Here is a 71,683-nt window from a genome sequence, read left to right on the forward strand (position 1 = left end):
ACTATGCTGGATGAGAGATGGGCCTGTTTGTCAGGAATGGCATCCCTGAATCCAAAGCACCCTCAGGGCTGCACAGGCAGAACAGAACGTCCCGTCTAACTCTTTGTCAGATGTGGAAGACAAGGGCCAAAGACCAGGTCTTCCTCTTTTGTAAGGCAGGCTGAGAAGTAGAAGGAATTTGCTCTCTTCTCAGGCACAAGCAGCTCGAAGACAAATGGTTTCAAGGATCTTGTATCTAAAGACTCAATATCCAACCTATCTAAATGGACTCAAGGCTGGGAACGCCTGACTGGCACCATGGGTGCCTCTGGACAATTTCTGCTGAGTTCTGACAAGTCAGAAGTCCTCTCTTAGAGGAAGGGATCAGAGAATATGACTATTAAACCGTCAGAGGCAGAAATCTCCCCCTTGTCAAAATAAAGATGCTCACGACAAAGGTTGTGGGGAAGGACTCCTGACAGACTGAGGTTAACTGCTTGGAGATGGCTGTGGGGGTGGACCCACTGTCTTCCAGTTCAAGCCGTTCCCTGCAGAAACTGCCAACGACTCTGCCAAGTACAACAAGGGGTTTGCAATACGGAGAAGTGGCCTCAGAGTGAAATGGAAAAGTCTTCTAACACAGGCAACTAAGCAGTGAAGAGTAACACCCTGGTTAGTGCCATGTCCAGAGCGCACACACACGCAGGCGGGACTCACGCTCGCTTAACAGTGATACAAAGTGCTGTAAGACACAGGAAAGAATCACCTGCACTAGTTGGGTTGTGTCGAAGGAAGGAAGGAAGGAAGGAAGGAAGGAAGGAAGGAAGGAAGGAGGGAGGGAGGGAGGGAGGGAGGGAGGGGAGGGAGGGAGGGAGGGAGGGAGGGAGGGAGGGAGGGAGGGAGGGAGGGAGGGAGGGAGGGAGGGAGGGAGGGAGGGAGGGACAGAAGTATTAGTAAAAAAACAATTGAGGTGGGCACTGAAACACGTTCCCCGTATCTGAAGTGCACAATTGATTGGTTAAATTACAGCTGTACCCGAAGTATGTGTAAGATTTTCTCAGTCCTTCTCATTGTTTGAATTGTGTTTGGCTTTCCTAGTAATCACTCTGCACTAGCACGAAATACATTTGTCAAAAGCCCTTGTTGTGTGCTACACTGTTGTGCCTTTGTTGGCTGAAGTCCAAGATCCCAGAGACATAACCAAGCTCAGCAGGTCAGGTTTCTCTGGACAGCACAGCGACAGAGATTGAGAAAAAAAACTGACCCAAAAGTAGCGACAACAGTAAAACTTTTCAGCTGTTAGCTTATACAAGCTGCACATTAAAATGTCTGAAGATCAGCATAAACAGTTACCCTCTAAGATGGAGGAACTGCCTCTCTTCTCTTCTGGGCTTTTTATGCGGTGGCATTTCTTCAAAGGTTGATGGTGATCCTGGTAGGATATTTTCCAGAGATTAGCATAATAGCTGTTAACAAACCTCCATTTGTCTGGGGTGGAGCAAGTTTATCACTTTACAGACTCTCACCAACGGACAGACTAAACCAGCTCAGGCCTGAGGCTGTCATAGGCAGGACCTCACATCTGCTGGGCAAGCCGAGCCCCAGCGTATATAGTGCTAAACCACTCTGATCTCATGTACAAGTGTGCACTGCAATCCACAGTCAGTCAGGTTAAAGCCCTAGGGTTAGAAATCACGGTAGCTCAAGCAGTATTTAGCTTAAACCACTTATACGTGACTTGTGGGCCTGACATTCCTCAGACAGGCATTAGAAGCCTTCCCTTCTGCCCCTAGTTAAATGTTTTGAAAGAGCTACCTTGTACATTCAATCTTAGATCCATATTTACAACTGAGAAATAGGATGTTAGCTACTGTCACAAACAGGATGCTGAAGTAGAGAAGGCTGTTGTCGACTGCATATAGCGAGTCATTCACAGCTCCCATCCTGCACTTCAGTTTAGAATCCAGAACACAAACTGTGCGTGGTATTCCTGCAATGAAGGTGTGCCCCTGCCTGTTACACAGTGCTGCTGCCATTCCGCTGGAGAGGCTGGTGGATGGTGATGGCACAAATGAGCAGCTTTTGCTTTGGCAGAATGTTAAAGAAGTGAATGCTACTGTTGTACCTTGTTGGTGGTCCTTCCATAGCGCAGACTCTGCGTGGGGAAATACTCCCTGCAAGGCCTGTAAAATCCTTGCGAGGGAGTTTTCAAGCAGCGGTTTGGAAACAGGACATAGCGCTCGCCCAGGGGAAGCCAAAGCCCTCTGTGAAGCTGGAGTAATCTGCATAGCCACAAGAAAATCCTCTGCTGTTATTTCAAGAGAAGCAACATCGATCGGCAGCTTCTCGTCACTTTCATAGATCTGAGGATAGTGGCGGCGCAAAGCACAGAGGGCAGCTTCAGCACATAAGGCTCGAATGTCAGCACCGCAATACCCTAAGAAACAAGACAAAAGCCAAATGGGACATCAGTCTCAGGCAGCACACCAGTCAAAGCCCAGGTTTCTGAAGTGCAGTGCTGAAAGACTTTGCCCGCAGCCAACAATTCACAGGTTAACAGAGCACTTCAAGAGGCACCGCGCTGCAGACAAGTTTTGTTACGTCGCTCGCAGCCTGGTCTCCCACACTTAGGAAGCAGTCTCCTCATCAGAACTTTGCTCCTGAGGAAGATGCCCCAAACCCATTCAACGTTCTCAGAGACACAAAAAGAACATTCACGAAAAGAAAAGAATCTCTTCACTTCTCCCACGCCGTGCCAGGTGCCTCACTGCCACGCTGTGCAGCAAGGTGCAAGAGCCTGGGTACTGCCTGGTAGAAGCTCAGATTCCTTCGGACTCAGCCACATGCAGAAGCTCACTTTGTTTTCAAACTTACCAACACATCTGTCAGCGAGCTCTTGCAGGAACGTGCCTGGTGGCTGAGGCCTCCAATGTTGTGTGTGAATCTCAAAAATCTCCTTTCTAGCCTGGAAAGAAAATGGTTGTGGTTTGTCCTATGTTTTCTCTTAAAAAAACCCAACCAAACCAACCAACACAAAATGCCCCAGATCCTCACATGAAGACAAATAGAGGACAGTGTCTAGGTGGATACAGTACATAAACAAACAGGAACGTCTTTGGGAATGAAAACAAGTTCATTCACTCCGGCACCAGCCTTGGTAAAAGTTTTTCCTAGCAAAAGAGGAATGCTTGTGTGCACAACATTTCTTTCCTTTTCAAGATGTGAAGGCAGTAATTTATAGTTACTTGAGACATTTACTGCCAGAGTCACATACAATCACAGAGATCCAGTACCCGACCTTACTGCCAATGCAGCGTGGCTTTTGTCCAAGTTGTCAATACTGATTTTCACCTGAACTGCTCTGCAATACTGCACTGTGACCCTGGTTCTGTTCTCAAGAAGGACTTTGTCACACCAACATGAAGGTTGAGTTTCAATTCTGACCTTTGTATCTGGCAAGCTGAAGAAGAACTCGCGATCAAAGCGTCCAGGTCTTCGTAAAGCAGGATCTACAGAATCCAGCCTGTTGGTGGCTCCGATTACCACCACCTCTCCTCTGCTGTCAAAGCCATCCATAAGGGCCAGAAGAGTTGTTACGATAGAGCTAAGGGAAAAAACAGAATTTCCAGTCACTGGTTTACAACATTTTCTGATATTCTACACAGTCTTCTCCAATGATGACTCAAAAAGAACAAGCTTTTGTCAGTGAGATGCTGGTTAGCTAAAGACTCACTGGAAGACATAAAGAAACCAGTAAGCTAACACAGGCCTTGTGCTCCTATCAAGCTTAGTGAATTGATTTCAAAAATACTCTATAATTTAGCAGCATTCAATTACTGGTTTGCAGGATCAATTCCCGTGTCACAGCGTTAAACAGGTTCTGGTCTTCTTTTCACAGAGGCCAAGCAGCTTCTATGTAGCTGCAAAAAAGGCACTACCTATGAATCTGGTCTTGTTTGTCGGACCGCACAGGAGCAAGGCCGTCTATCTCATCAAAGAAAATGACTGAAGGTCGCATCTGGACAGACCCCAGAGCTCCCCAACAGCTCCGGCCATCTGCTCAAGGGGCTCCAAAAAAGCCACAGGGATGGGACTTTTGGGATCCTGGAGAGGGACAGTAATGTGTCCGGACATTTCTGGGCCATCTGAGCAGTCCCTGCACTTTTTAAAGGCTGAAGTGACAAGGGCTTTGGTCTGATCTTCAGGCACCTCGCCTGTTTGCCAGGAACTTTCCTTCCCCTCACAGCCCCCAAGAGCTGCTGGTGGGGGCTGAGAGCATCCGCAAGCCCCTTCCCTGCCCGGGAGGGGCTGGGAGGCAGATGGGGTGGGGCAGAGCACAGGCAGCCCCTACGTCACTTCCTGGAGACTCCAGAGAGTCCTTAGCAACCAACCATCACCAGGGACCATGGGGCTGCCACAGCCCGGCCCAGGGGCCCCCCGGCCCCTGCAGACTTCTGTCCTTCCCCACAGCGTCTGCCCCCAGGGAACGACCCAGCCCGAGCCTTCAGCCCAGGGACACTGCGCTCCTGGGGGCTGAAGCAGAGCTGCCCACCGCCCAGCACTCCTGTCTCTCTCTCAGGCTCAGCCAACCTGTGCCCACCGCCTGCCCAGCAGCAGCAGCCCTTCCCTGCAGCCCAGGCACCCTTAGTGGGGGGCACCCCAGGGCCCCCAGGCACCACCAGCAGCTACAGCAGCCGCCGTTTGTGCCATAGGGACCCATAAGGACCGACAGAAACAGATAGAGAACCACAGAGACACATAGAGACCCATAGGGACCCACACAGAATAACAGCAACCCATAGAGACCCATAGAGAGCCAGAGGGACCCTTAGGGACCTTTAGAGACCCATAGAGACACAGAAGGACACATAGAGACACATAAAGATTCATATGGACCTTTAGAGACCCATAGAGACACAGAGGGAGAGCTAGAAACACATAGAGACCCACAGGGACCCATAGAGACACCTAGAAATTCGCAGGGATACTGACTGACCCATAGAGACGCATAGGGACACACAGAGCCTCATAGGGACCCCTAAAGACACATAGAGACACATATGGACCCATAGATACCCATAGAGACCCACAGGGACTCATAGAGATCCACAGGGACTCACAGGGACCTACAGAGACCCACAGAGACCCACAGGGACCCACAGAGACACATAGAAACCCATGGATACCCATAGGCACCCATAGAGACCTGGAGAGACACACAGAAACACATAGGGACGCAAAGGGACACATAAAGACCCACAGAGACCCATAGAGACCCACAGGGACAAACAGAGACCGTTAGGGACCCATAGACACCCATAAAAAACCACAGGGACCCATAGAGACCAAGAGAGACCCAGAGAGACCCACAGAGACACATAGAGACCAATAGAAACACTTAGGGACACATAGGGACCTATAGGGATTCATAAGATACTCGTAGACAGTCATAGGAACCCACAGGGAACCATAGAGACCAACAGGGATATATGGAGACCCATAGAAACCCATAGATTCCCATAGGGAGCCACAGAGAGCCATAGAGACACATAGGGACCCACAGAGACCCATATGGACACATAGAGAAAACAGGAAACGGCAGACACCCATAGACACCCATAGAGACCCACAGAGATTCATTGAAACCCATGGAGATCCACAGAGACCCATAACGACCCACACGGACACACAGAGATCTATAGAGAACCACAGAGACCCAGACAGACTCACAGACACCCACAGGAAACCATAGAGACTCATAGTGACACATAGAGACCCATAGGGACCCACAGAGACACACAGAGACCCACAAGGAGCCATAGAGATCCACAGAGACCCATAGACAGCCATAGGAACCCAAACAGACATATAGAAACTCATAGAGACCTATAGAGAATCACAGGGACCCCTTAGAGACCCACAGAGACCCATAGGGACCCACAGAGACCCATAGGGTCCTATAGAGACACATAGTAAGCCACAGAGACCCAGAGGGAACCATAGAGACACACAGAGACCCACAGGGATCCACAGAGTCCCAGAGGGACCCACAGAGAGCCACAGGGACTCACAGAGACCCATAGAGACCTATAGGGACCATAGAGACTGAAAGAGACCCATATGGACCCACAGAGAACCATAGAGACTCATAGAGCACCACAGAGCCCCATAGGGACACATACAGACCCACAGAAAACAACAGGGACACACAGGGACCCACAGAGACCAATAGAGACCCACAGGGAATCATAAAGACCCTTAAAAACCCAGAGAGATCCAAGGGGGACTCATAGAGACCCACAGCAACTCAGAGGGACCCATAGGGACCCACAGAGACCTATAGGGACAAATAGAGACCCGTACGGACACACAGAGAACAACAGCTACTTAAAGGGACCCATCGAGACCCATAGAGACCCATAGGGACAATTTGAGACCCATAAAGACCCATAGAGACCCACAAGGACCCATAGAAACCAAAAGAGACCCATGGAGACCCATAGGGACACACAGGGACCCATAGAGACCCATAGAGAAGCATAAATATAGAAACCCATAGGGACCCATAGAGACCCACTGGGACCCATAGAAATGCATAGACACCCAAAGTGACACATAGAGACCCATAGGAACCCATAGAGACATATAGGAAAACATAGAGATGCATAAAGACCCACAGGGAACCATAGAGACACATAGAGACTCATAGAGACCCACAGAGACCCCTAGGACCCCACAGGGACTCACAGAGAACCTTAGAGATCCATAGAGACCCAGGGGGACTCATAGAGACCCACAGCGACTCAGAGGGACCCGTAGGGACCCACAGAGATGTACAGGGACCCATAGAGAACCGTAGGGACACACAGGGATCCATAGAGACCCATAGAGACCAACAGGGACATATAGACACCCATAGAGACTCATAGAGACCTACAGAAGCCCATAGGGACACCGAGGGACCCACAGAGACCCACAGAGACCCACAGGGACACATAGGGACAAATTTGGGGAAAAGGGCTGGGCGAGGGGTCGGGAAGGGCAAAAGGCACGGGGCGAATCGAATAAAAAGCAAAACAAGAGAAAGGAAACACAAAGTGGAAGGGGCAGGAAAGAGGGAAGGAAAAACCCCAAAACCAAGAAAAAGAGAAAAGGAGAGGACATGAGGTGGGGACAGGGACGGGAAGAGAAAAAGAACCACCAACAACAGAAGAAAAAGCAGGAAGCAGCGGGTGGGGGATGACATGGAAACACCCCCAACAACCACCACCACCAAAGAAGGAAAGAGCGTGAAGAAGGGTTTGGAGATGGGGGTGAAGAAAGGAAAATAAAAGAGGAGAAAGGGGGGAGGAAGCAAAGGAACCCCCTGCCAAAAGAGCAGATGAAGAGCACAATCAGTTTCATGCCGGGGCAGGTGGGTTTTGAGGGGGGGGGAGAAGTAGGGAAAAAACCACCAAAGAGAAATGAAAAGGAGTGAGTGGAAGGGAGGCATTCTGGGGTGGGGGGGAGAGGCTGGAAGCAGTTTGAACACCTCAGTGCTGGGGGTATTTGGTTGCCCCTCGAGCAGTCTGCGCGAGGACCTGGAGAGACCCCAGAGTTCCCCAACTGCTCCAGTGATCTGCTCAAGGGGCTCCCAAAAAGCCACAGGGATGGGATTTTTGGGATCCTGGTGAGGGACACCGGTACATCGTGGCATTTCTGTGTCATCTGAGCAGCCCCTGCACTTTTTAAAGGCTGGAGCGACAAGGGCTTTGGTCTGATCTTCAGGCACCTCGCCTGTTTGCCAGGACCCTTCTTTCCCCTCACAGCCCCCAAGAGCTGCTGCGGGGGGCTGAGGGCACCCCCAAGCCCCTTCCCTGCCCGGGAGGGGCTGGGAGGCAGATGGGGCGTGGCAGAGCACAGGCAGCCCCTACGTCACTTCCTGGAGACTCCAGAGAGTCCTTAGCAACCAACCATCACCAGGGACCATGGGGCTGCCACAGCCCGGCCCAGGGGCCCCCCGGCCCCTGCAGACTTCTGTCCTTCCCCACAGCGTCTACCCCCAGGGAACGACCCAGCCCGAGCCTTCAGCCCAGGGACACTGCGCTCCTGGGGGCTGAAGCAGAGCTGCCCACTGCCCAGCGCTCCTGTCTCTCTCTCAGGCTCAGCCAACCTGTGCCCACCGCCTGCCCAGCAGCAGCAGCCCTTCCCTGCAGCCCAGGCACCCTTAGTGGGGGGCACCCCAGGGCCCCCAGGCTCCACCGGCAGCTACAGCAGCCGCCGCTTGTGCCATAGGGACCCATAAGGACCCATAGAAACAGATAGAGAACCACAGAGACACACAGAGACCCATAGGGACCCACAGGGAATAACAGCGATCCGTAAAGATTCATAGAGACCCATAGAGAGCCAGAGCGACCCTTAGGGACCCAGAGAGACCCAGAGAGACATAGAGAGACACACAGAGACACATAAAGACCCATAGGGACCCACAGAGACCCATAGGGACTCTTAGGGACCCATAGAGATACATAGAGGCCCATAGAGACCCATAGGGACCGACAGAGACCCATAGAGACGCATAGGGACCCATGGAGACCCTCAGAGACTCACAGGGACCCAAAAGAGACCCACAGACAGCCATAGGAACACACAGACACACATGGGGACCCATAGAGACCTATAGAGACCCACAGGGACACAAAGAGACCCTCAGACACACAGAGAGACCCACAGGGATACAAAGAGTCCCAGAGACCTATAGAGACCCGTAGAAAGTCATAGGGACCCATAGAGACCCACAGAGAACAATAGGGACACACAGGGAGCCATAGAGACCATCAGAGACACGCAGGGACTCATAGAGACCCTTAGAGACCCATAGAGACCCAGGGGGACTAATAGAGACCCATAGCGACTCAGAGCGACCCACAGGGGACCACAGAGACCTATAGGGACCCATAGAGACCCGTAGGGACACATAGAGACCAACAGATACTTATTGCGACCCACAGGGGCCCATAGAGAAGAATAAAGCCTCATAGAGACCCACAGAGACCTATAGAGACCCACAGTGAAACATAAAGACTCACAGGGACCCACAGAGATACATAGAGACATATAGGGACCCATAGAGAGCCATACAGAGCCATAGCAACCCAGAGAGACCCACATGGACCCACAGAGACCCATAGGGACCTATATGATCCTATAGAGACTCACAGAGACCCACAGAGCCACATAGAGACTCATAGAGACACATAGGGACCCACAAGGATCCAGAGATCTACAGAGTCACAGTGGGACCCATACAGGGTCCCAGGGACTCATAGAGACTCATAGAGACCCATAGAAACCTAAAGGAACCCATAGAGATTGAAAGAGACTCATAGGGACCCATATGGACCCACAGAGACCCACTGTGAATCATAGAGACCATAGAGAAACATAGAGACCCACAGAGATCTATAGGGACCCGTAGACACCCATAGAGAAACATAGGGACACATAGATACCCATAGAGACTTATAGGGACCCATAGAGAGGCATAAAGACCCACATGGACCCCTAGGGACCTACAGAGAATCATAGGAGCACACAGAGACCCATACAGTCCTATAGGGACCCATAGGGACCCATATAGAACTATAAGGACCCACAGAAAACCATACAGACCAAAAGAGATCCACAGAGACCCATAGGGACCCATAGAGACCCAGAGAGAACCATGGTGACCCATAGGGAACCACAGAGACCCTTAGAGCCCCACAGAGACCAACAGAGCCCCATAGAGACCCATAGAGAACCACAGAGACACATAGGGACCCATAGAGAACCACAGAGACCCATGGAGAACCATAGAGACCTACAGGAGCCCACAGCGACCCATAGAGACCCAAAGAGACACATGGAGACACAGAGAGACCCATAGAAAACCACAGGGACAATTAGGGACAAATTCGGGGAAAAGGGCTGGGCGAGGGGTCGGGAAGCACAAACAAAGGGAAGGGCAAAAGGCACGGGGGGAATCGAATAAAAAGCAAAACAAGAGAAAGGAAACAGCAAGTGGAAGGGGCAGGAAAGAGGGAAGAAAAAACCCAAAACCAAGAAAAAGGGAAAAGGAGAGGACAGGAGGTGGGGACAGGGACGGGAAGAGAAAAAGTCCCAACAACAACAGAAGAAAAAGCAGGAAGTGGGGGGGGGGGGTACGACATGGAAACACCCCCAACAACCACCACCACCAAAGAAGGAAAGAGCGTGAAGAAGGGTGTGGAGGAGGGGGTAAAGAAAGAAAAATAAAAGAGAGGACACAGGAGGGAGGAAGCAAAGGAACCCCCTGCCAAAAGAGTACCTAAAGAGCACGATCAAGTTTCATGCAGGGGCAGGGGGGTCATGGGTGGGGAAAAGTAGTGAAAACACCACCAAAAAGAAATGAAAAGGAATGAGTGGAAGGGAGGGATTCTGGTGTATGTGTGTGCGTGGGGAGAATCTGGAAGCAGTTGGAACACCTCAGTGCTGGGGGTATTTGGTTGCCCCTCGAGCAGTCTGCTTGAGGACACTGAGAGACCCCCAGAGTTCCCCAACAGCTCCAGTGATCTGCTCAAGGGGCTGCCAAAAAGCCACAGGGATGGGATTTTTGGGATCCTGGTGAGGGACACCGGTACATCGTGACATTTCTGCCGATCTGAGCAGTCCCTGCACTTTTTAAAGGCTGGAGTGACAAGGGCTTTGGTCTGATCTTCAGGTACCTCGCCTGTTTGCCAGGACCTTTCTTTCCCCTCACAGCCCCCAAGAGCTGCTGCGGGGGGCTGAGGGCACCCCCAAGCCCCTTCCCTGCCCGGGAGGGGCTGGGAGGCAGATGGGGTGGGGCAGAGCACAGGCAGCCCCTACGTCACTTCCTGGAGACTCCAGAGAGTCCTTAGCAACCAACCATCACCAGGGACCATGGGGCTGCCACAGCCCGGCCCAGGGGCCCCCCGGCCCCTGCAGACTTCTGTCCTTCCCCACAGCGTCTACCCCCAGGGAACGACCCAGCCCGAGCCTTCAGCCCAGGGACACTGCGCTCCTGGGGGCTGAAGCAGAGCTGCCCACCGCCCAGCGCTCCTGTCTCTCTCTCAGGCTCAGCCAACCTGTGCCCACCACCTGCCCAGCAGCAGCAGCCCTTCCCTGCAGCCCAGGCACCCTTAGTGGGGGGCACCCCAGGGCCCCCAGCCACCACCAGCAGCTATGGCACCCCGCTCTGCTCTGGCCCCCAGGCACCTTCCGCATCGCCCACCCCGGGCGCTGCCAGAATCCCCTTCACCCCTGTCCCCAGGGCGCTTTTGGCACAGGGCTTCAGCAAGCCCGGGCAGCGTGCCGGCTCTCGCCTGGCTGACGCCTGCCCAGGGAATCCACAGCATTTCCCAGCTCCTTGTGCCCAGCTCTCCCGGGTCACCTCACACAAACAAGGCTCCTCCCTGCTTTTCAAGCCCGTCCTGCTGTCGCAGCAGCTCAGTGGGTACCCAGAGCCAAGACACAAATTCCCAGCGTGCTCAGGAAAGAGCTGGGGGCCTTTGGCCATCGGGACCCGCTTGCTGGTGGGGGCCTTGCGAGTCTCCCCAGCCAGTCACCGCTCCCTCTCCCTCACACAGGTCTGGAGAAGGCCTGAGGAAGTATGAGGAAGAATACCAAGGAAGAAAACAGGTAAGTAGAGGACGACGAGGAAGAGGATGAGATGGAGGAAGATGAGATCAAGGAGGAAGAAGAATCAAAGAAGGAATACAAGGAGGAGGAGGAGGTGGAGGTGGAGGAGGAGGTGGAGGACAAGGAAGACAGACGATGAAGAAGAAGAGGTGAAATACTAAGGAGGAAGCCAGGTAAGAGAAAGAAGAAATATGAGGAGGAGGAGGAGTATGAAGCAGAGGAAGAAGAAGTGGAGCAGCAGGAAGAAAAGGACGAGGAGGAAGAAGATTCCAAAAAGGAATACAGTGAAGAATATGAGGATGAGGAGGAAGAGGAGGTGGAGGAGCACAGACAATGAACAGCATGAGGAGCAATACTAAGAACACAGGTAAGTGGAGGAGAATGAAGAGGAGGATGAGACAGAGGAAGAAGAGGACGAGGACAAAGAAGAATCCAAGAATGATCACAGGGAGGAATATGAGGAAGAGCAGGATTAGGAGGTGGATTTGGAGGAGGACCGACAATGAACAGGATGAGGAGGAGGAGGAAGACAGACAATGAACACTATGAGGAGGAATAAAATGGAAGAATACAGGTAAGTGGAGGAAAAATCCAAAGAGCGGAATGAGAAAGAGGAAGAAGAGGTTGAGAAAGAGAAAGAAGACGACGAGGAGAAAGAAGAATCCAAGAATGAACACAGGGAGGAACGTGAAGAAGAGGAGGAGGATGAGGAGGAAGTTGTGGACGACGGAGAATGAAGAGTATGAGGAAGAATACTAAGGAAGAAAACAGGTAAGTAGAGGACGACGAGGAAGAGGATGAGATGGAGGAAGATGAGATCAAGGAGGAAGAAGAATCCAAGAAGGAATACGAAAAGGAGGAGGAGGTGCAACTGGAGGTGAAGGAGAAGGTGGAGAAGGAAAAAGACGGACAATGAACAGCATGAGGTGGAATATTAAGGAAAAATACAGGTAAGTGGAGGAAGAATTCGAGGATGAGACAAACGAAGAAGAGGTTGAGAAAGAGGAAGAAGAGGACGAGGAGAAAGAAGATTCCAGAAAGGAATACATAAAATATTATGAGGAGGAAGAGGAGGTGGAGGAGCACAGACAACGAACAGTATTAGGAGGAATAATAAGGACGAATAGAGGTAAGTGGAGGACGACGAAGAGCAGGAGGAGGATGAGATGGAGGAAGAAGAGAAAGAAGAGGAAGAAGAATCCAAGAAGGAATACAAGGAGGAGGAGGAGGAGGTGAAGGAGGACGTGGAGGACAAGGAAGACAGACGATGAAAAAGAAGAGGTGAAATACTAAGGAGGAACCCAGGTAAGAGAAAGAAGAAATATGAGGAGGAGCAGGAGTATGAAGCAGAGGAAGAAGAAGTTGAGCAGCAGGAAGAAAAGGACGAGGACGAAGAAGATTCCAAAACGGAATACAGTGAAGAATATGGGGATGAGGAGGAAGAGGAGGTGGAGGAGCACAGACAATGAACAGTATGAGGAGCAATACTAAGGAAGAACACAGGTAAGTGGAGGAGAATGAAGAGGAGGATGAGACAGAGGAAGAAGAGGACGAGGACAAAGAAGAATCCAAGAATGAACACAGGGAGGAACATGAAGAAGAGGAGGAGGATGAGGAGGAAGTTGTGGACGACAGAGAATGAAGAGTATGAGGTAGAATACTAAGGAAGAAAAAAGGTAAGTAGAGGACGACGAGGAATAGGATGAGATGGAGGAAGATGAGATCAAGGAGGAAGAAGAATCCAAGAAGGAATACGAAAAGGAGGAGGAGGTGCAACTGGAGGTGAAGGAGAAGGTGGAGAAGGAGAAAGACTGACAATGAACAGTAGGAGGAGGAATATTAAGGAAGAATACAGGTAAGTGGAGGAAGAATTCGAGGATGAGACAAACAAAGAAGAGGTTGAGAAAGAGGAAGAAGAGGACGAGGAGAAAGAAGATTCCAGAAAGGAATACGAAAAAATATTATGAGGAGGAAGAGGAGGTGGAGGAGCACAGACAATGAACAGAATTAGGAGGAATCCTAAGGACGAATAGAGGTAAGTGGAGGAGGATGAGGTGGAGGATGAGGAGGAGGATGAGATGGAGGAAGAAGAGAAAGAAGAGGAAGAAGAATCTAAGAAGGAATATGAGGAGGAGAAGCAGGTGGAGGTCTTGGACGATGAAGACAGAAAATGAACACTGTGAGGAGGAATACTAAGTAAGAATACACCTAAGTGGAGGAGGAGAATGAGGAGGAGATGGAGGAAGAAGAGGAAGAGGAGGAAGAAGAATCCAAGAAGGAATACAAGGAGGAGGAGGAGGAAGTGCAGACGGAATACAGACTATGAAGAATAAGAGGATGAATACGAATAAGGAACTAAATCCAAGAGGAGTAATGATATGATGATGAAAATAGTACAGAGGAAGAAGAGTTTGGGAATGAGGAAGAAGAGGACGAGAAGCAGGAATTATCCAGAGAGTTATACAGGGAGGAATATGAGGAAGAGTAGGAGGAGGAATACAAGGAGGTACATAAGAAGGAACACAAGAAGTAATACGAGGAGGAGGAATGCAAGGAGGAACTGAGAAGGAATATGAGGAGGAATACTTGGAGGTGGAGGAGGAGGTGCAGGATGGAGAACGAACAGTATGAGGAGGTAAAGGGGGAGGAAGAAGAAGATGAGGAGGAAGAAGAAGAATTCAAGAAGCAATACAGAGTAAGAGGAGTTGGAGGTATATGAGGAGGAACAGAAGCGGCAACAGAAGATGGAATAGGAGGAGGTACAGGAGAAGGAGTATGAGGAGGATGAGGCGCTGGAGGAGGAGGAGGAGAAATTGAAGGAGAAATAGTAGGAGAAATACAAAAAGGAAGATGAGGAAGAAGAGGAGAAGGAATACAAGATGGAATAGGAGAAGGAATACAGGAAGGAATACGAGGGGGAGCAATATCGGATGGCGGAATATGAGGAATAGGAACAGGAGGAAGAAGTGAGAACACTCAAGTAGCCACAGAAACTGTACTTGGAGAAAGAAATCTCCGAGCTGTACCTTGTCTTGGTTCCCAAAGTTGAGCTGGCTCTGGCAGGTGTCTGTAGGCATCAGCACGTCCTTGGCCTCAGGCAGAACAGTCTGGGTCATGTTCAGCATTTTTTAAGGCTCTGTCAGAGCTCAGCTCAGAGCTGCAGGGGAGGGAAACAAACTGCACATCGGGTGGGAGCAGGGAAATACTCTGCTCACACCCTCCAGACAGGTGGCACACTGCCAAATCTGCACAAGAATTTGCCAGCACAAAGAAAAGGGGGTGGAAAAGAGGGGTGAACTTACCGGGGACTGAGGGGCTGAAGCTCTGGGGCTGCCGACTCCACACGAGGCCCAGATGGCTCCCGCAGGGACTTGCTGCCCAGGCTGTGGCAGATACCAAAAGCCCCGGCTGGGCGGGGGAGCGGAGCTGCAGGGAGAGGGGGTGCCGGGGGTGGGGAGAGGCTGGTGGGGGAGAAACACCCCCCTGCTGTGGGGAATGGAACAGCCGCCCGGGAAAGGAGACACCTTGTGCTGGGGGGAGGGGAGCTGTGAGAGCCCGAGGAGCAGCAGCACAGCCCGAGACAGGGGGTGTGGCAGCCCTGTCAGTGGGGGTGCTGCCTGGCAGCCCTGTCAGTGGGGGTGCTGTCTGGCAGCCATATCAGTGTGGGTTCTGCCTGGCAGCCATGTCAGTGGGGGTGCTGTCTGGCAGCAGGGTTTCAGCCACGCAGGCACTGTTACAAGCTCTGCATCTCTTCAAGGCTGCCAATTGCCAGTGATTACTATTTCCAGCCTTGAAGAGGTGCACAGCTCTCCCCATGTCCTGGTTTAGATCACACTGTACTTCAAGTCACTGGAAACACAGACTGTGGTGGCAAGGTTCAAGCATCACTTTTCTGACAGGGAGAGAAGCAGGAAGCAGGATCATAGTGAACAGTCTGGGCTCATGTAAAACCATCCAACACTTGGCTGCAATTTCTATCTTATTTTGTTTGGATATGACAGAAAATACAGAAAGCCACAGAATGATCAAATTGCAGCAAATCTGTATTTACACAACCCACTTAATACATGCCATTCTTAGGAGTCCTGTTTTATAACAGAGAATAAATGTGCACTGGATGTCCAAAGCTCCTTCACTTGTACAGAAAATCCTCCATGAAGAATTAAAATGTCTAGAGTCCCTTTTTCCTGAGGGACATCGTAATTGCAGAAGCCCGGGCACTGTCCCTGCCAATACAGGCTCTGCTCCTGTCCTGCGCTGTGACACACACCTTCCCTCTTGGCTCCTCTGGCCAGAAAAGCCCAGCACCTACCCACAGCAGCACACGCAGCGAGGGAGTTTTGATCCAAAAGCCCTAAAGGAACTAAGAGGACAGGATTGCTCACCCCTACCCACATTAATAACCATCTCAGCTGGGAGTTTTGCAGCTCAGGGGACCCAGCACAGCCCCAGCAAGGCAGCATCACCTCTGCCACACTGAGAGCCTCAAAAGCCGCTGAAGGGGAAACCACCACAGTGTCAGCACCCCAAATATAGAACCCTGCAGGCCTGTCTGACTGCGCAAAAGGGTTTTGACCCACTGGTTTCTACCCAATACACACTGAACAAAGCATCACCCACAGATGCTGCTGGCTCCTGTGCTCCAGTACGCCCAGGCACAGACAGGGCCAGCTGTCCCCAGGTGCCACGCACAGCTGGTGGTGCTGGGGAAGCCCCGGTACCTTCTCCAGCACTGCTGAGAAACCCATTTTGTCATCAACTGAGTCCAACTTGCACATAGCGTCAAGGCTGGGTCACCCATCACTGGGGGATAGTAGGAGGATTAATTAGGTCATAAAAACCCACTTTTGACAGGAGGAGAGCATGTTGCAGAGCAGCCACAAATTCCCTCCCCACAAGGACTCCCCTCATCCCTTGCAGGGGGGGCACAGATCCATGAGAGCAGCAGAACCACATACCTGGGTCTCGCTCAGGGCACGGCAGGTCCGGGGCTCTCACCGTGCCCCTTTGGCTCTTTCACTGCCTGTGGGCAGGAGCAGAACAGACAGTGCAGGGAGGGAATCTGCCCTGATGAGATGTCAGCGCTGCTGCTAAGGAAAGTTTGGTTTGTGTGACATGAAAATACTCCAAAGTAACCTACAGGAGTTTCCCCAGCAGAACTTCTTTCTGGGAGACTTCTTGCAGTTCCCAAAATTTATGTTCCCTTGGCTTGAGATGATCAGGAAACCAAATAACTTTTATAGTTCCCAAATGCATTTATAAAGCATTTCTCTTGGCTATAAAAGCCCTGAGCCGCAGCGCCAGAGGGGCTGCTTGTGCGCTCCCTGGGGAGGTTTCAGGCCAGGTATGTCTCTGTGTCCTCACTCTTTTGTTTTGGGAGCTGCTGCTGGACGTTTGGCATGTTTGAATGTGAAGGAAGGTAGAGCTGAGAAATGACATAGGACACTGTTAGGACTGTTCCCTGAGGTATTAAAGCCTGGTAGGTGATATCCCCCTCAGGTTCTTACTGACAGGATGAGAAGAAGGGACTCGGGCAAAGCTCTGGCTGAGAGGGGATGACAGGAAAGGAAGTGGTTGGTAAAAATGCCAGGGGGTTTCGGTGAACTCTCAGCCTCCCGTGCGATTGGAGAGGGATCCTCCAGCTGTTACACGGTCATTGAACAAGAACTGGGGCTGGGGAGCGATGGGGGTAAAGCTGCCCCTGTCCCCTCTCTCTAGAAATGATAAACAGCAGCTGAAGGAGCAGCACAGTTGGGTCACGAACTGGCAGCGATGGGGATTTTAGCTTCCCAACGGAAACAGTGTCACAGCACAGACCTCGACCCGGCCTGAGGGGCGTCCCTCTGTGCCCCAGCAGCCTCCTCGTATCCCCCCTCTTCCCTGGCACGGCACAGGCAGCTCCCAGGGGTGCCAGAGACACCAGCAGCAGCACCAGCACCAGCAGCAGCAGCAGCACCAGCAGCACCAGCACCAGCAGCACCAGCACCATCATCAGCAGCAGCAACAGCACCAGCACCAGTAGCACCAGCACCACCAGCACCAGTAGCACCAGCACCACCAGCACCAGCACCACCAGCAGCACCACCAGCAGCACCACCAGCAGCACCAGCACCAGCAACAGCAGCAGGACCTGCAGCACCAGCAGCAGCAGCTGCAAACAGCAGCACCAGCAGCAGAAGCAGCAGCACCATCAGCAGCACAAGCACCAGCAGCACCAGAAGCACCAGCAGCACCAACAGCAGCAGCACCAGCACCAAAATCCTGCTTGAGAGCGCGACTTGGGGATGAGGCTGCACTTGGTATCGAGTCCCGCTGTGCCTGAACTGGGGGGATGATAAAAGACAACCCCAAAATCTTCCCGCTCCCTGCCTCAGTTTCCCTTTGGTCAGCAGCTCTTCCACCGGTTCAGCTGCTGCTCTTCAGAATCATGGAGAAAAGATGTTACGCGGAGGCGACGGCACATCGAGGCATCCAGAGCTCCAGAAACGGGAGGGATATACGGAAGGGAAGGGAGGGAGGGAAGGAAGTAAAAAGCCTCTGAAAGGAATAACTGGCGCGTTGTATTTAAATACCAAGGAGGGATTTGGGGTCTCATCCTCACCAACGCCAGCCAGTTTCTGCTGCTCCAGTGCTGCTTCACCTGACTGTGCTTTTGGAGATGCGCATGTGCAGTTTTCCCTCCCCACCTCCCCACAGAAAGTTCCAGAAAAGGAATCCAGTGAACCCAGTAGTTCTGCCATGATGATGGCACACGACAAAAAAGAAGACTCCAGCCAGTTTTGACCAGGCCTGGGGACCCACCTAAAGCTCAATTTGCTGAGCAATGGGTGAAGGGGTGGGAAAGCTGTGGACTTCCTGCATTGCATATTCCAAAGCTGATGGGTTTTGCATTTCCAAAATCACAACAAACAAGGGAATGTATTACTTTGATGGTACCAATTTATGATGCATTTTTAATTTTGTTAACTTTTGCTTCATGTGTCCTTGTGATCCTCACACATATTCATCTTGTAAATGTTCATGTAAAGTATCATTGTTTTGTTTTGCTCCAGCCCCTGAACTACAAGGGACAGAATCATAGAATCATAGAATCGTAGGGGTTGGAAGGGACCTCGAGAGATCATCAGGTCCAACCCCCCTGCCAAAGCAGCTTTCTAGGACATATCACTCAGATAGGCGTCCAGGTGTGTCTTGAATATCTCCAGTGAAGGAGACTCCACCACCTCCCTGGGCAGCCTGTCCCAGGGCTCCCTCACCCTCACTGGGAAAATTTTTTCCGCATGTTGGTGCAGAACTCCCTGTGCTCCAACTTGCAGCCATTGACCCTTGTCCTATCCCCACAGAGCACTGAAAAGGGGCTGGCTGATTCCCCCTGCATCCCCTGCTTAAGATAATTATAAACTTTAATTAGATTCCCCCTTAGTATTCTCAAGGCTGAACAATCCCAACTTACTCAGCCTTTCTTCATAGCGGAGATGCTCCAGGCCCTTCATCATCTTCGTCGCCCTTCTCTGGACTCTCCCACGGGATAGCCCCTATTAAGTAGCGGAGGAGATCAAAGTTAGCTCTTCCAAAATTCAGGGTAGCTATCCTACTTTTTGGCTTGCTTCTTCCACCCAGGATCCTGAACTCAACCGTTTCATGGTGGCTTTGTCCTAAGCTGCCCCCGACCTTCACTTCCCTAACGAGCCCGTCCTTGTTAGTGAAAACAAGGTCAAGCACCCGCCCTCCCCTTGTAGGATCCTGCACCATCTGTGGCAGATTGGGTCTCGAGCAGCCCTAATCCATTCGTTAGGATTCTAGGTTGCAGGATCAAAATATTGTACGACACATTGGAGGGTCCACCTGTCTTTTCCCCAGGACTGGCTACTCCCACCTGCTATAGAAACATTAGTGGACCCTTGATATCAACTGAGGTCGTCATAGACCTTAATTCCCAAACTGTTTCCACTTTGGTCTGGACACAACAACAACAAAAAGAAGGGGTGTATATAACCTATATAACATGTTCTGCTCCAAATATTTGGTCATTTTCATTAAGCATAGTGGCCACCAATCCAGTAATGACCTTTTAAAGACAAATGGTCCTTTCCCTTTGTGTCTTAAATCAGAACTACATGGAGTTTCAAAATAAATGCTGTTTTTTAAACCCAAAGGATGCTTAATTCTATTATTTGATTTTATTCCATTAATCCAAAGATTGCATCTCCATGCTCCTACCCAATTGCTATAGTTACACTGAATGGTGACTTCCTGGTCGGTTATGCCAACCAGGTTCTGCCACAAGCCAAAGGGTTGGATTCCCTCAGTATCTCAACTCCCATAAGATTAGTATTAGACCCAAAGCTATCAAATCAGTTCTTATGACCAATTTCATTGACCCATACCCAACTCAGCCGTTGAGGGATGAGTTTTGCTCATCAGTGGTGTTGCTCAACATATACCATAACATGTCACCTTCGACAGGAAAAGAGTGATTATGAGTTACACAATTAATGGGTGGACACCCAGGGAAGATACAACGATTTCCACACCTGAAGGTCCAATCACACACACTACAACCCACAAAACCTCCATTGTTGTCATTCTGATTCAGACAATACTCCCCCTCTTCTGGAACTGGGGTTTTCTGTGGTTTTGCTTCCTCATTCCAATAGAAAGAATCATTACCAATGGTTATGCCACTTAGATCATTCAGGAGCAATTTCGGGGATATTGTTTCAATGTCCATGGCCACTCTTTAAATCCTGAAGGGCTCCCACATCCCCAACAATTTGTCAGGTTAAAAGCGTTGGGCACCTGCTGGCCTAAAGTTATAAATCCATTTGGCCACCCCAGGCTGAAGAGGGGGGCAGAAACGTTTCCCCAGATATTAAAGGTGGTGAGAATGGTCGACCAAAACAATGTTTGTGACAGTCTGCTAAATGTCCTATAAATATTAACAAAGCAGTTATTAACTAAACTATACAGACAATTAACAGCTTCATCTATTCCTTCAAGCAGGTGTCAGAGATTCCATCTGGAAAAGCAAAGAGAGAAAACCCAGACACAGATTGTGTTAAGGAACTTAGGTTGTAGATTCTTCTTAGAAGGATGGAATAATCCACCTTGTATTGACTTTGTGTTCCTTCCCATGGGCATCTTTTGCTTTCCAAGTGTATTTGTTGAGGGGCTCAGCCAGTACGAGGGGAACGGTCCCAATGGTCGGCATTTCTACCAAGACTGGCAGACCAGGAGAGAAAATAACTTTTCTGGGGTGCTGGGAGTGTGGGGTTTGGGGATTAAAGCTGGGGGTTGGGACAAAAGGCACTGAGTCGGGACATCCCTTTCTTCCCCAGCAATCACTGACTCGGGGTACTGCATCCCAGAGACGTTCTGCCCAGTGTGGCTTGTGAGCTTTTAAAAACCCTTTCAAAAGCCCATTAGTTCCCCCACAATCCCATTAGCTTGGGGGTAACACGGGGTGTGCAATCCCCACCTGACTCCTCCTTCCTTGCCCCACTCCTGGGGCTTAATGGACTAGCTAAAGGAGGGAAGGTTTAGATTAGATATTAGGGGGAAATTTTTTAAGAAAGAGTGGTGAGGTGCTGGAACAGGCTGCCCAGAGTGGATTCCCCGTCCCTGGAGGTGTTCAAGGCCAGGTTGGATGGGGCCCTGGGCAGCCTTGTGTAGATACAGGCATGGAGGTTGGTGTCCCTGCCTGTGGCAGGGGGGTTGGAGCTCTAAGATCCTTGGGGTCCCTTCCAACCCAGACCATTCTATGATTCTATGATTCTATGATCCTGCCCCTTGGCAGCAGTGAAATGACTGCCCTGGTCTGACTGAACAGACTGGGGGTTGGCAGAAAGCGAAACCAATTGGTCAGGGCCCACCCTGGATGTTCTCCTGCTGCTCCTGGAAATGCCTCGGCTGGGACTAGGCCAGAAATGATTTCCACTCCCACTAATACTATTGTTTCCCCTCCGCCTTCCCAAGGGCTCCAATGGAGTCGATTTGCCAGGCCTCCCAAAGGGTCTTTTTCTCTCTCAGCTGCAGGGGGGTCTCTTCCATGGGGTGCCGCTCTAGCCGCAGGCAGCATTGTTCACAGGCCCAGAGCCAGGTGGGGCAAGCTTCCCAGTGACAGGCCACCCCCTGGCATGTGCCTCCCTGTGGGAATCCTTGGATCCTGCCTGGCCACGTTTCACATGCAGCCATTCCAGGAGCCTGTCCCTGTTTCCTCTGAGCTGGGCCTCTTTCTGCAGAGGGGCAATGCTGGCCATTTCCTCTGAGCTGAGGGAGCTGGGCCTCGTTAGCTTGGAGAAGAGGAGACTGAGGGGTGGCCTTATTCAGGTCAATGGGTAAAAGCTGGAGCAGAGGAAGTTCCATGTGAATGGAAGGAGAAACTCTTTCACTGTGAGGGTGCCAGAGCCCTGGGACAGACTGCCCAGAGAGGTTGTGGAGTCTCCTCCTCTGGAGACATTCACACCCACCTGGATGTGTTCCTGTGTGGTTTAGTCCAGGTGATCCTGCTCTGGCAGGGGGGTTGGACTAGATGACCTTTTGAGGTGCCTTCCAACTCCTAATGTTCTGTGATTCCTTGACCTTGGATCTCCCTGCACGTCTCCTGGAGCACCTCTGGCCCCTCAGGTTTCACTGGGTGTTGGTGTTTGAACACCTCCTTCTTGGCCTCCCCCCCATTAATTCCCATGAGAGCTGGGACCAGCAGCTCCCAGGAAGCAGGTGCCTCTTTTGTGCCCACTGGAACTGGGGCAAGAGGAATCCCAGGTTCCCTTGGTTTGGGGCAGCCCTGTGCCCAAGCTGCATCCCCTTTCAGCCCCAGGGCTGCAAAGCAAGGATGAGGTGCCTCTAGTCACTTGTCATACTCCTTACCCTCCCCAAGGGGAAAGAGTCCCCTTCCCGTCATCTTCTGGGGGTCCTACCTCATGTGGAAACAAGAAAAAGTGATTCTTCTGCCCAGCTCATGTTTGATCAGGAGAAAGGACTCTGCTGGACAGAAGGATTTCTCCCCAGCCTAGAGAGCAGATGGCAGGGAGGACTTCAGTGTCTTTCCAAGTTGGTTCCCTGGAGCTTCAGGAATACCTCAGAGGAGCCGAGGAGTACGTGACGCCTTCACCTGCTCCTCTGCTGTTGCTGGGCTGGACTCCTGGGACAGTGGGAGCTGATGAAACATTACAGCACTGATGAGGGACAGCTCTGCCACAGAGTAGCTCCTCTGCCAAGCACACAGGGCTGGGGACACTGCCTGTAGGCATCAAGGGGAGACCTGAGAGGGTGAGAGAGCTGCCAGATGCTGAGAGCTCACTGGAGGAGAAATATCCTCAGCACTCTACCTGTGAGTATGTCCGTGGTATGTCTGTGGGTGCAGGGCAATGCAGGTTCTGTTCCTGGAGGGATCTCCTAAAGCTGGAACATGGGACAGTGTGTGGGGTCTGTCAGGATGACAGGTTCTCTATAGGACAAGAAGGGGCTGCCTGGAAGGGATGCCCTTCTGCCCCATCAGAGGGACAGGGCAGGACAGCTGTCTTCTCCTGGGCATGGCTGAGGGGTGCCCAGGGCTCTCCTTGCGAGCAGGGTCCTTGTGAACAGGAGTTTGTGTGCTGGGGCAGGGACTCTGCTGCTGCCAGGGTCAGCACTCAGCCTGCCTGCTGGGCTTTCCACAGGGATATAGACAGCACCTCTGGGTTGAAGCAGTGACCCAGGGAAGGGCAACATAAGGTCCTTCTGCTGTAAGAAAGTGCTGCATGTGTCAGCTTTGCTCCCAGCCAGAGCTGATCCTTGAGAAATGCTAAAGAGAATATTTCTCCAAAGGCAGAGTCTTTGCTTTGACTTTTCCTCTCCTGGGGGCTGTGCTGAGTGTGGTAGATGAGAACTTATTTCTCCCCTTGAGAATATGCAGTGAAAACTTGATTCTCATGAAGATGTTGGAGCCTGGGCTGAGCCCTGCACACACAGAGGTTCCCTGGGTCAGTGCCCTGATGCCAGGAGGGGTCTGCAGAGCACAGGGCAGGATGGATGAGGTCTGTGAGCACAGAGCAGGAGGTGAGATGGGCACAGAGAAACAGCTGCAGGGACAGCTCCAGGCTGCAGAGACACTGTCAGGGAGGGAGGAGCTGCTCCCAGAAATGCCCTGGCAGTGCGGATTTGGGACCTCCCTGACACTTTCCCACACCGACTCCTGGGTTTCTGCCACCCAGCACAGATTCTGCACCCAGAGTTCCAGGGTTTCAGGCTGAGTCTTCTCCTTGGCAGCCATACCAGCAGTTAGGAGAAATCCCTGAGTGCCTGTCTGTCTGTTCCTGACCCTAAAGCTTTTGCTGCAGCATTTCCTGCTGTATCCCCTCCTGTCCTTGCTGCCTTTGTCCCACCATTACATGGGGCTTTGAGCATGTCCATTGGTGTGGCTGGTCTGAGCTGACCCTCACTTCAGGACCCCCATCTGTAGGACTGAGGTTTTCCAGGCAGCTCCTGCTGGGCTGCAGCTGCCTCCCACAATGGCACCGCTCTCCCAGGGACTCTTGTGCCCCAGAGAGGAGCCCCATGCAGGAGACATCTCGGCACAGAGGCCGTGGCAATGCCACTCATCACCTGTGTGTGGGCAGCTGCACTGAGCCCTGTGTGTCCCTGGCTGGGAGCGGGGAGCTGAGATCCTCCTTGGGCAGGATGAGACCGCAGGAGGGCTTTGGAGCTCTGCCCTGTGAGACTGGATTCCTCAGCTCTCTGTGGGGTCCAGTTTCTTCTGTGGGGAACAGCAGGGTGTGATCACAGAGCGTCCAGCACAGGGCAGCTGAGAGCCGGGCTGATGGACAGAGCAGCTCTCCCCACTCTGCACTCAGGGGAAGGTTTCACTGGCACTGCAGCAGCAAAGTCAGGCAGTTCTGACAGAAGAAACACTCCTCAGCTCCTTCCTATCCACAGGGGATTTAGTCTGAGTTCAGGCCATCCTTCTATTTACTGACTGCTGTAAGGCAGTACTGGGTTCTCTAGAGCCCACAGCCAACCCTCCTCCCAGCAGTGACACACTCAAGCCAGCACAAATCAGACCTCCCAAAAAGTACCTGAGAAATGTCTTCCTGAATACACCCAGTCAATCTGAGGGTGTTCCCTAAGTGGTTTTCCTCAAGGAAGAGTTCCCTAATTTCTCACTTTGCCTTTTCCTCCTTGGACAGGTCTCCACACTTGACAGCAGCAGATGTCCAACAGCAGCAGCTCCATCAGCCAGTTCCTCCTCCTGGCCTTTGCAGACACACGGGAGCTGCAGCTCCTGCACTTCTGGCTCTTCATGGGCATCTACCTGGCTGCTCTCCTGGGCAATGGCCTCATCATCATCACCATAGCCTGTGACCACCACCTCCACACCCCCATGTACTTTTTCCTCCTCAACCTTTCACTGCTCGACATGGGATTCATGTCAACCACTCTTCCAAAATCCATGGCTAATTCCTTGAGGGACACCAGGGCAATCTCGTTCTGGGGATGTGCTGCGCAGGTCTTCCTGTTTTTCTTCTTGGCTAGTGCAGAGTTGTCGCTTCTCACTGTCATGGCCTATGACCGCTACGTTGCCATCTGCCACCCCCTGCACTACGGGACCCTCCTGGGCAGCAGAGCTTGTGTCCACATGGCAGCAGCTGCCTGGGGCAGTGGATTTCTCAATGCTGTGCTGCACACAGCCAGTACATTTTCACTCCCCCTCTGCCATGGCAATGCTGTTGACCAGTTCTTCTGTGAAATCCCCCAGATCCTCAAGCTCTCCTGCTCAGATGCCTACCTCAGGGAAACTGGACTCATTGTGGTCAGTGCCTGTTTCAGTTTTGGGTGTTTTGTGTTCATTGTGGTGTCCTATGTGCAGATCTTCAGGGCTGTGCTGAAGATCCCCTCGCAGCAGGGGCGGCACAAAGCCTTTTCCATGTGTCTTCCTCACCTGGCCGTGGTCTCCCTGTTTGTCAGCACTGGTGTGTTTGCCAACCTGAAGCCTCCCTCCATCTCCTCCCTATTTTTGGACCTGGTAGCGGCATTTCTTTACTCGGTGGTTCCACCAGCAGTGAACCCCCTCATCTACAGCATGAGGAACCAGGAACTCAAGGATGCCATGTGGAAACTGAGGACTGGATGTTTCTAAGCAGCTCGTCTTCTGTGCATTGCTGGCCATGGTAACTCATGTTAGGATCAGTCTGTATCTAGTGGGGTTTTTTACTCTCAGTGTGTCTAAGCTTTAATAACATCACCCATGTTCATCCCATTCCTAATGCAGGTTCTCGTGGTGGTGTTTGATTCAGACATGGGAGTAGAAGAAATATTCACCTTCCCCTCTACCTGCATGAGTGCCAGTCTGTCTCATTCATTTCCATCATTCAGGTTTTTCAACATCTCCTGATCATACAGCCATTCCTAAGGACTTCTTTTCTGCAGATCAGATGAATTTCAGCAGTTCTCAACAGGTTTCCACCTCCACATGCTCTTTGGTCATTCAGATGCTGCTCAGCTCTCTGGTTTATACTTTGAGCTCCAGAGAGTTGGAAAACATCTCGTCTTTCAGACGTCCAAAGAATTGTTCCATCAGATGATCAGGGTGTTGATAAGTGACTTTTCTATGTATCTGAATAAAACTGTCCTGGTAGAGAATCTCCTCTGAAAGCTGACCCCCTTCACACGCTGCTTGGCCGTAGCAGGCAGCTGAGGAGAGAGATTTCATGGTTATTAAAATGGATCCTGCTGAACTGCTGTTTGTTGTCAGAGAAATCTGACTGTGCCTGTGAGCAGAGATGATGGGAGGAAAAGTGTTGGGAGTCCCAGGAGGCCAGTGAGGGAACTGCTGGGCTTGGGGAAGAGCAAGGTTCTCCATGCAGGGTTGGATCTCAAGGGACTGCTTTTCCTGCCTGTCCAGATCTCCTTAGCAGACCCATATCCATCACAGAATGCTGCTGTCACTTCTTCTATCAACTGAGCCATGGCAGACAATACCCATGACCGGAAAAAAGTCCTCCATGGGAAATTCCTTTGAAATCTTCATCAATAAGGACCTAACTTAAATCCAAGTAGTTGTAGAAGTCTTGAGTTTTTTAATGAAACGGACTAAGAGTTTGTTTATGCTTGGGGGGAGAGGTGGGGGTGAATAGAGAGAAAAGTCAATCAAAACCTAGACATTTTTTCTTACAGTTCCAAACCACAGAACCGCCAACATGCAAATTAATTCCACCCCAGCCAAAATAATGTCAGGAGAAGATCTCTTCTCATGGAAATGTTTCTGTTCATCAAATCCCAGAGTTTCTCAAGGTCTGTTTGCAGGGAAGCTCCACTTTGTTCACAGTTCATGTGTGCTTGGAGATGGCTCTCCAACTGCTGGTGCTTCCAACAAAAAATGACAGCACTGGGTGTTAAAGAACCTGGGACTCTATTGCTGGACGTTCAGGATGTTCGAGGGTCAGTGAAGGTAGAGCCCAAAAATGACATCAGGTATTTTTAGGACCGTTCTTGTGGCTAGGAATGCCCTGAGGTCCAAGCCTACTGGTGCTCCTAGTGCAGCACTTGGGAAAGGGTTCAGGGCAGGAACATCTTTCATCCCTCGCACCTTTTGTTTGGGATCTGTTGCTGTATGTTTATCAAGGTCAAAGTTGGTCAATAGTACAGCCTGAAAATGACATCAGGCACTGTTGGGATGATTTCATTGTCTATGACAGCCCTGAGACGCAAGATTACTGGGTCCTAAGGTTACTGGGCCTGCTGGTGGCCTACCCTGGGAGGCTTCAGGCCAGGAAGATCACTAGTCCCCCATAACTTTTGTTTGGGAGCTAGTGATGGATGTTTAGCAGTTTCAAAACTAGACACTGGTAGAGCTGAAAACTGATGTCTAGCACTGTTATCACCATTCCATTGTCTATAAAAGCCCTAAGCCCCAACATTACTGGTGCATCTTTTGGGCTCCCTGAGGAGGTTTCCAGGAAGAAGATCTTTAGGCCCTTGCACCTTTTGACTGGGAGCTATAGCTAGATGCTTAGCATTGCTGAAGGTGGATGCTGTTAGAGCCAGAAAATATCATCAGGTCTTGTTACGACCGTTCACTTAGGCAAGGAAAGCCCTGGTCCCCAAGGGTGCTGCGGCTCCTAGTGGGCTACCTAGGCAGGTTTCAGGTCAGGGACATCAGTCATCCTTTGAGCCTTTCATTTGTAAGCCATTACTGGACATTTAGCAGTTTTGAAGAAGGAGGCTGTTAGAGCCTGAAAATAACATCAGACAATGTCAGGACTGTTACCTTGGTAAGGATAGACCTGAGTCTCAAGGCTACTGGAGAATCTGGCGTGCTACCTACTGGGGTTTGAGGGCAGGAACATCTTTCAGCCCTCTAATTTTTCGGGGGGGGGGGGGTGGGAGAGGGGTGGGGATGGGATATTTATTGCTGGGGGTTTAGCAGTTTTGAAGGTGGATGCTGTTAGAGTTAGAAAATGATGTCAGGCACTATTAGGACCATTCTGTTTTCTTTGAAAGACATGAGCCCCAAGGCTACTGGGTCTGCTAGTGGGCTACCTGGGGAGGTTTCAGGCCAGGAAGATTACTAGGCCCTCACAACTCTTGTTTGGGAGCTATTGCTGGATGTTGAGCAGGGTCAAATGTGGATGCTGGTAGAGTCTGAAAATGACATCAGGCACTGTTAGGACTGTTCTCCTAGCAAGCAAATCCCTGATTCCCAAGGTTACTAGGGTAGCTAGTTGGCTACCCGGGGAGGTTTCATTCCAAGGAACTTTTTTCAGCTCTATCACTTTTTGTTTGGGAGCTATTGCTGGATGTTTAGCAGTTCAGAACTTGGACGCTGGTAGAGCCTGAAAATTACAACAGCCACTCTTAGGACTTATCTTCATAAGGACAGTCATCAGTCCCAAGGTTCCTGAGGGTTCTAGTGGGCTACCTGGGGTGGTTTCAGGACAGGAACATAACTTTCTACCCTCAAACCACTTCTTTAGGAGCTATTGCTGGACCTTTATTTGTTTTAAATACGGACATCAGGCATAGTTAGGACCATTCCCTTGGCCAGGAAAGCCCTGAGCTCAAAGGTTACTGCAGCCTCTAGTGGCCTCTTGGGGAGGTTTCAGGCCAGGAACATCTGTCAGCACTCAAAGCTTTTGTTTGGAGCTGTACCAGTTTTCATGGTGGACGCTGGTAGAGCCTTAAAATGATAACAGGAGCTTTTGGGATCGTTTCCTTGGGTAAGAATCACAGGACCACAGAGTCACAGAACGTTAGGAGTTGGAAGGGACCTCAAAAGATCATCTAGTCCAACCTCCCCTGCCAGAGCAGGATCACCTAGATTAAATCACACAGGAACATATCCAGGCAGGTTTGAATGTCTCCAGAGAAGGAGACTCCACAACCTCTCTGGGCAGTCTGTCCCAGGGCTCCATCACCCTCACAGTGAGTAAGTTTCTCCTTACATTCACGTGGAACTTCCCCTGCTCCAGCTTGCACCCGTTGCCCCTTGTCCTTTCTCTGGCCATCACTGAGAAGAGGCTGGCTCTGTCCTCCTGACTCTCGCCCTTTACGTATTTCTAAACATGAATAAGGTCACCCCTCCCTCTCTTCTTCTCCAAGCTAAAGAGGCCCAGCTCCCTCAGACTTTCCTTGTAAGGAAGATGTTCTACTCCCTTAACCATCTTGCTGGCCCTGTGCTGGACTCCTTCAAGGAGTTCTCGGTCCTTCTTGAACTGAGGGGCCCAGAACTGGACACAACATTCCAGGTACAGTCTCTCCAGGGCATAGGAGAGGGGGTAAAGGACCTCTCTTGACCTACAAATCACACACTTGCTGGTCCCTCATAGTGGCACCCCAGGACGCCATTGGCCCTCGTAGCCGGGAGGGCACCTTGGTGGCTCATGGTCATGCTGCCCCCATGTCCCTCTCACCTCGGCTGCTCCTCAACAGGCCAGTCCCCAACCTATACTGGTAGATGGGGGTGTTCTTCCCCAGATGCAAGACCCTACACTTGCCCTTGTTATTACTTCTCCTTGCAAGTAGTAGTGCCAAGAACAACTCCACAGATACCAAAGAGTCGTGAGGGCAGACTAGAGCTGGAGAAGGATGTCTTTTGACCTACTAACCACACCCCAGGATGCCATTGGCCTTGTTAGCCATGAGGGACATTGCTGGCTCATGGTCACCCTGTTGTCCACCAGGACCCCCAGGTCCCTCTCACCTACCCTGCTCTCCAACAGGGCAGCCCCCAACCTATACTGGTACCTGGGGTTGTTCTTCCCCCGATGGCAGACCCTACACTTGCCCTTGTTAAACCTCAGTAAACTTCTCCCCACAAGTAGTAATACCAAGAACAACTCCAAATATACAAAAGAGTTGTGAGGCAATCACATTCCTGCCCTGCTGTCATGCACTGGAAGAAGGTTCGTGAAGTTTGACCCAAATGAAGTTAACCCTGATGAAGTTTGTGGGTTATACTGAACTCAGTGGGGATACAGACACTGGGGAAGGGGCTGCCATCTGGTGGGAAGACATGGAATAAAGAATGGGTAAGGTGAAGTGTGGGGTCTAGGAGCTGGGAAAGTATAATCCAGGAATGCAGCACCAACTGGGATCCACCTGGCTGGAGAAGAGCTCTGTGGAAAGGTACATGGGGGTTCTTGTGAACAAGCAGCTCACTAGGAATAAACAGAGAAATGCTGAGGCAAACGACTCCCAGGTGCATCAGCATGGGGATCACCTGCAGACATAAAGAAGTCACTGTCCCACTCTACTCAGCACTTGTCAGGCCACGCCTGGGGTACAGGGTGAAGTTATGGCCAGGCTGGAGAAGGTCCAGAGAAGGGCCACAAAGATGACCCAAGGCCTGGGCAGCCTGCCATCTGAGGAAAGGCTGAGGGAGCTGCTTTTCTTCAGCCTTCAGAAAACAAGGACACCTCATCAATAGGTCCCAGTACTTAAAGGCTGTCTACAAAGGAGGGAGAGACTCCTGTATTTTGAAGGACTCACAAGAAATAGCTGAGCAATAATGGGTGCAAGTTCCTCCTGGAGACATTCCCACAGGACACAGGGAAAATCTTTTACCCTGAGAACAAGCAGCCTTTGGCATAATCTCCCATGGGAAGTGATGGATTCCCCAACATCAGAGGTTTATAAGATTCAGTGGGATAGAGTGCAGGGCCAGCTGGTCTGTGTGGTGCTTTTCTTGAGATTCAGCAGAAAATGTTGGACCAAATGACCTTTCAGTTCCCTTCCAACCTGGTAATCCATGACTGTGTGATTCTATTAATCTATTAATCTAGAAGCCTTCTGGAGTGGTTGAAGCCTCCTATACTGACCCTCAGGAAGCTACAACAGTGGTTCTCTTCCAAGAGAAGTAGAGCTGGATTATGATAACATGAGTCTTCTTCCAGTGGACTACTGCAATGTCATTTAGAAAGGATCACTTTGCTTTTGTTTCTTATTCCTCACCTTCTTTAACACCTACTGCTGTCATTTTGTTAGAGGCACCACAAGTTGGAGAGACATGTGCACACATGGACTGATAACAAAATGGAGCTGCCCTTCAAACAGCCCTTGAGAAGCTCTGGGGTTTGAGGAACAGGAACATCAAGAAGGTTTCCAACCAGAAGAGATCTTCTCCTCCTGACCTCTTATTTTGGCTGGGCTGGAATTAATTTTCATGTTAGCAGCCTCCATAGTTCTGTGCTTTGGATTTGTAAGCAAAAAAGTCTAAATAATGTGTTTGTTCCTTGCTGAGCAGGGCTTGCACAGCATCAAGGGCTTTTGTCCAATTCTGCTCCAGAAATGAGTCACTTGGGAGTGCACAAGTGCCTGGGAGGGGACAGAGCAGGCCCACCTGACCATAACTGACTAAGGGGATTATCCACACTGTCTGACTACAGGAGTGAGCCCACCAGTGTGTTGTACTTGTTGTCCACAAAGGTGGCATAGTTTGTGCTAGGATAGAGCTGGTTTTGTTTCTAGCAGTGGGTGGAATGTCATGTTTGGGAGTTCAGATGAGAGCCGTGCTGGCACCTCACTGATGGTTCAGCTGTGTCCAAGCTGTCAAGCACCTTTCAGTTGTTCATATTTTCCTGCTAACGAGAAGGTGGGGGCACCCTGGGATTTGGGAGGCGACACAGCCAGGACAGGTGACCCAAACTGGCCAAAGAGGGTTATTCCATACCAACAAACTCTTGCTCAGCATAAAATGGGGCTGGTGGAGGGAAGGAGATGAAGACTCCAGGGCACATGGTTTTGGGGATGGTCCCATTCCAGGACAGCTCTGAGCTGTGTAGCCTGAGCTGTGCTGTTCAGTGAGAAACTGAATTGGCATCACCAGTATTTTATATTTTCCTATAAAGGCATTTTATTGTTATTCTCTCTTTCTGATGTCCCTGTAAACTGTCCTTATACCAACGCATCAGGTTTTGGGGATTTTTTGCGGTATTCTTTTCCCTCCCTTTTCCCCACTTCAATCCCCGACCCACACCCTCTTACTGAGAGCAGCTCTGTGGTTCTCAGCTCTTGTCTGAGGTGAAACCACAATAAAAGGTTCCAGTACAACACCCACACATCAAGGCAGCTCAGACAGGACAGGTGGAGAACCGACCGCAAGGAGAAGGATGTGGGCATTGCAGGGGATGCCATAGCAGACAGAGGTGCTGAACAGGGATCTGGCCATGAACCCATTGGACTGCACTGGGAGGAGTGTGGCTGCACAGACAAGGGCCCTTCTGGTCCATCCAGAGTCAACATTGATGTGGCCACCTCTGGAGCAGCCAGTCAGTCCCAGCGTGGGGCTCCTCAGACTGAAAGAATAGGGAGGAAATGTCACCTGGGCAGAGAAAGTGTGAAGATACGGTGAGGGGTCTTGCGTGGAGAGGCTGAGACATGCTGGCTGCTTTAGCCTGGGGAAGGGGAGGCTGAGGGAAGCCCTCTTGCACTACAGCAAAAGAACATAAGAAAGGAAATCCAGCAGAACTACAGCTTTGGAGGTCAGAGTGGATATGAGGATAAAGAAATGTCATTCTTAGGGTAGTGAAACACATACCTAAAATATATCACTTGTATTCAAAAGGCTGGGTTCAGGACATTGGAGAAGTGCAGTAGATGCAGACCCTCCAAAGAAAAGAGGACTATTGCAAAAAATACCGGCTAAATTAGGAGAAGCAAATTCCATGAATTAAAAATGCAAATTACAAAAAAGATACAGGAAGCTTATCAATCCTGATAATATATTGATTGTAGAACTTTCTTCAGTGCATCTTGCAGTTCCTGGTTCCTCATGCTGTAGATGAAGGGGTTAACTGCTGGTGGAAACATTGAGTAAAGAAATGTTACTACAAGGTCCCCATATAGAGAGGAGATGGAGGGGGGCTTCAGGTTGGCAATCACACCAGTGCTGACAAACAGGGAGACCACGGCCAGGTGAGGAAGACACATGGAAAAGGCTTTGTGCCGTCCCTGCTGCGAGGGGATCCTCAGCACAGCCCTGAAGATCTGCACATAGGACACCACAATGAACACAAAACACCCAAAACTGAAACAGGCACTGACCACAGTGAGTCCAATTTCCCTGAGGTAGGCATCTGAGCAGGAGAGCTTGAGGATCTGGGGGATTTCACAGAAGAACTGGTCAACAGCATTGCCATGGCAGAGGGGGAGTGAAAATGTATTGGCTGTGTGCAGCACAGCACTAAGAAACCCACTGCCCCAGGCAGCTGCTGCCATGTGGACACAAGCTCTGCTGCCCAGGAGGGTCCCGTAGTGCAGGGGGTGGCAGATGGCAACGTAGCGGTCATAGGCCATGACTGTGAGAAGAGACAACTCTGAACTAGCCAAGAAGAAAAACAGGAAGACCTGCGCAGCACATCCCCAGAACGAGATTGCCCTGGTGTCCCTCAAGGAATTAGCCATGGATTTTGGAAGAGTGGTTGACATGAATCCCATGTCGAGCAGTGAAAGGTTGAGGAGGAAGAAGTACATGGGGGTGTGGAGGTGGTGGTCACAGGCTATGGTGATGATGATGAGCCCATTGCCCAGGAGAGCAGCCAGGTAGATGCCCATGAAGAGCCAGAAGTGCAGGAGCTGCAGCTCCCGTGTGTTGGCAAAGGGCAGGAGGAGGAACTGGCTGATGGAGCTGCTGCTGTTGGTCATCTGCTGCCATGAAGTGTGCAGACCTGTCCAAGGAGGGAAAGGCACAGTGAGAAGTTAGGGAAATCTCCTTTGAGCAATTCACATTGTCTCTCTGGATTCAGGAAGACTTTTTGCAGGTCCCTTTTGGGAGGTCTGCTTTGTGCTGACTTGAGCGTGCCACTGCTGGGAGGAAGAAGTCCAAGTCCTACAGCTGGGGGTCCTGAAGTGAGGGTCAGCTCAGTGCCAGCCACACCAAAGGACATGCCCACAGCCCAAGGTAACAGTGGGACAAAGGCAGAAAGGACAGGAGGGGAAAGAACAAGAATTTCTCCAGCCAATGCTGGAAGGACAGGGACAGACAGACAGGCACTTAGGGGTTTCTACTCAAAGGGGGTTCAGCTGCCAAGAAGAGGACTCAGACTGAAGCCCTGGAACTCTGGGTCCAGACTCTGTGCTGGGTGGCAGAAACCATGGGGTGGCTGTGGGAAAACGTCTGCACTGTGGTGGATAACAGGGAGGTACCAAATCCCCAGAGCAAGTCCTTCTCCCTCCCTGACAGTGTCTCTGCAGCCTGGAGCTGTCCCTGCAGATCCTTCTTTTTGCCCATCTCACCTCCTGCTCTGTGCTCACAGACCTCATCCAACCTGCCCTGTGCTCAGCTCTGCTCTGCAGACCCCTCCTGGCATCAGGGCGCTGCCCCAGGGAACCTCTGTGTGTGCAGGGCTCAGCCCAGGCTCCAACATCTTCATGAGAATCAAGTTTTCACTGCATATTCTCAAGGGGAGAAATAAGTTCTCATCTACCACACTCTGCACAGCCCACAGGAGAGGAAAAGTCAAAGCAAAGACTCTGCCTTTGGAGAAATATTCTCTTTGGCATTTCTCAAGGATCAGCTCTGGCTGGGAGCAAAGCACTTTCTTACAGCAGAAGGACCTTACGTTGCCCTTCCCTGGGTCACTGCTTCAACCCAGAGGTGCTGCCTATATCCCTGTGGAAAGTCCAGCAGGCAGGCTGAGTGCTGACCCTGGCAGCAGCAGAGTCCCTGCCCCAGCACACAAACTCCTGTTCACAAGGACCCTGCTCGCAAGAACAGCCCTGGGCACCCCTCAGCCATGCCCAGGAGAAGACAGCTGTCCTGCCCTGTCCCTCTCATGGGGCACAAGGGCATCACTTCCAGGCAGCACTTTCTTGTCCTATAGAGAACCTGTCCTCCTGACATACCCCACACACTGCCCCATGTCCCAGCTTTAGGAGATCCCTCCAGGAACAGAACCTGCATTGCTCTGCACCCACAGACATACCACGGACATACTCACAGGTAGAGTGCTGAGGATATTTCTCCTCCAGTGAGCTCTCAGCATCTGGCAGCTCTCTCACCCTCTCAGGTCTCCCCTTGATGCCTACAGGCAGTGTCCCCAGCCCTGTGCGCTTGCCAGAGGAGCTGCTCTGTGGCAGAGCTGTCCCTCATCAGTGCTGTAATGTTTCATCAGCTCCCGCTGTCCCAGGAGTCCAGCCCAGCTACAGCAGAGGAGCAGGTGAAGGTGTCACGTACTCCTCGGCTCCTCTGAGGTATTCCTGAAGCTCCAGGGAACCAACTTGGAAAGACACTGAAGTCCTCCCTGCCATCTGCTCTCTAGGCTGGGGAGAAATCCTTCTGTCCAGCAGAGTCCTTTCTCCTGATCAAACATGAGCTGGGCAGAAGAATCACTTTTTCTTGTTTCCACATGAGGTAGGACCCCCAGAAGATGACGGGAAGGGGACTCTTTCCCCTTGGGGAGGGTAAGGAGTATGACAAGTGACTAGAGGCACCTCATCCTTGCTTTGTAGCCCTGGGGCTGGAAGAGGATGCAGGTCAGGCCCATGGCTGCCTCAAATCAAGGGAACTGGGGTTCCTCTTGCCCCATTTGCAGCAGGCACAAAAGAGGCACCTGTTTCCTGGGAACTGCTGGTCCCAGCTCTCATGGGAATTAATGGTGGGGAGGCCAAGAAGGAAGTGTTCAAACACCAACACCCAGTGAAACCTGAGGGGCCAGAGGTGCTCCAAGAGACGTGCAGGGAGATCCAAGGTCAAGGAATCACAGAACATTAGGAGTTGGAAGGTACCTCAAAAGGTCATCTAGTCCAACCCCCCTGCCAGAGCAGGATCACCTGGACTAAACCACACAGGAACACATCCAGGTGGGTGTGAATGTCTCCAGAGGAGGAGACTCCACAACCTCTCTGGGCAGTCTGTCCCAGGGCTCTGGCACCCTCACAGTGAAAGAGTTTCTCCTTCCATTCACATGGAACTTCCTCTGCTCCAGCTTTTACCCATTGACCTGAATAAGGCCACCCCTCAGTCTCCTCTTCTCCAAGCTAACGAGGCCCAGCTCCCTCAGCTCAGAGGAAATGGCCAGCATTGCCCCTCTGCAGAAAGAGGCCCAGCTCAGAGGAAACAGGGACAGGCTCCTGGAATGGCTGCATGTGAAACGTGGCCAGGCAGGATCCAAGGATTCCCACAGGGAGGCACATGCCAGGGGGTGGCCTGTCACTGGGAAGCTTGCCCCACCTGGCTCTGGGCCTGTGAACAATGCTGCCTGCGGCTAGAGCGGCACCCCATGGAAGAGACCCCCCTGCAGCTGAGAGAGAAAAAGACCCTTTGGGAGGCCTGGCAAATCGACTCCATTGGAGCCCTTGGGAAGGCGGAGGGGAAACAATAGTATTAGTGGGAGTGGAAATCATTTCTGGCCTAGTCCCAGCCGAGGCATTTCCAGGAGCAGCAGGAGAACATCCAGGGTGGGCCCTGACCAATTGGTTTCGCTTTCTGCCAACCCCCAGTCTGCTCAGTCAGCCCAGGGCAGTCATTTCACTGCTGCCAAGGGGCAGGAGTGGGCCAAGGAAGGAGGAGTCAGGAGGGGATTTCACCCCCCGTGTTACCCCCAAGCTAATGGGATAGTGGGGGGAACTGATGGGCTTTTGAAAGGGTTTTTAAAAGCTCACAAGCCACACTGGGCAGAACAACTCTGGGATGCAGTTCCCTGAGATAATGATTGCTGGGGAATAATTGGATGTCCCGACTCAATGCCTTTTGTCCCAAAACCCCAAACATTAATCCCCAAACCCCACACTCCCAGCACCCCAGAAAAGCCATTTTCTCTCCTGGTCTGCCAGTCTTGGTAGAAATACCGACCATTGGGACCATTCCCCTCGTACTGGCTGAGCCCCCCAACAAATACGCTTGGAAAGCAAAAGATGCCCATGGGAAGGAACACAAAGTCAATACAAGGTGGATTATTCCATCCTTCTAATATCAATCTACGACCAGTCCCTTAATACAAACTGAGTCTGGGGTTTTTTCTTTTCTTTTCCAGATGGAATCTCTGACACCTGCTTGAAGGAATAGATGAAGCTGTTAATTGGCTGTATAGTTTAGTTAATAACTGCTTTGTTAATATTTATAGGACGTTTAGCAGACTATCACAAACATTGTTTTGATTGACCATTCTCACCAACTTCAATATCTGGGGAAACGTTTCTGCCCCCCTCTTCAGCCTGGGGTGGCAAAATGGATTTATAACTTTAGGCCAGCAGATGCCCAATGCTTTTAACCTGACAAATGGTTGGGGATGTGGGATCCCTTCAGGATTTAAAGACTGGCCATGGACGTTGAAACAATATCCCCAAAATGGCTCCTGAGTGATCTAAGTGACATAACCATTGGTCATGATTCATTCTATTGGAATGAGGAAACAAATCCATGGAAAATCCCAGTTCCAGAAAAGGGGGAATATGTCTGAATCGGAATGACAACAATGGAGGGTTTGTGGGTCACAGTGTGTGTGATTGGACCTTCAGGTGTGGAAATCCTTGTATCTTCCCTGGGTGTCCACCCATTAATTGTGCAACTTATAATCACTCTTTTCCTGTCAGAGGTGACATGTTATGCTGTATATTGAGCAACACCACTGATGAGCAAAATTCATCCCTCAAGGGCTATGTTTTGCATGGGTCAATGAAATTGGTCATAAGAACTGATTTGATAGCTTTTGGTCTAATACGAATCTTATGAGAGTTGAGATACTGAGGGAATCCAACCTTTCGGCTTGTGGCAGAACCTGGTTGGCATAACCGACCAGGAAGTCACCATTCAGTGTAACTTTAACAGTTGGGTAGGAGCACGGAGAAGCAATCTTTGGATTAATGGAATAATTTCAAATAATAGAATTAAGCATCCTTTGGGCTTAAAAAGCACCATTTATTTTGAAACTCCCTGTAGTTCTGATTTAAGACTCAAAGGGAATGGACCATTTGGCTTTAAATGTCATTACTGGATTGGTGGCCACCATGCTCATCGAAAATGACCAAATAATTGGAGCAGAACATGTTATGTAGGTTATATACACCCCTTCTTTTTGTTGTTGCTGTGTCCAGACCAAAGTGGAAACAGTTTGGGAATTAAGGTCTATGACGACCTCAGTTGGTATCGAGGGTCCCTTGGTGTTTCTATAGCAGGTCATTGCAAAGTGTCTGGGTCACACAGGACCAAGAGATGCTGCATTAGGAAAGGATGGAAGTGAACCATGTTATTACAGCCTAGACAAACTAGGAGGAAAGAAAGAACAACTCACAAAGCTACTAAACACACACCAGTCCTCATGTGAGTTACATGGCCAGCTCTGAGGATGAGCAGTATATTACTGCTCAGAAATATCGTGTCCTCACAGCATCCTTGAGCTCCTGGTTCCTCATGCTGTAGATGAAAGGAGTTGACAGCAGGTGGAAACACCTGGTAAAGAAATGCCATTACCAGGTGCAGAATGCAGGCAAACACATCATTTTGAGGATAGTGGTGTGCTGCAAGAAGTCACTGGGAGGAAGTGTGGATGAACTGGTGGCTTTGTGCTTGTGGGAACAGCTGATGAGGACAGAGAGACAGCAGTACAGGCAGGGACATCGTGGGGTGGGAATGAGATTGGAAAGCGTGTTGCGTCCCTGCAGCCTAAAGGAAACATGCATAGCTGTGAGGCAGTGTGGCACGGGCTGTGGTGCAGATGGCCAAGGGTGCCATTCAGGTTACAAGAACCCGATAGGTCTTTTCCCCTTGGCTATTGATGATGTCCCTGCCACAGAGGCCTCAGGGAAGACACATTGTCCTCATGGCCATGGAGCATGGCTGACTCCTTGCACCCACCCCAGGGGAGGCCACCGTGTATCATACCCCTGTCCTTCCCTTGGTGTCACACTCCCCACATCCCAAGGAAGAGCCCTCAGACACAGGTGAGGGTCAGGATCTCACTGCCCAGGGGCTGGGGGTCAGCACTTGGCATTTCTGCTTCATCAGACCAAGCCAGGGTGTCCTCAGCATCAGAGCTGCCTGTGCTTTGCCTGGGTTTGTACTCATGGCCTCCAGTTGTCTGTTCTAATGAGCCCATAGGGAGGCTTTGTCAGGAATGGCTCCCAGTGGGGCCTGTTAGTGCTTCAAGGTACTTTGGGCATTACTCCTGACTTGAACTTCTTGAGAAGTTTCTTCAGTGTCCTCTTGGTATCTGAGTTCTGTTGACTCACCAGAGATACCATGGGGCTCATTATCATCCAGAAAGCCCTTAAAGGAATAGCTCTTCATGTAATTTTCTTTCAAAAATTAAGACTTGTATAAGTAATTGGAGAGGTTTTAATTGGGTGATGAAACAGTCACAGTCATTTCACAATGGAGGATTTTTTCATAGAAAAAAAAAGTGTCTGTCATTACTCAGTCCATGGAAGATGTTGTAGCAGCATTCTACAAGGGATGTTTGTCCAGAGATCTTGTAGAGGGTTCTGGACAGGATGGGAAAACAGTCCCTTGAGATCCAACCCTGTCTTGAGAACCTTGCTCTTCCCCAAGACCAGCAGTTCCCTCACTGGCCTCCTGGGACTCCCAAGACTTTACCTCACAGGCACAGACAGATTTCTCTGACCACAAACAGCAGTTCAACATGATCCAGTTTAATAACCATGAAATCTCTCTCCTCAGCTGCCTGCTACGGCCAAGCAGCGTGTGAAGGGGGTCAGCTTTCAGAGGAGATTCTCTCCTAGAACAGTTTCAATCAGATACATAGAAACGTCACTTATCAACACACTGAACCACTGACAGAACAGTTCATTAGACTGCTGAAAGATGAGATGTTTTCCAACTCTCTGAAGCTCAAAGTTTATCAGCATCTGAATGACCAAAGAGTGAGTGGAGGTGGAAACCTTTGAGCAAAGTGAAGTGCACACATCAGGGTAGTCTGGAGAAGGTGTCCTTGGGCATGGCCGTATCACCAGGAGAGGTGGAAACACCTCAGTGATGAGGGAGATGAAGAGACAGACTGGGGGTAATGCAGGTTCAGGGGAAGGTGAGTATGACACTTCCTGGAAATTCCCAAGTTGTGAAGTGATTCAAGGAGTCAAGTGATTCAGCTGATGAAGATGCTTGTAAAGTGTTTATAAAAAGAAATTAAAAAAAGAAAAGGAAAACTTTTGGCTGTTTGCAGACAGACATGATGCAAAGAGAGCACAGCGCATTATTCCTTAGTGTCAGGGTCACACAAGGCCTGGAGATACTGCATGAGGAATGGGATGACTGTGGCCCATGTTACTACAGCTTAGACAAACCAGAACGAACAAGGCCCACGCCTTTTGAAATACCAACAGGGATGGTGACTGCACCCCTTCCCTGGGCAGCCTGTTCCAATACTTGACTACCCTTTCAGGAAAGAAATTCTTCCTGCTATGAGAAATAAATCTCCCCTGGAGCAATTTGAAACCATTTCCTCTCATCTCAACTCTGTTCACCACAACTCTTTGGGCCCGGCCTTCAGCCAGTTTCTAACCCAGCACAGAGTATACCCATCGAACCCATTAGAGGCCAATTTCTCCAGCAGGATGTCTTGGGAGACAGTGATGAAGGATTTTCTGAAGTCCAGGTAGATCACATCCACAGCCTTCCCCTCATCCACTAAGCAGGTATTCTTTTAATAGAAGGAGACCAGCTTCCTCAAGCACATACTAAACCCATGGTAACCGGGCCTGATCACCTGAGTGTGCTGCATGTGTTGCATGATGGTACTCAAGATGATTAGTTCCATCCCCTTCCCCAGCACTGACGTCAGGCTGACAGGCCTGTAGTTCCCTGGGTCCTCCTTCTGTCCCTTCTTGTAGATGGGTGTCACATGTGCCAGCTGCCAATCAGGCAAAACCACCCTGGTCAGCCAGGACTGCTGGTAAATAAGGGAAAGTGGCTTGGCGAGCACTTCTGCCAGCTCCCTCAGTGCTTTCAGGTGTGTCCCATCCAGATCCATTGACCTTTGCAGATCTAAGCAGGGCTTCACTCTACTTCCTGTCCCCATCGTTCTACTCTGGGGTCTGACAATGGAGAGACAACTGGTCTTACCATTAAAGATTGAGGTAAAAAAGGCATTCAGTACATCAGCCTTTTCTTCATCACCCGTCACAGTTGTTCCCCCCGGATCCAATAAAAGTGGGAGATTCTCTCTGTTCCTCCGTTTATTTATAATTCTATAAATATATTAATAACAAAAGGAGGGCCAGGGAGAATCTCCCAACTTTATTGTAGGTTGCAAACAAAACTTGCAAAGGCTGAAAAAGCTTCCTGGCCAGAAACCTCCCCAGGTAGTCCACACACAGCCCTGGGAACCTTGGGGGGAAGGGCATTCGTAGCCAAGGGAATGGTCCTATAATACCAGACATCATTTTCTGGTTCTACCAGTGTCCACATTCAAAAAATGTTAAGATCCAGCAATAGCTCCCAAACAAAAGGTTTGAGAACTGAAATAACTGGGGAGCCCTAAACTTCCTCTGGCAGGGGGATCAGCCCCGGTAATTTCGGGGCTCAGAGCTTCTGTGGCTGAGCGAATGGTCTGCAGAGTGCCTGGTGTCATTTTCGGGCTCTACCCGCGTCCAACTTCAAAAATGACAAACATCCAGTTAGAGCCCCCAGACAAAAGGTGTGAGGGCTGAAAGATGCTTCTTTCCTGAAACCTCCCCAGGTAGTAGACTAGCAGGGCAACAAACCTTGAGGCTCAGGGCATTCCTAGCCAAGACAATGGTCCTAAGTGTGCCTGACATCAGCTTTCAATCTACCAGCAACAACCTCTAAAACTGCTAAACCTCCAGCAACAGGTGTCAAACAAAAGAAGTGAGGGCTTGAAGATATTCCTGGCTTGAAACCTCCACAGGTATCCCACTAGCAGCCCCTGTATACCATTGGGCTCAGGGCATTTCTTCCAAACTGTACCAGAGATAATATTCCTGATCCAAAAGCATCCAAATTTGAAACTGTAATTTATAATTAATTTATTATTAGTTAATTTATCATTTATAATTTATTCATAATTACAATTAAATTAAATGTCCAGTAATAACTCTAAACCAAATGTGTGAGGGCTGAAAACATTCCTGGCTTGAAACCTACCCAGATGGGACACTAGCAGCCCTGTTAACATTTCAGCTCAGGGCTTTCGGAGTCAAGGGTAACATCCTAACAGTGCCTGACATCCTTTTCAGGCTCTACATGTGTCCATCTTCGAAACCTCTAATCATCCAGCAACAGCTCCCAAACAACAGTGCGAGAGCTTAAAGATGTTACTGCCCTGAAACCTGCTCAGGGAGTGGACAAGCAGCCCCAGCAACCTTTAGGATCAGGGCATTCCTAGTGGGAGGAATGGTCCTAACAGTGCCTGATGTTTTTTTTCAGGCTCCACCAGTGTCCATATTTTAAACTTCTACATGTCCAGCAATAGTTCCTAAAGAAAAGGGGTGAGGGCTGAAAGAGGTTCCTGGCTTGAAATCTCCCTTGTTAGCACTCTAGCAGCCCCAGTAATATTAGGGCTCAGATTTCTCCTTACAAAGGTAATGCCATAACAATGCTTGATGTTATTTTTGGGCTCTCCAAGCATCCAACTTTGAAACTTCTAAACGTCCAACATTAGCTCCCAAATGAAAAGGGGCAAAGGCCAAAGATGATCCTGGTCTGAAACCTCCATAGGTCACCCACTAGCAGCAAGAGTAACATTAAGGCTCAGCACATTCCTAGCCAAGGCAACGACCCTACTGGTGCCTGACATCATTGCATGGCTCTGCAGTCCTCCACTTTTTAAATTGCTAAACTGCACAAATAGCTCCAAAACAAGAGGTGCAAGGGATGAAAGAAGTTCCTGGCCTGCAACCTCCCCATGTAGACTACAAACAGGACCACTGACCTTGTGGCTCAGGGCTTTCATAGCCAAGGGAAGAGGCCTTAAATGTGCCTGAAGTAATTTTCAGGCTCTACCAGCTTCCACATTCAAAACTGTTAAATGTAGAGCAATAGGTCTCAAGCAAAAGCTGTGTGGGCTGAAAACAGGTTCTTGGCATTAAACCTCCCCAGGATGCATACTAGAAGAACCAGTAACCTTGGTGCTCAAGGCTTTCCATTCCAATGGAATGGTCCTAACGCTGCCAGACATCTTTTTCTGGCTCTATCAGCATCAAGTTTCAAAATGCTAAATATCCAGCAATAGCACCCAAACAAAAGTTGTGAGGGATGAAGGATCCTACTGGTCTGAAACCTCCCCAGGTTGCACACTCTGAGAACCACTAACCTTGGGGCTCAGGGCTTTCCTAGCCAAGGGAACAGTCGTAACAGTGCCTGACGTCATTTTCCAGCTCTACCAGTACCAACTGTCAAAAGTGCTAAACACCCAGCAACAGCTCCCAAACTAAAGGTACAAAGGCTGAAAAACGTTCCTGACCTCATACCTCCCATAGGAGCACACGAGCACCCAGTAACTATGGGACTCCGAGCACTCCTTTTAAGGGAACAGTCTTTACAGTGTCTGACATCACTTTCTGACTCTACCTGCGTTCTACTTCAACAATGCTAAACATCCAGCAATAGCTCCCAAAAAAAAGGTGTGAGATCTGAAAGATGTTCCTGGCCTGAAACCTCCTCAGGTAGCGCAGTAGCAGCATGAGTAATCTTGAAGCTCAGGCTTTTCCTTTCCACAGGAACAGTCCTAACAGTGCCTGACGTCACTTTCAGGTTATATCAGCATCCAGCTTCAAAAATGATAAACCTCCCACAAGAGTTTCAAACAAACCTTGTAAGGGCTGAAAGATGTTATTGGCCTGAAACCTCCCAGGGTAGCCCACCAGCAGACCAGGTTACCCTTGGGATCAGGGCATTCCTAGCCACAGGAACAGTCCTAAATTGGACTGACATCTAATTCCGACTCTACCAGGGTCAAACTTAGAAACTGCTAAATGTTCAGCAATAGCTCCCAAACAAAAAGAGAAAGGGTCTAAAGAGGTTCCTGGGCTGAAACCTCCCACATTATTCCATAAAACATCACATATATAAACAAGTACTAAATACAAAAAAAAACCAGTCACCCTGGGGTAGGCATCAGAGCATGTGAGGCTGAGGATCTGGGGGATTTCACAGCAGAACTGGTCACCAGCATTGCCATGGCAGAGGGGGAGGGAACATGTCTTGGTTGTGAGCAGCACAGCATGGAGAAACCCACTGCAGCTCCCGTGTGTCTGCCAAGGGCAGGAGGAGGAAGTGGGGAATGAAGCTGTCATGGGACATTCTCTGCCTCTTTGCAGGAAGCCCTGTGCAAGGAGAACAAGGCAGTGAGAACTTGGGGCACAAAGACCTATCTTTTTTGATATCTAGGATCTTGTCTGGATTGTGGATTCCACTTCCCCCAGCTGCAGAGCAGAGCTTTGTAGATTTGTTTTTCCTAATTTTGTTCTTGTGAAACACCAAGAAATGCCCAAATGCTCACTTAAACCCCTTCCTTTCACAGGGGGAATAGTCCCCTCCCTGTCCCTGCCTGAGGGTCCTGTCTCATGTGGAGAGAAGGAAAGGGGATTCTCCTGTCCATCTCTGGTTTGATCAGGAGAGAGGAATCTGCTGGACAGACGGATTTCTCCCCAGCCAAGGGAGGGAACATCAGAGATGAGAACACATGAGGCCTGAGGCACCAGAGGGAGCCTAGAAGAACTGGTCTTCTCCTGCTGAGCTGGGACAGGCTCCTGGGATGGAGGGAGCTGATGGCAACACAGCAGTGCTGCAGAGAGACAGCTCTGCCCAGGAACAGCTCCTCTGCCAAGCACACAGGGCTGGGGACACTGCCTGTAGGCACCAAGGGGAGACCTGTGAGGCTGAGTGAGCTGACAGATGCTGAGAGCTCACTGGAGGAGAAATCTGCACAGCCTCTCCCTGGTATGCCTGTGGGTGCAGGGCAATGCAGGTTCTGTTCCTGGAGGGATCTCCTAAAGCTGGGACATGGGACAGTGTGTGGGGTCTGTCAGGAGGACAGGTTCTCTCTAGGTCCAGGAAGTGCTGCCTGGAAGGGATGCCCTTGTGCCCCATCAGAGGGACAGGGCAGGACAGCTGTCTTCTCCTGGGCATGCAGGCAGAGGTGTGAAGCAGTGTGTGCACCCAGGGGTGCCAGGTCTGTCCTTGTGAACAGGGTCCCTGCACCTCAGGAGCTTTGTGCTGGGGCAGGGACTCTGCTGCTGCCAGGGTCAGCACTCAGCCTGCCTGCTGGGCTTCCAGCAGCATCACCCCAGAGTGGCAAGTGACCCATGGAAGGACAGTGCAGGGTCCTTCTGCTGTCAGTGTGCTGCGTAGAACAGGTTTGCTCCCAGCTCCAGCTGATCCCTGGGAACTTCCCAGAGACTTTTCAAGAACACCAAGGATGCATTTTCCACTCCAGGTAAAGAGTCTTTACTTTGAATTTTTGGCTCCTGTTTGCTGGGTGGGAAGTGGGAGCTGAGCTTTTCTTGGTAACTTTGCAGCAGGCAGTGCAAACTCATTGGTCATTAGGACTTGTCAGAGCATCTCCTAAGCCCTGCACACACAGAGGTTCCCTGGGGCAGTGCCCTGATGCCAGGAGGGGTCTGCAGAGCAGAGCTGAGCAAAGGGCAGGATGGATGAGTTCTGAGAGCACAGAGCAGGAGGTGACATGGGCAAAGAGACGCAGCTGCAGGGACAGCTCCAGGCAGCAGAGGCATTGTCAGGGAGGGAGAAGGAGCTGCTCCCAGAAATGCCCTGGCAGTGGGGATTTGGGACCTCCCTGACATCCCCAGCAGTGCTTACACTTTCTCAAACTGATCCCCTGGTTTCTGCCATTCAGAACAAACTCTGCACTCAGAGTTCCAGTGTTACAGGCTGAGTTTTCTCATTGGCAACCCAACCCCCAGTGACTAAAACCCCCTGAGTGCCTGTCTGTCTGTCTGTCCCTGTCCTTCCAGCCTTGCCTGGACCATTTCTCACTGTTTCCCCTCCCGTACTTGCTGTCTCTGTCCCACCATTACTGTGGCTTTGGGCATTTCCATTGTTGGGGCTCTGGGCACTGTACTGACCCTCACTTCAGGACCCCCATCTGTAGGACTTGAACTTCCAGGGGGCTCCTGCTGGGCTGCAGCTGCCTCCCACAATGGCACCGCTCTCCCAGGGACTCTTGTGCCCCAGAGAGGAGCCCCATGCAGGAGACATCTTGGCACAGAGGCCGTGGCAATGCCACTCATCACCTGTGTGTGGGCAGCTGCACTGAGCCCTGTGTGTCCCTGGCTGGGAGTGGGGAGCTGAGATCCTCCTTGGGCGGGATGAGACCGCAGGAGGGCTTTGGAGCTCTGCCCTGTGAGACTGGATTCCTCAGCTCTCTGTGGGGTCCAGTTTCTTCTTCAGGGAACAGCAGGGTGTGATCACAGAGCGTCCAGCACAGGGCAGCTGAGAGCAGGGCTGATGGACAGAGCAGCTCTCCCCACTCTGCACTCAGGGGAAGGTTTCATTGGCACTGCAGCAGCAATGTCAGGCAGTTCTGATAGGAGAAACACTCCTCAGGTACAGGCAGGAGAAAACCAAAGCTCCAAAGCTCTGCTCTGCCATCAGGTCAGATTAGAGTGACTGTGCTGAAAAGCTCATTCCTATCCACAGGGGATTTAGTCTGAGATCACCCCATCCTTCTATTTACTGACTGCTGCCAGGCAGGACTGAGTTCTCATGAGCCCACAGCCAACCCTCCTCCCAGCAGTGGCACGTTCTAGCCAGCACAAAGCAGACCTCCCAAAAGGGACCTGCCAAAATCTTCCTGAATACAGAGAGTCAATCTGAGAAAAATTCTCTAAGAATTGGAAGTGTTTTTCCTGAAAGGAGAGTTCCCTAAATTCCCGCTGTGCCTTTTCCTCCTTGGACAGGTCCCCCCACTTGAGAGCAGCAGATGTCCAACAGCAGCAGCTCCATCAGCCAGTTTCTCCTCCTGGCCTTTGCAGACACACAGGAGCTGCAGCTCCTGCACTTCTGCCTCTTCCTGGGCATCTACCTGGCTGCTTTTCTTGGAAATGGTCTCATCATCATCACCATAGCCTGTGACCACCACCTCCACACCCCCATGTACTTCTTCCTCCTCAACCTCTCTATTCTTGACTTTAGCTGCATCTCCACCACTGTTCCCAAAGCCATGGCCAATTCCTTGTGGGACACCAGGGCCATTTCCTACACAGGATGTGTGGCTCAACTCTTTTTCCTTTTATTTTTGTTCTCAACAGAGTACTATCTCCTCACTGTCATGGCCTATGACCGCTACGTTGCCATCTGCCACCCCCTGCACTACGGGACCCTCCTGGGCAGCAGAGCTTGTGTCCACATGGCAGCAGCTGCCTGGGGCAGTGGGTCTCTGTGCTGTGCTGCACACAGCCAGTACATTTTCACTCCCCCTCTGCCATGGCAATGCCCTTGACCAGTTCTTCTGTGAAATCCCCCAGATCCTCAAGCTCTCCTGCTCAGATGCCTACCTCAGGGAAATTGCTCTCATTGTGGTCGGTGTCTGTTTAGCTTTTGGGTGTTTTGTGTTCATTGTGGTGTCCTATGTGCAGATCTTCAGGGCTGTGCTGAGGATCCCCTCACAGCAAGGGCGGCACAAAGCCTTTTCCACCTGCCTCCCTCACCTGGCCGTGGTCTCCCTGTTTCTCAGTACTGCCATGTTTGCCTACCTGAAGCCCCCCTCCATCTCCTCCCTGTTTTTGGACCTGTTAGTGTCATTTCTGTACTCAGTGTTTCCACCAGCAGTGAACCCCCTCATCTACAGCATGAGGAACCAGGAGCTCAAGGATGCCCTGTGGAAACTGATGACTCAATATTTATAAGCAGCAACCAGCTGACCATCTTATTCTGTGTGTTGGTGACCATCTCGCTCACATTAGGAGCAGTCTTTATTTACCAGGTTCTGTAGTTTTTTGTTCAGTTTGGTTTTGAATTTTTTTTGTTCATTCTATTTTGTCTAAGCCATAATAACATGTTCCCTGTTCATCCCATTCCTAATGCAGTATCTCCTGGTCTTGTGTGATCCAGACACTGTGTAATGTTGACCGGGATGTCTGCCTTGAAATGTGCACAAAATTTTCTTTATTTTTCTCCTGCCTTTTATAAAATATTTGCAAACACTTTTTTATCAGCTGAATCACTCGACTACCTGTCTGAAATGACAATGCTTTCCCACCAAGACAGAACAAGGATTTCCTGGAAGGGTACTATAGAATCACTTAGGATGGAATAGACCTTTAAGATCATCAAGTCCAAGCACAGACTAACCCCACCTTTTCCACCTTTAGCCCATGTCCTCAAGCACAAAGTCTACATGCCCTTTAAATAGGTCCAGGCGTGGTGACTGTACCACTTCCCTGGGCAGCCTTTTCCAATACATGCCCTTCTCTGGACACTCTCCAGTGTTGCCACATCTTTCTTGTAGTGAGGCACCCAAAACTGCACCCAGTACTCGAGGTTCAGCCTTACCAGAGCTGAGAATAATGGAACAATCACTTCCCTACTCCTCCTAGTCACGCTATTCCTGAAACAGGCAAGGATATTGCTTGCCTACTTGGCCACCTGGGCACACTTCTGGCTCATGTTCAGCCAGCTCTGCATTAACACCCCCAAATCCTTTTCCTCCAGGCAGCTCTCCAGCAACTCAGGCCTGTGGGGTTGCCAGGGGTTATTGTGACCAAAGTGAAGGACCTGGCACTTGGCCTTGTCAACCCCATAAATCTGCCTTCTGCCCATCGATTCAGCCTGTCCAGGTTGCTCTGCAGAGCCTTCCTGCCTTCCAGCAGATCAACACTCCCACACAATTTGGTGTCATCTGCCAATTTACTGAGGGTTCACTTGACCATATCATCGAGATCATTAATAAAGATATTAATGAGGATTGGTCCTAGCACTTAGCCCTGGGTAACACCACCTTTTTAAATCCATCACCAGATGGATTTAACTCCCTTAACCACCTTTGAAACTGCTAAATGTCCAGCAAAGGCTCCCAAAGAAAAGGTGAAAAAAAATTCTTTGGTTTAATATTTTGCTTACACTTATAAAAATTTTGCAAGCACATTTTCATCTTCTGAATCACGTGACTACTCGTCTGAAATGGCAATGCTTTCCCATCATGACTTCCAGGAAGTGCACTGTTGACAGCAGAAGAAATACTCACCTTCCCCTGTACCTGCATTACCATTAGTCTGTCTCTTTCATCTCCCTCGTCATTCAGGTGTTTCCACCTCTCCTGATAACATGGCCATGCCTAAGGGCATCTTTTCAGCAGACTGGCTGGACGTGTGCACTTCCCTTTGATCGCAGCTTCTCACCTCTGCTTGCTCTTTGGTCATTCAGATGGTGCTCAGCTCTCTGGTGTTGTCTTTCAGCTTCAGAGAGTTGGAAAGCTTCCCATCTTTCAGAAGTCTAATAAACTGTTCGGTCAGATTGTCTATGTGTTGATAAGTAAACTTTCTATAGCTCTGGTTAAAACTTTTCTGGGAGAGAATCTCCTCTGAAAGCCGACCCCCTTCACACTCTGCTTGGCCGTAGCAGGCAGCTGAGGAGAGAGGAATGTGGGCCTGGCAAAGAGTGGGATCCGGACCCTGAACTTCAGAAGAGCGAACTTCAGGCTGTTTAAGGACTGGTTGGCCAAGATCTCCTGGGAGGTGGTCCTTAGAGACAGAAATGTTGAGGACAGCTGGCGACTCTTTAAGGATGCCTTTCTGAGAGCTCAAGGGCTCTCTGTCCCTCTGAATAAGAAAGTCGGCAGGAGGCGAAGGAGGCCAGCATGGCTAAGCAAGGACCAAAACTGAGGGAAAAGAAAGGCAAATACAAGCTCTGGAAACAAGGGTGTGTTGCCTGGGAAGAATCCAGGGATGCTGTTGGCAATTGCAGAGCTGGGATTAGGAAAGCCAAGGCGCAGATGGAACTGAACTTGATGAGAGATGTTCAACAACAAGAAGGGATTTGACAGGTACATTGGCCAGAAGAGACAGGCCAAAGAGAGTGTAACCCCCTTTGGTGAATGAGAAAGGAGAATTGGCTGCAACTGATGTGGAGAAGGCTGAAGTACTGAATGAGTTCTTTGCCTCAGTCTTCTCTGGCAGCCAGGATTCTCATCATTCTCAAGTCCCAGAACCTTGCATCCCTGCACCTCTAGGTGGGAACTGAGGGGATTAAATCCCCCCTCACTGTAAGAGCAGAGCAAGTCCGAGACCACCTCATGAGACTGAATGTCTGCAAGTCTCTGGGGCTGGATGGCATGCATCCCAGGGGCCTGAAGGAGCTGCTGATGTGGTTGCTGAGCTGCTCTCCATCATATTTGAAAGTCGTGGCTATTAGGAGAGGTCCCTGGGGACTGGAGAAAGGGTCATGTCACTCCCATTTATAAGAAAGGGAGCAAGGAAGACCCAGGGAATTACAGGCTGGTGAGCCTCACCTCTGTGCCTGAGAAGATCATGGAACAGATCCTCCTGGATGACATGTTGGAGCACATGAGGGAAGAGCATGTGATCCGGGACAGCCAGCACGGCTTCACCAAGGGAAGGTCGTGCCTCAACAATCTGGTGGCCTTCTATGATGGAGTGACAGCATCGGGGGATAAAGGGAAGGTGACCGATGTCATCTACTTGGACTTGTGCAAGGCCTGTGACACAGTCCCCCACCACATCCTTATCTCTAAATTGGAGAGAAGTGGATTTGATGGGTGGAGCATCCAGTGGATAAGAAACTGGTTGACAGACCGTAGCCAAAGGGTGGTGGTCAATGGGTCTGTCCAGGTGGAGGCCGGTGACAAGCGGGGTCCCCCAGGGGTCTGTCTTAGGACCGGTGCTCTTTAACATCTTTATCAGTGACATGGATGATGGAATTGAGTGCACCCTCAGCAAGTTTGTGGATGACACCAAGCTGAGTGGTGTGGGTGACACAACAGAAGGAAAGGAGCCATCCAGAGGGATCTTGACAGGCTGCAAAGGTGGGCTGGTGTTGGGCTTTTCATTGGTAAGGAGAAAACCATTTTCTCCTGATCCCCTTTCCCTCTGTGGCTGCTATTCCAAACACACAGGCTTTGTTTCTCTCCATGCCAGTCCCTTCACTGTCTGCAGATAAACAGGCTCATTCCCAGGAGCAAAACGAGTCAGTGGAATTAGAAGGAGGCAAAGCAAGGTGGCCAATACGAGATGGAACATGCCTGGTCTCAGCACTGGCATGAAAGAGACCTTTCTCCTGCCAAGCACTTACTTGCAGACCCCCTCAGCACCATATTAACCCCCCACTAGAGTGGGATCTGGGGGGTAATATGGTGCTGGGAGGGTATAAAATGTTCTGGGGGGTTAAGAAGGGGTTGGACAGGGAGGGGAGGCACTTATTGTAGTAAGAGGGTGTGAGAGGTGTAGTGGTGGTGCCTGAGGGGAAATATGGTGGGATTTGGAGGGGAAAAGTCAGGGCTTTGGGGAAGTTATATGGGAATGGAGGTTTAGGGGTGTAATATGGTGCTAAACGTTCCAGCTCGACCAGCGTCCACCTTTCAACCTGTTAAACGTACAGCAGCACCTCCTGATGCCTCGGAAAGCCAGAAGCCAAACTCACCAGCCTTGGTGACTGTTCAGCAGGGGTTCTTTATGGCAGCTCTGGGCACACAGGGGATCGATCCTCCGAGTGTGTGTGCCATTCAAAGCCAAATTTCTCATCTTGATACAGATTAATTACACATACTCATTATCATTTCCACAAAAAGGCAGGGTTATGCAGATTTACATTCACTCCTCCCAGGTAGAGCACGCTCAGGGACACTTAGGGGGTCTTCTGGTGGTCTTCAGGGATGAAGGCTGGAAGTCTTCCTCGCTCTCAGCACATGCTCTTTCAGTTTCTCCATGGTTACCTGAGCTCAAAAACACATTCCTGCACCAACTAGTCAGGAACCCCTTTTTGATGAAAAAAAGATATACTCTGTCTCTGAATTGGTCGTTGGTCTCATTATTTATGACTCCCCTATCTCCACTTTCTCTAGTTTCAAGGCTGTTGCGCTGTTCTGGCTCAGTTTTGTAGCTGCTTTCACCAAACAGCTCACACAGTTACAGCCAAATTCTACTGAAATCCAAACCAAATATATTCTTAAAATACACAAATTAAAGTTATATTCATTATCTCAAGGTACATCTACATCAATCTATTCAGCATTATTACATTTCACTGAATCACTGGGCAACAACCTCCTCTGGGCAACCTTCTCTGGGCAGCAACCTTCTCTGGGCAACCATCTCTGGGCAACCATCTCTGGGCAACCGCATTCTCTGGGCAACCGCATTCTCTGGGCAACCACATTCTCTGGGCAACCTTCTCTGGGCAAGGTTCTCCGGGCAACCTTCTCTGGGCAACCTTCTCTGGGTATCAAGCTTCTTCCAGGTACTGGAAGCTGCAATAAGTTTCCCCAGAGCTTTGTCTCTGCAGGCTGAACAAGCCCTACTCTCTCAGCCTGTCCTCATAGGAGAGGTTTTCCAGCCCTCAGATCAGCTTTGTGGACCTACTCAGGACTCGCTCCCACAGCTCCATGTCCTACCTGTGTTGTGGCTCCAGATGTCAATCCATCAGATGTCAATTAAACCAAGTTAATTTCCATTTACACCCCTGGAATTCAGCTGGATGGGGGCTGAAGAAGTGGCCTTGACCTGCTTTCTCCTTCTTCTTCCCATCACTTGGTCAGGTTTGAGTGGAGACCAAAGGCAAGGGGATGTTATATTTTGGATCCTCTCTCTGAAGGCTTGAATCTGGCACTGAGAAGCTGCCTTTCAGCAGGGAAATTGGGATTCCCCCATGTCCCAAGGCTTTGCTTTGATTCTCTTGGCACACAAAACTCCTGGGTGGCTCAGGAGAACATGCCAGGACAGGGGAAGAAGAGCCATGCTTCTCTGAACCTTGGGTGAACCTTGGTGAGATGCTCAGGCCTGTTCCAGGGCAGTTCACTTTCTCCTTCTTTCTCCTTCTTTCCCATCTTTTCGATGAGCATGATGTTGTGTGGTGTGGGATATCCCTTGAGTCAGCTGGGGTCAGCTGTCTTGTCTGTGTCCCCCTCCCTACTTCTTGCTCACCCTTAGGTCTCACTGGTGGGGCAGAGTGAGAACCAGAAAGAACTGTCCCAGTGGAAACCAGTGCTGGAACAAATGGTGATGTCTTCCCAATGCTTGTCTTCAGGGAGCTGGTCACATGCCTTGTCTCTGTTACAGAGGTGTAGATGCCAGGCTCCTGCTTGGAGTGAGTACTGTCCTTTATTGGCCAACCTGGTCTGGCCTCAGATATGACCTTGCTTTGAGGTGCATGATAAACTAGAGCTCTCTGGAGCTGCTTTCCTCTCTGGCTTTTCCCATAAGCCTACAATCAAAATACCTTCTCCTTCAGCTGGATCCCTTCTTCTAGGGCACATTTCAGGGCACAGGCTGCTGGAGGTGTGGGTAGCAAGGGGACTGCTGGGGATTTGCAGCCTGACCTCCTGCCCAAAGTGAAACTACCACCTACACTGTGCCCAGGGGTGTGACACTTTTTGGAGCTGAGACCTGGAAACCTCCCTGCATGGGCATCACAGAGACCAGCTGATGTGGCCTCTGATTCCCAGCAGCACTCCTGGTCATGAGATCCCTCCTGAAGGTCCCCAGACACAACCCTCTCCCTCACAATGGCTCCATTACAGTTCTCAGTCACCTGCATGTGCCTTTGACCACTTGTGTACCTCAAAGGGCTTCACCTGAAGGACCAGCTCCTGGCCTCCATCTCCAGTCACTAGCTTGGCAGCTGAGATGAAGAGCTCCTGGACTGTCAGAGTTGAAGGAACATCTGGAAAGTGCTCTTAAACCTATGAATTAGTGTTATGTAGCCCTGAAGAGAGCCAGGAGTTGGACTCTATGATCCTTGTGGGTCTCTTCCAACTTGAGATGTTCTGAGATGATTTTGTGCATGATGAGCTGAGGCAAGAGGAATCCCACCTCCTGTGGGGTTTGGGGGGGCACAGGAGCTCAATCCCCCTACAGCTTCAGGGTCATAGCTGGAAGCCAAGATGCCTGCGCTGACTCCACTGAATCCCTGCCCCACAACCATCAAATGATGCCCTGCCTGTCACTGCCCACCTGTCTTCCTGAGGGGGAGCACTGAAACCTCCCGTAGACCCCACTCAGTGCATAGGAAGGAACTTTCAGGGGTGACTTCAGAAGGCTTCAGATTGTTTTCCCCATGCAGGATCCTGCTGCCTTTCCAGATCTGTCAGCCCTGGAGAGCCAGAGACATCTCCAGGGAGTGGCAGGTGCAGAGAAAGGGCTGCCTTGTGCTCGTCCTCTGCTGCTGCACTGAGCTGGCACCTGGGATGGAGGGAGCTCATGGCAAACAGGCTGTGTTGCACAGAGACATCTCTGCCCAGGAGCAGCTCCTGTCAGAACACCGCAGGGCAGAGAGCTCTGCCTGCAGGCAGCAAGGGCAGACAAGCAGTGCAGAGAGAAGTTACCGACAGCCAGGAGTGGGAAAAGGCACCGAGTTCACTGGAGGAGAAATCTCCACATCCTGTCCACAGTAAGTCTTTGGTCGCAGGGCACATCCTGGAGGGATCTGCCAGACCTGGCCCATCCTATAGCTGGCATGCAGGAGAAATTTGTGTCAGAATCCTGCTGTCAGAGGGTGATGTATGAGCCAGGGCTGCTCCCAGCTCCAGATCAAGCCCAAGACATTGGCTGAGGGTCCTTTGGAGGAAAAGCATCAAGGCAGCATTGACCTGAAAGAGAAGGAGGCTGGGTGGGTAGTGTGGAATGGGAATTTCTTTCTCCTTTGTGGAGAAGGGATGGAGACCCCAGTTCTTGTTACTACATCTCTGATCTTCTCCTTAGCTGCTTCAGGAGCAGGGATTGGGCTGGGCAGTGCCCAGCAACAAGGAGGGGTCTGCATGTCAGAGATGAGATGGGGTCTGTGAGCCATTCCATGGAGGACACATGGGGACAGAGGCCCAGTTCCTGGCAGGGACAGCTCCTGGCAGCAGAGACAGACTTGGGCAGGGAATGAACTACTGCAAACTCCATGGAAGGGACAAGTTGGTCACCTTCCTGCAATCAAAGGGTGCCTTCTGCGGAGCCAAACCAGGTCTCCTCTCCCACCCAGCAGAGCCTATTGCCCAAGGGCTATGGGATCTGGCCAAGAGTCACAGCCTCAGCAGGGGAACCTCAAATCTAGGAGAAGTGCCTGTGTCCTACAAGAGACACAGAACAAAGCAGACAAAAGCGACTGCCCTCCAGTGTCCCTGTCTGTGAGATGATTGCACAGCAGGGTAAGGAGAAGGCTGCACAGCATGCCCTTCTTGCTTCATTTTTTTTTAGAGCATTGCAGTTTTCTTTCCTGTTCCCCCAGCCCTTCGTGGTGCTTTTGGTGTCTAATATTTGAGTGTCAGTATGGATCAGCTTCTGCTCTGGAACCAACGCTGAATGTCCTGCCCTGGAAGAATCTACATGGGAACTAGGTCCACAAGCTGTGAGACATGATGTCATTCAGTTGGTAAGGGAGAGAAATTATCTGACATTTCTCATTCATCTCAGGGAGGGGGATTACTATGGGAAATGGTGAGTGGGTTTCCTCTAAGAAATCTCTGCTTAAACGAGGCAGGACTGAGTTCTCCAGAGCCCACAGCCAACCCTCCTCCCAGCAGTGGCACCCTCAAGCCAGCACAAAGCAGAGCTCAAAAAAGGGACCTGCCAAAAGTCTTTCTGAATACAGAGAGTCAATGTGAATTGGAAACTGTTTCCCTCAAAGAAGAGTTCCCTAACTTCTCACTGTGCCTTTTCCTCCTTGGACAGGTCTCTCCACTGGATGGCAGCAGATGTCCAACAGCAGCAGCTCCATCAGCCAGTTCCTCCTCCTGCCCTTTGCCAACACACGGGAGCTGCAGCTCCTGCACTTCTGCCTCTTCCTGGCCATCTACCTGGCTGCTCTCCTGGGCAATGGCCTCATCATCATCACCATAGCCTGTGACCACCACCTCCACACCCCCATGTACTTCCTCCTCCTCAACCTCTCGATCATAGACCTGGGCTCCATGTCCACCACTGTTCCCAAATCGATGGCCAACTCCTTATGGGACACCAGGGCAATCTCTCACTCAGGATGTGTTACCCAAGTCTTTCTGTTTGTCTTTCTCATTTCAGCAGACCTTTTTCTTCTCACTGTCATGGCCTATGACCGCTACATTGCCATCTGCCACCCCCTGCACTACGGGACCCTCCTGGGCAGCAGAGCTTGTGTCCACATGGCAGCAGCTGCCTGGGGCAGTGGGTTTCTTAGTGCTGTGCTGCACACAGCCAATACATTTTCCCTTCCCCTCTGCCCTTGACCAGTTCTTCTGTGAAATCCCCCAGATCCTCAAGCTCTCCTGCTCACAGACCTACCACAAGGAGATTAGAGTTATTGCTTTTAGCTTCTCTTTGGCTTTTGGCTGTTTTGTGTTCATTGTGGTGTCCTATGTGCAGATCTTCAGGGCTGTGCTGAGGATCCCCTTGCAGCAGGGACGGCACAAAGCCTTTTCCACCTGCCTCCCTCACCTGGCTGTGGTTTCCCTGTTCCTCAGCTCTGCCATGTTTGCCTACCTGAAGCCCCCCTCCAGCTCATCCCCATCCCTAGATCTGGGGGTTGCAGTTTTGTACTCAGTGGTTCCTCCAGCAGTGAACCCCCTCATCTACAGCATGAGGAACCAGGAGCTCCAGGATGCCATGTGGAAACTGATGACAGAATTTTTTAGGCACCAATAAACTGCCCATCATTTTCTGTATATCACTGACTGTGGAACTCACAGTAGTTAGTTTGATTTGGTTCAGTTTTTTCTTCTAGCTTTTCTATGTGGCAATAATGTGGTTCACATTCCCACCATTCCTAATTCAGTATCTCCATGTCTTGTGTGACCCAGATGCTGCATAGGATACGAGCTGCACTCGCTGGTTTTGAAACAAAATACAGGACCCAGAAGTGACTTGATTCTTTCTCTGAGCACTTCTCTGGAACTTCCTGAAGGCTTAGATCTGCTTGCAACATTGTTCTCAAGGACGTGCCCAGGAAAATGCTCTGGAGAGAAAACCTAAAGTGGGTGCAGTGTGGAGGCACATGGCAGTGTCCTCACACAGCCAGGCTTCTTGAAGGAGGCACGAAACACCAGCAGAGCAGGGTCTGGTCTGTTCCCGTCTTCTCTGGGCACCCAGGAGAAGCTGCCCCAGAGCGATCACAGAGTCAGGGAATCATTAAGGCTGGAAAACACCTCCAAGATCATCAATCCAACCATCCCCCTTACACCTATATTACTATCTAAACCACCCCCCTAAGTACCTCAGCCAATCTTTGCACTCACGCTCTTGACAGAAGGTGGGAGTATGTGTGTGTGGGATGGGGAGGAAGGCAGAAGAGACAATAAATAAGAATCCAGGTCCACAAGTCAGTCTTAAGCCAGACGTGATCATAACCAAACTGCCAGAAATGACCACCATTTCCAGCACTGACCTCTCTCTCCACTTGGAGAGGTTATTTGTCCCTCCACAGAAAGACACCAAAGGACTAGGAGAGAAGTCGACATCTAGACAGGCAGAGAGAAATGCAAAAAAAGTCTCGTGGATTGGAGATTAAGGCAGAGAGTTCACTTAGCAGATTCCATCACATGTGAAATCAATCAATTTGGATAAAGTAAATATTACTATGATGAATATTATTATTTGGATGTTCTTAGTCTTGTTCTTGTCTTGCTGTTTCTCTTGTATATTGTTGTTGTCATCATCACCATCACATTCTTTATTGTAATAATCAGTTTGTATCTCAAACCTGGAGGTTTTTACTTTGTCCTTTCATCCTCGTGGGGGTTGAGTGTCAATGAGTGGCTGCTTGGTGCTTAACGTCCAGCTGGGATTAAATCAGAACACCTGGTCTGGCCTTAAACACTTCCAGGGATGGGGCTTCCACAACATCTCTGGGCAACCTGTGCCAGTGCCTCACCACCCTCATAGTAAAGAATTTCTTCTCAACATGTAATCTAAACCTACCCTCTTTCAGCCTAAACCCCTTGTCCTTGACCCAGAGCCAGCCACAGCTTCTCTGGGAAACCTGGGTCAGGGCCTCGCCATTCTCACAGTGAAGACTCATTTCCATGTATCTAATCTTAATGCACCTTCTTTCAGGTAAAAAGCATTCCCCCTGTCCTCTATCCACACCCCCTTGTAACCAGTCCAGCATGTCGGTAGACAGGGCCTGGCGGTCGGAAGATTTCGGGCTGTACGGAAAGGTAGGACCCCCCCCTCTCCTTAGGTAACCAATAGTAGGTAGCCGGTGAGGTAAGCGGACGGAAGTGACATCCGATCCCTGGGGTATAAAGCCCCGCGCCCCTCTCTAATAAACGCCATTTGCCGTCCACCACATTGGTGTCTGCGAGCTGAATGGACTGTGCTGCCAGAGTGTGGCGCCGTTGCCATTCCTGAACCAGGTCGCCACGCCGTGAACGGTGACATCTGGTGCCGGAAACCGGGGAGACTCGCCTGCGTCAGGTGAACGGCGGCCGGGCGGCGGGACCAGCCCGGCGGAGGGGACGCCCTCGGACCCGCAAGGAGGATGGAAGCCCTTGTGAAGGTCGTATTGGTATTGAGTGTGCAGTGGGATATTGAGTGTAAGGTTAAAGATTTTATTCTCGCCGTTGCGAGACTTTTGAAAATCGGGGTCATTGACCAGCCGGTTGATATTCTCCATCCTAGGGTGTGGGTTAAATGTACTAAAGTTTTAGCCGAGGAAACTATGTCCTCCGGCAGTGGGAAAAATCTGAAATCATGGGGGAGAGTCGTGCAGGCACTCCAAAAAGCGATACAAGAGCAGGACACTTGGAGGGAGGCGAAAGAATGTTTGTCGGTCATCCCAAAAATTGGGAATCGGGGAGGCCACACAAACTTTGCAGCCCCCAGACGGTGATAAGCCTGCTGAGCCCAAAGATCGAGAGGGCGATATGCCTCGTAAAAGTTCGTGTAAAGTATCATTGTTTTGTTTTCCTCCAGCCCCTGAACTACAAGGGACAGCAATAGGACGTGATTTGGATTTTTGCAATTGGACAAATTCAAATTGTTAATTAATGTCTATCTAATGTTAACAGTTCTTACTGACTATTGCAAATGCAATTTGAAAATTGTTAATTGTTTGAATGTTTTGATTGTAGCTATTGAGCTATTGTGCACACACTTTTCCTTCCTCCTTAGTTTATCTCTATCCTCTATCTATCACGGAGTACCATCTATAAGATGGCAATGTTGAGCCACGGGGTGGTGTGACATACTGTATCCCTCAACAAATGCCTGTACCAGAGGACTTATGTCTCATCATTGCTGAAATATTGCATTAAGATGCTTGTAAAGGGTTAAGGAAGGATTGCTAACAGGATAGCTTGAAGTGCCATAGCAGTGACCTCACATAAACAATGCCTCACCTGAAGGCCTCTGCCTCACTGATAAAAAGAAACATCAAAAGGGACGTAAGTTTGGGTCTAACACCATATCTTAAGTAAATTACACACTCAAAGACTATGTGCTCTGTGGAAATAAAATGACTTCTTTGATGAGTTCCAGTACCCCCTCCTCCTTATCTGTTCATGAATTCCTTGCTTGTCTCTAATTGGCCACGAATGCAGGCAAAGCATTTCACTTTAACTAGCTCAAGCTCCCCTTTGTCCTTGAAGGTATACAAAACCTGCTAAATCAAAACTTGTAGTTTGGATCAGAGTCAAGGGGTAACTGAGTCTGCGCAAGACAGAAGGTTACTTGCGGTGATGAAGAGGAGCCATCTGACTTCATCCCCACGACCCTCAATGACCACCACCAAACAGCAGTGCACAGGCGCAATGGGGAGGAGTTAATGGAAATCACTTCTTGGGGCACATTTTAATATGAAGTGGGATGAGTTAGGAATATGTACAGGGGTATAAGGTAACCTAATGAATAAGTATCATTATTAGTGTGCGCATGTTGCAGGCTAAATAAAGTAACTTAAGCCTTGACTCAGTTTTGAGTCTTAATTCTGTTCCCGAGAATTGTGAAGACCTCCTCATGATAAAGCACCTAATTGGACATCACTCAGGGGTTAAGCCCAGCCGCCCCCAGCCACCCAGAGCAATCTGAGGTTGGTTGGAATGCAAGGGGGTTTAACCTCTGCCAAAGCCGTTTATCTGGGTGTGGATCGTGACATTTTAATAGTGTAGTCGGCAGGATTCTCGGAGAACAGAAAGGTGTGAGGTCCTGAGAGCGAATAGGGGAAATTTGATATTTAAGTTGGACCCTCTCAGGATGTATTGCCCCTTTGAGTTGTATAGAATGGCTGCTCCTATGGCAGTCGGTAGAAGTAAACAAACAGTTGCTGCTAAGCAAGAGAACTCCTGCCTGTCACACAGGAGACCGGGGTTCCATTCCCCAACAGGGAGTCCTTTTCTGGTGACATTGATTTATTGGTATCGACTTCAGATATTGCTAAAAGGAACTGAGTTTTGGAAATTGATTTAAATTTGACGAACTATTTGTGTGAGTGAAATGAGTTAACTCTGGTGTGAGTGGTATGTGACTGAGCTGCAGCGTAATTGCGAGAGAGAGAAAAACCTTTTCGTAACCATTGTTATGCTTTGCATATGCAAGAAATCTTTGTGCCCAGTACCGTGTGTTGTTGGAATGATTTAAGTGTTTGACTGAGATGCAGTCTGACTGTGAAGCGAGTGTGAGTTCTGATCGGTGGTTCTGTGTCTCTGCAAAGAGAGCAGCTGGAGACAGACAAAGCAAGTGGCAAATTTAAGCTGTTTGTGTGGACAGGAGTCACACTATGTGTTGAGAGTGTCCCTGTCAGTAGGAGATGGAATTTTGTTATCAGAAAGAGAAGAAAAAGGGAAATAATTACGGAAGGTATAGAAAACAAACATGATCGTCTGTGGATCATGGGATGGCGAAAAGGCATTCCCCGAGAACTCATGATGGGGTGCCAACAGATAAATTGGAAAAGTTAGTACAAAGACAAGCAAAAAATCCACAAATCAAGGTCAAAAATCCTGTTCCTAGTGCTCTTTTATTGCATTTAACAGTGTCCCCCAAGCTGCTGGGAGGCTAGCTCCTTCGTCCCCTTGTAAGTGAGTGGGGGGCGAAGGGTGTATATATATATCAGAAAACTCACTGGAAACCACTGACGTGATTTACTGATTACTTGTTTTGTATAACCTAAGTTAATTCCTGTAACATTTTTGGTAGACACTACAGTTTATCTCCACACTTAGAACAGAAGATTCTATCTGCATAAGAAATTGCCTTGTTGCTGCCTTTAACATTAAGGGCTCACTGTTCCCCACCCCTTTTCCCCACCTTGCTGTTTTTTCCTCTTCTCACCGAGAAGCGAATTTGTTTATTTTCTTTCCAGGGGGGAAGAAAGAAGTCACAGTGAGGATGCCTGCCTTATCAGCTGTGTTTATCTCTGCCCTCATTTATGGGGGTAGAGGGAAGCCAATGGAATGTAGCAACTCGCATCTTGCAATGTCGCTTATCTGATGGGTCGGTTTGCAGCGTTCATGGATAGCTAACTGAGAGCAAGGCTGGTTACGTAGCAAAGAAAATGGAAAATAACAGGAATTGGTATTAGAGGAAATACAAGCCTCAACTCAGCAGCTGGAGTTACAAGACAGTTGTAAAAGATCTGTTGAGATTGAAATAGGTGGAATAAAAAATTAGGAGGAACACAAAATTAGGGGGAAAAATGAGGGGCCTCCCAAAAGAACAAAGCATTACAGGCTGGCCATGTGGAAGCCTAATGAATTGATAACAGGGGCATGGGAATGTTGGCTATGTTATGATGCTTATCCCCCTTACTATGAGGGTATTGCCCTCAACACTCCTTTTAGCTACTCATCGAAAGATAACCCGACTCAGTGCAAGTGGGATACACCTCGGAGAGGAATCACTTTGGACCAGGTTAAAGGCCAAGGCATATGTTTTGGTAATGCTACCTTAGCGAGCTGGAACAGCGCGGTCTGTGCAAAACGGTTGCGATCGATAGAACCCATAAATGGGCAATTCCATCCGCATCAGGGATGTGGATCTGTCATCAGACAGGTCTAACCCCCTGTGTGTCCATTAAGCGTTTTAACTCATCAACTGACTTTCGTGTACAAGTTTTGATTATTCCCAGGGTCCTATATCATACGGATGAAGAAATGAGCTATTACTGGGGAGAAGCAGACAACAGGATCCAAAAGAGAGCAATACTGACAGCACTGACAATAGCAACACTGCTCGGCCTGGGAATAGCTGGCACAGCTACAGGAGCGACCGCTATGCTGAACCATCACCAAGACCTGGCTCGACTACAAACTGCCATCGACGAGGATCTGCAAAGACTCGAGGAATCTATGACCCATCTAGAAAAATCTGTCTCTTCACTCTCAGAGGTTGTCTTGCAGAACAGACGAGGACTAGACCTCCTGTTCATGCAACAAGGAGGCCTTTGTGCCGCCTTGAAAGAGGAATGCTGCTTTTATGCTGACCACACAGGATTAGTCAGGGATTCGATGGCTCAACTGAGAGAAAGGTTAGCTCAGAGAAAAAAGGAAAGAGAGGCCCAACAGGGATGGTTGGGATCATGGTTTAGTTACTCGCCATGGCTAACCACCTTAATATCTACCTTGTTGGGACCAGTTGTAATGATCATAATAGCACTGATTTTCGGACCCTGTATACTGAACAAGCTCACAGCATTCGTCAAGAGTCGTCTAGAGAGGGTTAACATTCTCTTTGTAGAAAACAGACAGATGCTTTGAGAAAGCAACCACTGAGCACTACCCCTACTGTTCTGTAGTTGTCCCTAGTATAACCTACTGTCTAAGCTACTTCTGACTTATCATTCACTCAATGTGCCTTATGCTACTAACATTATAAGCTATCACTATTATCACTATTATATATTATCACTTATATATTATCACTATTATGTATTATTACTAACATATTATCACTATTATTATCACTATTATATATTATCACTATTATATATTGTCACTACTGTAGTCCAACACTGTTATAAGCTATCACCTTTTTATATATCAGTATTGTCTATCACTTTTGAACTTTGCACTATAAGTAGTTTTAGTGAGCACAGGGAGGGGGGAAATGTCGGTAGACAGGGCCTGGCGGTCGGAAGATTTCGGGCTGTACGGAAAGGTAGGACCCCCCCCCTCTCCTTAGGTAACCAATAGTAGGTAGCCGGTGAGGTAAGCGGACGGAAGTGACATCCGATCCCTGGGGTATAAAGCCCCGCGCCCCTCTCTAATAAACGCCATTTGCCGTCCACCACATTGGTGTCTGCGAGCTGAATGGACCGTGCGGCCAGAGTGTGGCGCCGTTGCCGTTCCTGAACCAGGTCGCCACTCCGTGAACGGCGACACCAGCTTTCCTGTAGCTCCTTTTGGCCTTGGAAGGTTGCAATAGGTCTCCATGGAGCATTCTCTTCTCCAGGCTGGAGAAGCCGAACTCCTGCAGCCTGTCTTCATAGGAGAGGAGCTCCAGCTCCCTGATCATCCTCATGGCTCTCCTCTGGACTTGTTCTAACGAGTCCACATTTTTTTTGTACTGGGAAACCCAGAGCTGGACGGAATAATCCAGGTGGGGGTCTCAAAAGAGCAGAGTAGAGGTGCAATATCACCTCCCTTGATGTACTGGCCACGCTGTTCTTGATGCACCCCAGGACATGGTTGGCCTGCGAAGCTGCAGGCATACACTACTGGCTCATGTTGAGCTTGTCATCCATCAACTCCCCTAAGTCCATCTCATCAGGGCTGCTCTCAATCCATTCTCCACCCAGCCTGCAGTTGTGCATGGGGTTGTGCCAATGCACGTGCAGGACCTTGCTCTTGGCCTTGTTGAACTTCATTTCACATGGGGCCATCTCTTCAGCCTGTCTAGGTCCCTCATGATGGCATCCCTTCCATCCTGTGTCAACCTCACCACACTGCTCAGTGCATCGGCAAAGCTAGGAGGGTGCACACTATCCCCCGTCCATGTCCCCAACAAAGATACTGAAGAGTCTGGAATTATCAGTGGTATGGAATAGCTCAGCTCTCCTGACTGTGTCCCCTGCCAGGATCTCACTCATCCCCAGCCTACCACTGAGGGGAGGGGAGGTGTTGGAGTGACAGCCTTGATGTGTGCCAGCACTGCGCAGTCACAGCCACACAGTGGTGTGTCCCCAGCACCTCACCAGCTACCAATACACAGCCCTCAGAGGGCTCCCAAGGGGAAAATTAAATCCATCTCATCCAGACCCAGTACAGCGATACATCCTGTTCTGGGTTTGTGAGGCAAGGACTTGGTGACTGATTTGTGTGCAGGGGTGGTTTCTGCAAGAAGCTGCCAGAAGTTTCCTCTTGGTCCGAGAGAGCCATTCCCTGGTCCCTGTGTTGCTCAGGGTGAGAAGGGAGAGAATTAGAGAGTGAAGTCAACACTGGGAAAAAAGGGAGAGGTGGGGGTAGGTCTTTTAAAATCTGGTTTTATTTCTCATATATCAACTCTCTTTTGCTTGGGTAATCAATTAGATTTTACTATTAAATTTTTGTTGAGTCTGTTTTGCCCGTGAGAGTAACTGTGCCTGATCTCTCCCTGTCCGTATCTTGACCCACAAACCTGTTACTGCACCGTCTGAATATTACATACCAGAAGTGTTCTATCACTTGGCTACTTGTCTAGAATGGCAATGCTTTCTAACCATGACAGAAGGGGAATTTTCTGGAACTGTACCCATGGCAGCAGAAGAAATACTCAACTTCCCCTGTAACTGCCATACCGCCAGGCTGTCTCTTCATCTCCCTCATCATTCAGGTGTTTCCACCTACGCTGATGATATGGCCATGCCTAAGGACACTTTTCCCCATTACTAGCTGGATGTATGCACTTCACTTTGATCACAGGTTTCCACCTCTGCTTCCTCTTTGTAAATTCAGCTGCTGCTCAACTCTCTGGTTTCTTCTTTGAGCTTCTGAGAGTTGGAAAACATCCCATCAGAAGTCTAATGAACTGTTCTGTCAGAATTTCAGGGTGTTGATAAGTGACCTTTCTATGTGTTCTGGGAGAGAATCCCTTTTAAAAGCTGACCCCTTCACGCGCTGCTTGGCCGTAGCAGGCAGCTGAGGAGAGAGATTTCATGGTTATTAAAATGGATCATGTTGAACTGCTGTTTGTGGTCAGAGAAATCTGTCTGTGCCTGTGAGCACAGATGATGCCAGGAAAAGTGTTGGGAGTCCCAGGAGGTCAGCAAGAGAACTGCTGGTCTTGGGGAAGAGCAAGGTTCTGCATGCAGGGTTGGATCTCAAGGGACTGCTTTTCCTGCCTGTCCAGATCTCCTTAGCAGACCCATATCCATCACAGAATGCTGCTGTCACTTCTTCTATCAACTGAGCCATGACAGAAAATACCTGTGACTGGAGAAACGTCCTCCATGGGAAATTCCTTTGACATCTTCATCACTAAGGACCTAAAAAACATCTGAGTAGTAGAAGTCGTGAGCTCCTTAATGAAAATGACTTGAAGAGCCATGCTTGTAAGTGCTTTCTGGATATTAATGAGCCCCATGGTGTCTTTTCTTCCGAGTCCAGAGACCTCAGACACGAAGAGGAGAATGATGAAACCTCTCAAGAACTTAAGTCAGGAGTAATGCCCAAAGTACCTTGAAGCACTAACAGGCCCCACTGGGAGCCATTCCTGACAAAGCCTCCCCATGGGCTCGTTAGAGCAGACAACTGGAGGCCATGAGGACAAACCCAGGCAAAGCACAGGCAGCTCTGATGCTGAGGACACCCTGGCTTGGTCTGATGAAACAGCAATGCCAAGTGCTGACCCCCAGCCCCTGGGCAGGGAGATCCTGACCCTCACCTGTTTCTCAGGGCTCTTCCTTTGGATGTGGGGAGGTAACACAAGTGGAAGGTCAGGACTGTGACACATGGTGGCCTCCCCTGGGGTGAGTGCAAGGAGTCAACCATGCTCCATGGCCACAAGGACAATGTGTCTTCCCTGAGGCTTCTGTGTCAGGACATCAGCAAGAGCAAAGGGGGAAAAGACCTATCAGGCCCTTTCACCCTGGCTGGCACCCTTAGCCTTCTGCACCACAGCCCATGCCACACTGCCTCACACCTCTGCATGTTTCCTTGTAGGCTGCGGGGATGTAACACGTTTTCCAACCTCATTCCCACCCCACGATGACCCTGCCTGTACTGCTGTCTCTTCATCCTAGACAGCTGTTCCCACAAACACAAAGCCACCAGCTCATCCACATGTCCTCCCAGTGACTTCTTGCATCACAGCACTATCCTCAAAATGATGTGTTTGCCTACCTTCTGCATCTGGTAATGGCATTTCTGTACCCAGTGTTTCCACCAGCTGTCAACCCCTTTCATGTACAGCATGAGGAACACGGAGCTCAAGTATTCCATGTGTCAACTGAGCACTGGATATTTCTAAGCAGCAATAAACTGCTCATCCTCTTCTGCACAGAGCTGGCCATATAACTCACGTGAGAACCCGTGTGTATTTAGTAGCATTTTTAGTTGTTGTTTTTTTCCTCTTAGTTTGTCTAGGCTGTAATAACATGGTTCACTTCCATCCTTTCCTAATGCAGCATCTCTTGGTCCTGTGTGACCCAGACACTTTGCAATGACCTGCTATAGGAACATCAAGGGACCCTCGATACCAACTGAGGTCGTCATAGACCTTAATTCCCAAACTGTTTCCACTTTGGTCTGGACACAACAACAACAAAAAGAAGGGGTGTATATAACCTACATAACATGTTCTGCTCCAATTATTTGGTCATTTTCAATAAGCATGGTGGCCACCAATCCAGTAATGACCTTTTAAAGACAAATGGTCCATTCCCTTTGAGTCTTAAATCAGAACTACAGGGAGTTTCAAAATAAATGGTGTTTTTTAAACCCAAAGGATGCTTAATTCTATTATTTGATTTTATTCCATTAATCCAAAGATTGCATCTCCATGCTCCTACCCAATTGCTATAGTTACACTGAATGGTGAATTCCTGGCTGGTTATGCCAACTGGGTTTTGCCACAAGCCAAAGGGTTGGTTTCCCTCAATATCTCAACTCCCATAAGATTCCTATTAGACCAAAAGCTATCAAAGCATTTCTTATGACCAATTTCATTGACCCATGCCCAATTTAGCCATGGAGGGATGAGTTTTGCTCATCAGTGGTGTTGCTCAACATGCACCATAATATGTCACCTTTGACAGGAAAAGAGTGATTATAAGTTGCACAATTAATGGGTGGACACCCAGGGAAGATACAAGGATTTCCACACCTGAAGGTCCAATCACACACACTACGACCCACAAAACCTCCATTGTTGTCATTCCGATTCAGACAATATTCCCCCTTTTCTGGATCTGGGGTTTTCCATGGATTTGTTTCCTCATTCCAATAGAATGAATCATTACCAATGTTTATGTCACTTAGATCACTCAGGAGCCATTTTGGGGATATTGTTTCAATGTCCATGGCCAGTCTTTAAATCCTGAAGGGCTCCCACATCCCCAACCATTTGTCAGGTTAAAAGCATTGGGCATCTGCTGGCCTAAAGTTATAAATCCATTTGGCCACCCCAGGCTGAAGCGGGGGGCACAAATGTTTCCCCAAATATTAAAGGTGGTGAGAATGGTCAATCAAAATAATGTTTGTGACAGTCTGCTAAACGTCCTATAAATATTAACAAAGCAGTTATTAACTAAACTATACAGCCAATTAACAGCTTCATCTATTCCTTCAAGCAGGTGTCAGATTCCATCTGGAAAAGAAAAGAAAAAAAAAACAGACTCAGTTTCTATTAAGGAACTGGTATCTCCAGGTCTTCTGTGACCCTTTACATATCACTGACCATATAACTCACCATATGACCAGTCTTTATTTCGTACCTTCTCTAGTTGTGGTTGCTTTTGTTCCAGTTTGGTTGTGCTATAATCACAGTGTCCACGTTCATCCCATTCCTGCTGTAGTCTTGTGTGACCCTGACACTGCATGTTGACTACAGTTTACTAGCACATGACTGGAATGGCCATGCTTTCCATCCAGGGCAGGATGTGAATTTCTAGCATTGGTACAGATGATAGCAGAATAAATACCTTCCCCTGTACCTGCATTACTGCCAACCTGTCCCTTTCATCTTCCCCATCACTCAGGTGTTTCCACCTCTCCTGATGATACGACCATGCGTAAGGACACCTTATGAGCAAGCTGGCTGGATGTGTGCACTTCACTTTTCTCAACAGGTTTCCACCTCCGCTCAGCTCTCTGGTTTATACTTTGAGCTTCAGAGATTTGGAAAACGTCACATCTATCACAGAATCGCAGAATCACAAGGTTGGAAGAGACCTTTGAAGATCATCAAGTCCAACCATTCTCATCCTAATATAAACCAGATCCCTAAGTACCTCATCTACCTTTTTTTGAACACATCCAGGGATGGTGACTCACCCCCTCCCTGGGCAACCTGTTCCAATATCCAATCTGACCCTGCCCTGGCACAGCTTCATACCATTTCCCCTTGTTCTATGTTCTGTCACCTGGCTGAAGAGACCATCGCCCACCTCTCTACAACCTCCCTTCAGGTAGTTATAGGTGGTGATAAGGTCTCCCCTCAGCCTCCTCTTCTCCAGGCTGAACACCCCCAGCTCCCTCAGCTGTTCCTCATAGGATTTGCCCTTCAGCCCCTTCCCCAGCCTGGTTGCCCTTCTCTGCACTTGCTCAAGGACCTCAGTGTCCTTTGTATGGTGTGGAGCCCAGAACTGCACACAGTACTCAAGGTGTGGCCTCACCAATGCCGAGCACAGGGGCACAATCACCTCCCCAGACCTACTGGCCACACTGGTTTTGATACAAGCCAGGATGCCACTGGCCTTCTTGGCTGCCCGGGCACACTGCTGGCTCATATTCAGCCTGCTGTCAGCCAACACCCCCAGGTCCCTCTCTTCCTGACAGCTCTCCAGCCAGTCTCCCACAGCCTGTAGCGTTGCATGGGGTTGTTCTGTCCCATGTGCAGCCCTCTACTCTTGGCCATGTTAAACTTCATCCCACTGGTCTCAGCCCATTGGTCCAGTCTGTTCAGATCCCTCTGAAGAGCCTCCCGACCCTCAGGCAGATCAACACTTCCTCCCAGCTTAGTGTCATCTGCAGACTCACTGAGGGAGCATTCAATCCTTTCATCCAGGTCATTGATAAAGATGTTGAACAAGACTGGACCCAGGACTGAGCCCTGGGGGACGCCACTCGTGACTGGCTTCCAGCTGGATTTGGTTCCATTCACCCTTTGGGCCCGGCCATCCAGCCAGTCTTTAACCCAGCTGAGGGTCCACCTGTCCAGGCCAGTGGCAGCCAGTTTCTCAGTCAGAATGCTGTGAGAAACCCTGTCAAAGGCTTTACTGAAGTCCAGGTAGACACATCCACAGCCTTCCCCTTGTCCATTCAGCGGATCACCTTGTCATAGAAGGTGATCAGGTTATTTTGACAGGATCTACCTTTTGTAAACCCATGTTGACTGGGCCTGATCCCCTGGCCATCACGCATGAGCTGCATGACAGCTCCCAAGATGACCCTCTTCATGATCTTCCCTGGGACTGAGGTCAGACTGACAGGCCTGTAGATCCCTGGATCCTCCCCTCGACCCTTCTTGTCTATGGGTGTAACATGTGCCAGCCCCCAGTTGAGTAGAACTTCCCCAGTCTGTGGGATTGCTGATAGATGATGGAAAGGGGTTTGGCAAGCACAGCTGCCAGCTCTTCTGCCAGATCTTCTATTCCTGGTCTTATTTTGGCTGGAATGGAATTAATTTTCATATCAGTGTCACTATAGTTCTGTGGTTTGGATTTATAAGCAAAAAAACTCTATATTAATGTGTCAGTTCCTTGCTGAGCAGGGCTTGCACAGCATCAAGGCCTCTTTTTTCTAATTCTGATCCAGAAATGAGTCAACTCGGAGTGCACAAGTACATGGAAAGGAACAGAACAGGCCCAGCGGACCATAACTGACCAGCGAGATCATCCATACTGTATGACTGCAGGAGTGAGCCCAACATTGTGTTTCACTTGTTGTCTACAAAGGTGGCCTGGTTTCTTTCTAGCAGTGGGTGGAATGCTGTGTTTGGGAGTTCAGGTGACAACAGTGCTGATAACACAGGGATGGTTTCGTTGTGTGCAACAAGTCAAGGACTTTTCAGCTTTTCATGCTGCCCTGCTAATGAGAAGGCGGGGGGGCACCCAGGGAGCTGGGAAGCAACACAGCCAGGACAGGTGACCCAACATGGTCAAAGTGAGTCTTCCATGTCAATAACCATTGGTGCTGATTGTGATTCCTGCATCTGTCTCACAGTTCAGGAAGACAGATAACAATACAAGAGCCAAGGGTTATCTATGCTCATGTGTGCACCAAACACTGGTCAGTGTCCACTGGCATACACGGGTGGTATGTAAATATGACTATGAGCCAATCATCTTACTCCATAAATAGTGAGCAGTCCAAGAGCCCTTTGAGCTCTCCTGAGACAACAGCGGGCTGCACGTCAGGATCTCCCCTTGAAAGGGACGCCTCTCAAGGTGACTCCTCGAGGTCAAGAGAATCCTTGCCGCGACAGATCCACAACTGATCCTGGGTAAGTGAGCTGGGAATAAGTGCACTAACATTTGTGATCTTGGCTAAGAAATAGAAAGGATTGATTGTACACATAATCCTTTAGACATAAACCGTTGACCAAGTCTGGCACTGAGACTGAATCCAGCCGCACCTGGGCTCCTCTCTGAGCAGGAGTTTAGAAAGCAAGGGGATTCTTTCTGAACCTCGTGACTCAACGGGAGGGTCTCCCTGATAGATTCATCTGACCCTGTTCTCTATGCACTAACTAATCACGATTACCTTACCATCGAATCTTAATTACTCTCGCGTTTATTACCAAACACCGTTACACCCTTTTGTTTTATATCCATAAACATCTTATTGCCTCTCCCTTAAGAGTGAAGTGTATCCCTCTGATCTATCCCATCTGCGACAGACGTGCAGCCCAGAGCCATCCCAAAAACTGGACCGTCCCTAAAACTGCACATCCTGGAGCTGCCTCCTCCGACCAGCCCCTGCTTTTATGCTGAGCATGACAGAATGGGTATGGAATACCCCCTTTGGCCAGTTCGGGTCACCAGTCCTGGCTGCATCCCAGCCTTTCCCATTAGTAGGGAAATGCGAACAACTGAAAAGTCCTTGATTACTTGGTAACAACTGGAAACATCAGGGTGCTCTCAGCACTTCTCTCATCCTAATTCCTAAACACAGCATTCTATCCACTATAAGAAAAGAAATTAACTCCATCCTAGCTGAAACCAGGACACTTAGGTATGCAATGGATCAAACCTGCGCTAATAAGGTTTAATTTAATGAAGAATAAATGTTTAAAGGTGAAAAGAAACACAAAGCCATCCGGGTCCCCCACTTAGGCTGCAGAACGAGCCCTGAGAGGTCTGAGATTGGAGTACTTCAAGCATGTGAAGAGTAGCCTCTTAGATTTTGTAGATGCTTGTGAGGTTATTGGAAAC

At 49.8% G+C, this 71,683-nt stretch overlaps 1 protein-coding gene and 3 pseudogenes across 4 annotated transcripts; 3 read left to right on the top strand and 1 right to left on the bottom strand.

Moving 5' to 3' along the window:
• The first annotated feature begins 24,829 nt into the window (after positions 1-24,829).
• On the top strand, positions 24,830-25,791 carry LOC311202194 (olfactory receptor 14A16-like; annotated as a pseudogene). Its single transcript has one exon. The product of its transcript is annotated as an olfactory receptor 14A16-like (transcript).
• A 7,032-nt stretch (positions 25,792-32,823) lies between these two features.
• LOC311202195 (olfactory receptor 14A16-like) lies at positions 32,824-33,759 on the bottom strand (the record flags this gene model as incomplete). The annotated part of the gene is made up of 1 exon (XM_084276731.1): positions 32,824-33,759. One exon carries the CDS (start codon positions 33,757-33,759, stop codon positions 32,824-32,826), a length of 936 nt encoding a protein of 311 aa, XP_084132857.1.
• A 13,211-nt stretch (positions 33,760-46,970) lies between these two features.
• LOC311202196 (olfactory receptor 14A16-like) lies at positions 46,971-47,895 on the top strand (annotated as a pseudogene). The gene has a single exon. The product of its transcript is annotated as an olfactory receptor 14A16-like (transcript).
• Positions 47,896-55,898: 8,003 nt separating this feature from the next.
• Positions 55,899-56,823, top strand: LOC311202197 (olfactory receptor 14J1-like; annotated as a pseudogene). Its single transcript has one exon. The product of its transcript is annotated as an olfactory receptor 14J1-like (transcript).
• Positions 56,824-71,683: the final 14,860 nt, after the last annotated feature.

This window comes from Gallinula chloropus, assembly GCF_964237585.1.
Source record: "Gallinula chloropus genome assembly, chromosome: 29".
In the NCBI taxonomy this organism is placed as follows: domain Eukaryota; kingdom Metazoa; phylum Chordata; class Aves; order Gruiformes; family Rallidae; genus Gallinula; species Gallinula chloropus.